The 72,089-nt window shown below is 31.5% G+C and overlaps 8 protein-coding genes and 1 pseudogene across 14 annotated transcripts; 4 read left to right on the plus strand and 5 right to left on the minus strand.

Moving 5' to 3' along the window:
* Positions 1–4,296: 4,296 nt before the first annotated feature.
* On the minus strand, positions 4,297–5,106 carry LOC100306584 (RALF domain-containing protein). Its single transcript, NM_001250168.2, has one exon. The coding sequence runs from the start codon at positions 4,999–5,001 to the stop codon at positions 4,666–4,668; it is 336 nt and encodes a 111-aa protein (NP_001237097.2). The 5' UTR covers positions 5,002–5,106; the 3' UTR covers positions 4,297–4,665.
* A 14,329-nt stretch (positions 5,107–19,435) lies between these two features.
* On the plus strand, positions 19,436–24,967 carry LOC100786043 (protein SMG7L). 7 transcript variants are annotated; one of them, XM_006583765.3, is made up of 6 exons: positions 19,436–19,719; positions 21,056–21,183; positions 21,276–21,878; positions 21,985–22,107; positions 22,208–22,416; positions 22,796–24,967. In XM_006583765.3, the coding sequence occupies exons 2-6, from the start codon at positions 21,124–21,126 to the stop codon at positions 24,810–24,812; spliced, it is 3,012 nt and encodes a 1,003-aa protein (XP_006583828.2). In that variant the 5' UTR covers positions 19,436–19,719; positions 21,056–21,123; the 3' UTR covers positions 24,813–24,967. The 7 variants fall into 7 exon arrangements, with proteins under 7 accessions (XP_006583828.2, XP_006583823.2, XP_025985097.2 ...); XM_006583760.4 differs by having other exon boundaries at positions 19,454–19,719; positions 21,002–21,183; positions 22,793–24,967; XM_026129312.2 differs by having other exon boundaries at positions 19,454–19,719; positions 21,034–21,183; positions 22,793–24,967.
* Positions 24,968–25,702: 735 nt separating this feature from the next.
* LOC100814028 (pre-mRNA-splicing factor CWC22 homolog) lies at positions 25,703–31,043 on the minus strand (annotated as a pseudogene).
* Positions 31,044–32,370: 1,327 nt separating this feature from the next.
* On the plus strand, positions 32,371–33,693 carry LOC100527078 (uncharacterized). Its single transcript, NM_001251424.2, has 3 exons — positions 32,371–32,478; positions 32,570–32,727; positions 33,377–33,693. The coding sequence occupies exons 1-3, from the start codon at positions 32,392–32,394 to the stop codon at positions 33,453–33,455; spliced, it is 324 nt and encodes a 107-aa protein (NP_001238353.1). The 5' UTR covers positions 32,371–32,391; the 3' UTR covers positions 33,456–33,693.
* Positions 33,694–34,116: 423 nt separating this feature from the next.
* Positions 34,117–36,473, minus strand: LOC100787105 (30S ribosomal protein S5). Its single transcript, NM_001361105.1, has 2 exons — positions 35,747–36,473; positions 34,117–34,540 (listed from the first exon to the last, which is right to left on the minus strand). The coding sequence occupies exons 1-2, from the start codon at positions 36,397–36,399 to the stop codon at positions 34,291–34,293; spliced, it is 903 nt and encodes a 300-aa protein (NP_001348034.1). The 5' UTR covers positions 36,400–36,473; the 3' UTR covers positions 34,117–34,290.
* Positions 36,474–40,538: 4,065 nt separating this feature from the next.
* On the plus strand, positions 40,539–43,185 carry LOC100786559 (40S ribosomal protein S6). The gene is made up of 6 exons (NM_001354773.1): positions 40,539–40,627; positions 40,708–40,772; positions 41,359–41,416; positions 41,519–41,627; positions 41,920–42,192; positions 42,707–43,185. The coding sequence occupies exons 1-6, from the start codon at positions 40,622–40,624 to the stop codon at positions 42,943–42,945; spliced, it is 750 nt and encodes a 249-aa protein (NP_001341702.1). The 5' UTR covers positions 40,539–40,621; the 3' UTR covers positions 42,946–43,185.
* A 1,973-nt stretch (positions 43,186–45,158) lies between these two features.
* Positions 45,159–46,679, minus strand: LOC100787641 (uncharacterized protein C6G9.01c). Its single transcript, XM_003529288.5, has 2 exons — positions 46,260–46,679; positions 45,159–45,883 (listed from the first exon to the last, which is right to left on the minus strand). Exon 2 carries the CDS (start codon positions 45,865–45,867, stop codon positions 45,481–45,483), a length of 387 nt encoding a protein of 128 aa, XP_003529336.1. The 5' UTR covers positions 45,868–45,883; positions 46,260–46,679; the 3' UTR covers positions 45,159–45,480.
* A 7,074-nt stretch (positions 46,680–53,753) lies between these two features.
* Positions 53,754–55,247, plus strand: LOC100814555 (dof zinc finger protein DOF2.2). Its single transcript, XM_014777562.3, has one exon. The coding sequence runs from the start codon at positions 53,890–53,892 to the stop codon at positions 54,754–54,756; it is 867 nt and encodes a 288-aa protein (XP_014633048.1). The 5' UTR covers positions 53,754–53,889; the 3' UTR covers positions 54,757–55,247.
* A 6,514-nt stretch (positions 55,248–61,761) lies between these two features.
* LOC778101 (dof zinc finger protein DOF1.4) lies at positions 61,762–63,706 on the minus strand. Its single transcript, XM_006583766.4, has 2 exons — positions 63,519–63,706; positions 61,762–63,319 (listed from the first exon to the last, which is right to left on the minus strand). Exons 1-2 carry the CDS (start codon positions 63,594–63,596, stop codon positions 62,351–62,353), a joined length of 1,047 nt encoding a protein of 348 aa, XP_006583829.1. The 5' UTR covers positions 63,597–63,706; the 3' UTR covers positions 61,762–62,350.
* Between the last annotated feature and the right edge of the window lie 8,383 nt (positions 63,707–72,089).

A 72,089-nucleotide genomic window follows, 5' to 3' on the forward strand; every position in this document is an offset into this window, starting at 1 on the left:
AAGCCACAAGTAATAATATTAAACGGAAGAAAGGATAATGCAAATCTAATATTTTTAAATAGATAAAAAGAGAAATTACATCAAAAATAGTTGACTCCCAAGTTTCCAACAAAGAGGATTTAGCCTCTTATTGTCGTGAATGTTTTACACTTGCAAGAAGATAATATTTAGTAAAGGAAAAAAGATAAGAAAGGGAATTGAGAGAAAGAATAACTCTTGTTTGCTTCTCCTTTTTCTAGCCTTTATCTTCTAGAAGGAATTGTATTCTCTTGAAATTTATGTGTTTTTTTTTCTTCTCTCTTCTTCTTTTATAGGTGTAGATTAGCTTAGTACTAAGCGAACTTCTCGTGCTAAGCCTACCTTTATTTTCTTGAATTAGCATGTTTTCTTTAGGTAGTCTTGTTTTCCTTAATTATCCTGGTTTCCTTAATTAGTCATACTTTTTTTAATTATCCTATTTTTGGGAGCTTTATTTTACTCACTAAATATCATAAATTCATCACTTTTAACATTTTCTCCACAAAAACTTAAATGATGTTAATTTAATAATTATTTGCTCAAAAAGAAAGAATTAGGAGAGAAAAATTATAAATTCTTATATAATTTAATTCCAAAATATACTTATAATTAACAGTTATTAATAGCTTCTTTGGCCAGATCGGCAACTTCTTTGACTTGTGGTGAAGTTGGGTCAGAGTGTGAGAGAGAGAATGCTGTCTGAGAGACTAAGAGAGCACAAACAAAAGGAAATGAAAGCCAAATGGAAAGGAATTTCAAAGACGATTTTTCGAAAACCTTCTTTGAACTCTTATTTTTAAAGACGAGTTTTATAAAACCGTTGTTGAATAGTTTCAATTATTTATAAAAATATCATTGTGTTTATGATGAAAATAGTTTTCAAAAAATCGTTTTTGAATTAATGTCGTTGAAGGTGATTTTTGTAGTAGTGTTAGTTTATTAAATTTTTATAACAATTACTTAAAAATACTTTAAAGATGAATTCTAATTAGTTGATAAAAGTAAAAATATTTACATGGATAGTCATGTCAATTAAACTCTTAAAAAACAATTGAAATTCAATTTAAAAAGAGAGCAAATTAAAAGGGATGGACAATTAAGAAGATTTAGTATAAAAAAATAAAAAAATAGTTAAAATGATTGATGTTTGAGAGGAATTATTTTGGATAATTGTAGAGTGTGTGAAATGCTCGTGCAAAAAAAAAAAGAGAAATAATATTAAGAATGGCTAATTAAGAGTGAATTTATTCCTATGTTATAGTATTAGTTATTTAATTTATTTTGGTGCATGTGCTCAAATCACGTGAGATTTAAGAATTTTATTTAAGTTTTCTTTCTAGGAATATCTCCAATACATTTTTTTATTCTTAACAACTAAAGACAAATATTCTGAAGAGTTTGTAACAACTCATACGCCTTATTTAACAACTAAACTTGATACCTATACAAGAAATTAACATAGATTTTTAACTTTGATTTTGGTTGTTTTTTAATTGTTGACATAATATTTTTTTATCATGAGATATTCATTGACTTTTTCAATAAATAATCTTCATCAAAAAATCTTACTGATATATTTAGTGGATTTTTCTTCTCAATTATCTTTTTATCTATAAGATTCAAATTTGAAATCTTAATTAAAGATACAATATCATGTTATCTATAATGGTTAATCCTATTTTATCTCTAATTAAATTACACTCTAATTCTTAACTTATTTTTGGTGAATCCTATTTTATCTCTTCACTCGCAGAAGAATTTCCATATAATTGAGAAAATTGTTTTCTTTAATGGTTAATTAATTAACCTACTTGTCGTAGCTAAATTTTATTAGAATTCTATATGAACTCATTTGTTTCAATAGTATCCTCAAATTACTTAACTTTAAAAATCAATATAAACATCTATATTGGAGTTGCTTTTAATTTTAAAATTTTCATAAGGAACTCACGTTAGAAATGATCTACAGGATTTAATTATACTCCCATCCACTATCAAACTGCTTTATTAGTAGATGGATAATGAAATAAATATAGATAATTTGATAGATAAACATAATTAATATTACTTACAGTTATAGAAAGGTTAAGCGATAAATAGGGACATAAAGATAATTTATGTACTTTTAAACTATTAAGAAAGGCAAATAATCACTTTATAGGGAGGATTTCTAACTGTAATCATTTTACAAATCTAAATTAACCTAAACTCACAGTCTAAACAGAACGAGTTTCCTCACTCCTCTGTTCCTTGATTTTTTCTTCTTATTCCCAACTCAGATCCATACTCTATTCTAATTATATTCTCAACTCAGATACATACTCGATCTATTCTAATTCTCATTTTTCGTAAAGGGGCCTCGCCGCTGCTATTGTTCTTAGCGATTGTGTCGATTTTTGTTCTACCTCTGATGGGGGTTTTGTTTTCTCAACTGAAATTTTCATACCTTTGTGTTGTCTTTTGGGAATATTCTTTTGATTTGGAATTGTGTTGCTCGTATACTTGATAATGAGTGGAAAGAATATCAAAGAACACAAGCTCGTATTCTTTTGATTTGGAATTGTTCTATTTGCATGGATGAATTTGAGAATGGAGATTTAATCCAACCATTTGGAGTGTGCATGTGTCCATGAATTTCATTCGTCTTGAATTAATTCTTGGTTACTTTGTGGAAAAACTACGTGTCCAAATTGCCATAAGGAATTGTCAATTACTATAATGTTGTATATCAGGTTTGTGTAAGATTGATTCAGAAGCAAAAGCTAGAAAGTTACGGTGTGATGATGACATTAATTCGTCAAGGAAGGATTTCGGAGAGGAACATGAACCCTATAATGTTGTTCTGCGGCACGTGAAATCTCAATGAATAGAAAGATGCTTGGAACTTAGGTAGGACAACGCAGGCTTTTGATAGAGTGCTTAATTATGCTAACCAGGCGGATTATTTCAAGAATATTGAAGACTGCATGTGCTGACTCTTTTTATATACCAATTATGGCAGGTGTTGATAAATTTTGAAATTCAAATACAAGCTTCTACTAACTAGTTATTTCTGGCTACATTTTCGTGATTTAGTCTTGTTTGAATTTTTTCTCTTGCTGGCTACTTTTTGTTTTGTTTTTCTTTTGTAGTTCAGGTCACTACTATATGTAAATTATAGGGATCACGGGGCTGCAGCTACCAATGGTATAGACTAGGAATTTTTATTCTGGCCCGTGCTTGTATTGGAGAGGATGATCTGTTTCTAAACCAGATGCATAAGTCATGCCATGTTGATATATCTTTTGGATTAATGACAGGTTTCTTTCATGAGAGATTTTGAAAATGAAAGGTTGTGACTTTTCATTCGGTTATGAAATGTGACTCTCAATAAGGAGTGTGATATGTGACTTCAAACCAAAGACCATACTATGTAACTTTTTATTAAGAATGTGTCTCTTTGAAAGGTCAAATTTTTTCACTAAAAATATGTGATTCTCTATTTATATTATATATTAGTTAATTAATATACCTATTCAATATTCTTTAAAAAAAAAATTTCCTTCTCTATCATGATTGATTATTAAAAGTATTATGTGAAAAAAATTCCAATCAATTATATGGTTGATGAATATGAACTAATTAAATGTAGTTTACACACCTTGTAGCACTAGTTAAATTGTATTAATTAGGACTACTATAAGATGTTTTAATGAAGGGGAATAATCAACTAGTTATTAGTCTGAGTGATACTCTGAGTGATACTGATTTGATTTTTTTAAGCAAGATCTTCTTAGTCCGAATTTTATGGATAAAAAAAATATAATTAAAAAAAAAGATCTCATTAAAGATCAATTAGATTTTTTGATAAAAAATAATTATCAGCAAAACTAATAAATGCTCAGTACTAATATCATGTTGATAAAAAAATTAAAAAAGATTATAGGTTATTATATAATGAGGGATGAATGTGCATGCGAATAATTATTTTCAAGTGCTTTTAGAAGGAAGTCTTCAAAAAATATAATGTACTTTTTTTTGGATAATATTGGAGGCGAGAAAGGGATATCAAATTGAAAACAAGAAAAGAAGAATATGATTATATGCATAACTCAAATTATTGAAACGAAATGGTTAATTATATATGTGAGAACATGATTATGTGGTATTGTCTACAGAAACAATGAAAACTTAACATCAGCTAGCAGACATTAATTATTAATTTGTCTTCCGTATTGACAAATACAAATTACTAGTATGCGTTTATAAAAGTAAGAATATAATGCGACAAGCTTTAGCTACGTATCTCTCTAATTTATTAGATGTTTATCTATAAGCTCCATCTATATTTGGAACAAGAGGAAAAGAATTATACATAGACTACATAACAAGAATATATAGAGAGAGGGACCAATTCGGTCCGCATATCACATTAGCATCGACACACACTCAAAAATTAAACAAACAAACAATTAATTAAATAACCTCCCCAACAAATTAAAATAAAATTTGTTCAATGGGAAGCCTATATAGGTAAGTGTGACAAGAACTCACATAAGTTATTCTAGAATCTTAATCCATAGAACAAAAGCCAGCCACAATTAATACTTATTATATAACATAATTATATATCATATATCTCCCTTTCCAGCTTCATCACTTGTTCATCTAGCTGGTGTCTCTAGCACAATGTGTGATTTGCGTGCAACCACGATTGTAAGGGTTGGCACGACCCCTCTGCTGGCAATTGTAGTAGGATCTTCCACGGTTACCACATGGCACATTGTTGGCATTTAGGGCACCATAGCTAATGTACTGTTGCCGGCCAGCGAGCGTTCGACGATTGGTCTCTGAATCAAGCAACATCTCATTGTCATCTCCAATGAGATCATGGACCACAGCAGCACCATGAAAGCCATATTCATGATGAACACTAGAAGCCTCAGCCACCATGGCCAAGGCCAGGGCCAAGAGGAGGAAAGAGAGCCAGGGTTTGAAGTTCATTTCAAAAGGGTAGGGTAGGGTAGTGAGTTTTTTTTTTTTTTTTTTTGGCTTTGGAATGTAAAAGAGAATGAGAAGAGCCTTTAGGGCTGATTTTATCGCTGTCCTTCCTTGTGTAGGAGGGGAAAGAAGAGGATATAGGAGAAAAAAGTTGAGTAGGTAGTTAGTTTCTAGGGATAAAAAAGGATAGATTTTCGTGGCTGTTACTTGTGATTTAACGTAATTTTGGGCAGTGCCCGATTCTTGCTCCTGCTTTTTCTCTTATGCTCTTTGTGACTTAGAATTAATTCTATATATGCTAGATAGAGATCATGTGTTGTGGTTTATACTTTATATTTCAAATGCATGACTGCCATGCATGGTGAAGTTGCTATAAATTGAAAGGAATTACGTGTTTCTCTAAATAATAATGACTTTATTTGCAATGAAAGATACTAAAATGAGAAATGCATGATAATTAAACATTTATAAGACTATTTATTTTTTTGAAGGAGCTTGTATAGGATTATTATATACCTAGTATTGCTTCTATCTCATATTTTATTTCATTTCTGTTTTTTATTCTTTGTTACATCAATTGTCAGTTTATCAAAAAAAAAAAATTCCTTGTTCCACTCGTACGCCTTAAATTTGGGATGCACGATTAGCTTTTTTCCATTTATATAACATTATCTATAAAGGTGAGAGATACAAATATAAGAAAAAGGACAGTAAGCACTCAACGTGTGCATTAATTGATACAAGTTTTTTTTAAAAATTTATTTATAAGAATCAAAAATAGATAAAGGATTATTATAATAACTCATCCACATTTCTCAACTTTTTTTTAAAATTTATTCATAAGAATCAAAAATTGATAAAGGAGGATTATAATAACTTATGCATATTTCTCAATCAACTAAACTAAATCAATCCCTTTAAGAGTTTTTCATATGTAATTATATTAAATATATGAAGGGAAGATTTTATTGCCTATAATAATCATATTTAGCTTAAGCAAAATTATTTTCCATTGAGGTTATCTATGTTTCTAAAAAAACTAATGTTAATATTAAAATATAAATGAAAACAATCTTACAAAAAGGTTATCTTATAAATCATTTAAGGCTTAATATCCAATTTGGTCACTTAATTTATTTTATGTGTTCAATTGGGTATTTTAGTTTTTATAGTATGCAATTGGGTCTCTTAATCTCTTTGTTTGTAAAATTTACTCAATTGGGTCCTTAGTGTTTGCTCTGTTAAGTATGTCGATAAACCTACCATATGTGGCCACTGTTGGATATTTTTTAATTGGTTTAATTGATGACTTGTAATATTATGATAATATTTTATTTTATTTTAATATGCAATTGTAAAATGTTGTCGTTTGCACTAGTTTGGGAAATTGTGAGTCAAAACTATGGGAAAACTCATTCTCAGAACCAAGGGAGTCTTTATTTGAGAAAAATCTTCATTCAAGTAATGGATCATTTTGGAGATTAGGGTTCGTTAAAAGGCACAGAAAAAATGCGATATTGATATATCAAGGGCTATGGCACAAAAAGCTTGAATTTCTGCAAAAATGGAGGTGGAAGGTTCATTCAAAAATAGTTCACCGGGATTTATGACTATACTAATGCATTACCTTATGCTAACAAAGGGTCAACAATAAAGGTTCAAGTTGAGGGAGTATAAGGAACTGACAGTCAATTGGAAAATCCAAATAGTAATTTGTCCTCAACCTTCTAGAGATTATATGTTTTGTTTGCAAGCATGTAAGGAAAGTTTCCTTATGTCAAGACCTGTCATTGGGTTGGATGGTTGCTTCCTGAAAAGAATGTTGGAAGGTTCATTCTAGCAATTGTTGGTGTAGACCCAAATAATCAGATGGTGTCAATTGCGTATGTTATGGCAGAGGAGGAATCATATGACAATTGGAAATGGTTTTTGCAAATGCTAATCAATGATTAGGGTGGTCCACAAAAATATAATACATATACATTCATGATTGATAGACAAAAGGTAACAAACACTATCCTCAACATTTTTTTTATGTTTTTATGATATACATTCGTGAATGGTGTAATTTTTGTTTAGAGTTTGGTGCCTACACTTGTAGAGTTGTTGCCTAGAGCTGAGCATATATTTTGTGTCTGACACATGTATAATAATTTTAAAAAATAGCTTCTAGGCAAGAAATTAAAGGATCTAATTTGGAAAGCAACAAGGGAAACATATCCTAATGCATGGGAGAGAATAATGAAGGAAATTAAATCTATTAATAATTATGTATATTTGTGTTTGATAGGGATTTCACCTAGGTAAGTTAGTGAAAAAATGCATGTTGGTTACACTATATGGATTTGTCATATTTCTTACACTTTTTTAATATGATAACAGTGTTATAGTTTAGGCCAAATCTAAGCATGTAGTTTTTATGTTAGAGCACATCAAGTTGTACTTAATGGAGAGATGGAAGAAAAATAGATAAAGTATTGCAAACTTTGAAGGAAGCATTCTACCTAAGATTAGAAAGAGATTCCAACTAAAGTCATCATACAATAGTCCATGGTTACCATTGTAATTGCTTCAATCATTATTTATGTGTCATTTTGTTTGCCTATGCCACTACTGCAGTACTTACTTATGTGTGCATTTTGTAGGTAAGATGGACAAGGACTATTTGAAGAAAGGCACATCACCTATGTAGGTGATAAATATGTTGTCAACTTGAAGGAGTAATAAATCATTTTTGAATAGTATTTTGTATGATCTTTTGTGCCATTTTTCATATATTTTCTTGGTAGAAATCACATTTGGACATTAATTTTGTATTGTAGAAGTACAACCGCTCAATTAAGTGAAAGAGTTAAAAATTACACAAATTTATGATGATTTGAAGATTCTGCACTTGATCACAGTTATGGTACATTGATCACGACCATAGTAATCGGCATGACCACAATAAAGTGATGGCAGCCCCTTCCAAAACAGCGTCAAGATCCAACAATAACCGTGGTTAAATCATAAGGGTCATGGTCAGCCAAGAGGGTCATTGTCAATCCATAATGGCCCAAGGCTTCAGCATTATTTTTTACTACGATCATGGTGCACCTTTTCGTGTAGATATATTTAGAAAGCCATATATAAGTAAGTCTTTAGGCTTTGTAAAATTCTAAGTTTAATCTTAAGTTTTATTCTTATCTTTTAATGAATTTGAATTTTGAGAGCTAAAAAGCGTAGACAACACCACTAGGAGGAATCATGATCATCGTTTCTGCCTATTGGTATGTCTATGATTAATTTTTATAGGATTATTAATTTTGCTCTAATCATGAATGGCTAGTCTCCCTAGTCCAAGGGTTAAAATGTAATTATTCAAATGCACTCCTCTCCTTATTCTTAATGAAATTTCTCATTGTTTTATGTTAATTAATTTTCTTTTTATTTTAATGTTTATTTGGAACCTATCATTTTAATACTCAATCGATTGCATAATAGTGATCATATGCATGTAATTGATAGATCTAAGTAGAGAATGTTTTGTACCAAATTGCATGGTCAAACTGTTTAAGTAATTTCTAATAGATTAGTTAATCTTTAATTAATCGTCCCTAAAATTGACTTTATATTTTGACTTAAATTGATAGATCCATGATTATTGGGCTATTGATTTAACGCAAAACGCATCTTTTAAACTTGATCGTAGGCTTTAGTTGATTTTGGGAATCGGTAATTAACTTGGGAAAGAATTTCATTAGGACTAAGATTGGGAAAAAATTGATACTATTGAGTCATAACCCATGGTCACTCTTATTATAACTCAAAACCTCTCTTTATATCCATCTATTTGTTCTTATAAAAACCAAAATCATAAAAATATTTAAATCCTCTTTTTAATCATCTTTACTGTTAGTTTAATAAATTTGATTAATTGAGAATACAACTAATCCTTTGGGTTTGAAATCCAGACTTTCAAATCTATTGTTACTATTGCGTAGGGTACATCTACCCTTCTGTGAGCCTAATATATTTTATTCATCAAGGGGAATGATTGCAGCTGTAGGAAATGGATGTTAAGTGGAATCCCTTGTTGTCATGCAATTTCATCCATGAAATTTAATAATCAGGAACCAAGAGACTGCATCCTTACATGTTTTAGGAAAGAGGCATATGAGAGTGTTTATGCACCAATTATTCATGCTGTAAATGGGACAAAATTGTGGAAAAGAACATGGTGCAATGATGTCCTACCACCAAAGAAAAAGATGTTGGGTCAACCCTAGAAGAAAAGAATTCAAGAACCAGGGGAAAAAAACTATTGATGGCATAAAGATCAGAAAGATTGGTGTGCAAAAAAAAATTAGCATTTACCTTCAATTTGGGCATGACAAATCAACTTGCAAGGATGCACCAATGAATACACCACAACCTAGCCAAACAGCAACACAAACCAATGTGCCTAGCCAAACCAATCACCACCCAAACCATTGTGCCTAGTCAAGCAAAAACCCAAACAACAACACAAATCAATGGGCCTAGGCAAGCCCAAACCCAAACAACAGCATAAACCAATGTGCCTAGGCAAACCCAAACCTCTGACACAAACCAAACCACATATCCTAGCCAAAGACAATCCATTACCTCAATTCAAGTTGTTGCATCTCAGTCAACCCAACCATATACATTTGTACCATTGAACATCAACTTAATAGGGAAGAAGCTGCCAACTAAAAGACCTTGGTGGAAGCCATGATGCTTCAATATGACTTTCAAAAGTGTTTTAGGTTGTAATGTCTTGATATAGAACATTACTTTAGTTTTAGTTAAGTTCTATTGCACTGTTTGAATGTTGTTATGTTCAGTTCTATCTATTTTAAGGATACATTTGAAATTTATTTTGGTAATGCTCCTTGGTATGTATTTTGGAGTACAATTGAAATTTATTTTTCAACCATCAAAATATTGGGTTGTTTATAAATTATATTTACTATTGGTTATTTGTTGTGCTTAATAGTGTTAGAAATTTATTGTCATTTACAAAAATTTGTCACAACATCAAAAGGTTTGTTATAATATCAAAAGGCCTTATTTAATTTAACCCATCAAAATATCTATTACAAAATGACTTCAAATACATGACCAAACAAAACCTACATGTGCACCTCATCTAAACATAGCATATTCTACAATTGTGAACCAATACAAGCTTGTCAAAAGGTCCATATTGTCAACAATGACTTCAAATACATTACTAAACAAAACATATGGGTGCACCTAATCTAAACATAGAATTTTACAACTATGAACCAATATCAACTTCAAAATGATATCAATTAATTCAAGTACAGATTCCTTCCATCTCTACCTCCTATCATCTTCAAAATACATTACTTTCTACTTCAAGTAAAGATTCCTTCCATCTCTACCTCTTATAATCTTCAAAATACATTACTTTCTACTTCAAGTACAAATTTCTTCCATCTCTACCTCCTATGTTCCACATTAATGTCATCAAAATGGCATTCACCAGTACAAGAAAACACCACATTGCAATGAATAACTTCAACCACTTTTTGGTTTCCTTCAATGAACTTTTAACTTTCATGATCTTTCTCCTTTGTTGGAAAATCACCAAGTCTTTTTCATCATTTAGTTCAACTGAACACCAATAAAAAAAAATTGCATCCAAGTTTATTACTCCCACTATGTTTTCAATGGAAAAAACCTACAAATTAAACATGAATCAAAGCCATAATATTATATAGAAATGACCAAATTGTTCAAGAAAAACTCACCTAGTTAGGACATCCCCAAAATTGCCTCCCATTATATCTGGTAGTGTGTGTTGTTCGAATAACACAAAGCTCCTTGCAGTTCTTGGTGGCACAATTCTTCCTCTTTCAGCACTAGAGACACTCCTCAACATGTCATTGCCACTAGAAGAACCTTGGAAGTTCGAAATTCAATTCGATAAGGATGAGCAAAGGGAGGAATCGAGTAGAATGAGGTAGAGGAGGAACCCTAGTTTTTCGATGCATCAATTTGGGGATGACCAAGAAGAAAAAGACCAAAACATTATTAAAATAAAATCAATAAGCCACCTATACACCCACTTAGTGATGTTTGTCTTATTCTGACGGTAAGGACCCATTGGGTAAGTTTTACAAACAAAGTGACCCAATTGCATACTACAAAAACCAAAGGACTCAATTGAGCACATAAAATAAATTTAGGGGCCAAATTGGATATTAAGTCATAATTTAACTTTGTTAAAATTAGGAGTAATCATAATTTGTCATGTTCCATTAATTTGACCATGTCTAAAAGAGACTTTTGATAGGTTCAAATTTAAGAACTTAAATCAAAATACATTTTTAAGACAAATTCAAGCTATATTGGGTCATCCTAACCTATTCCCAAGTTTTTATTTTTTTTTTCCTATTTTGATCTTGTTTTTGTCAAGGCATTTGAATCATGCACCTCCCAACTTGTATCATACACCTCCCATTTTATTTATGTGGACAGAAAATCGTCCTTTCACCATAAACCAATGTTCTAAAATAGTTATTTCTGAAAGTTATTTTTACCTTCCGAAATAGTTATTCCAAAAGGTAAAAATTACCTTCCAAAATAACTATTCCGAAATAAGATGTGCTTTGAAAACCTATTCTAGATAGGGTGATATCCCTTGTTCTCCTTTTCCCTTTACCTTCATCACAACCCTACTCACCAAAATCAATAACAATCCCCATCTTTTATGTCATGAATCCATGTTCCCCTTGTCCCCGTCTCTCATTCCCCTTACACTTAAGTTATTAAATCAAATATATAAATGTGTTGGTGGAGGTGCATAGTAGTGCAGTGGTGTTGGGTGAAGGGCAATGATCGATGCAAGTTGTCCATGGCAGGGAAGGAAGGTGTTGAGACATAAGTCATTTTGGGATATTTTTATCCATACAAATAAAATGGGACATGTAGGATACAATTCGGTTTGTGCAAGATTCAAATGCATTTTGTCAATGATTTTTTTTCTTTTTTTCGCAATCCAAGTTAATTAGATTGTGCAAACTTTGGTCCATTGTAAATTGGGCTTTTTTTATGGGTGATGTGAAGCGGATGCCGTAAGTAGCTTAACTTTTTTGAGTTTTGTAAAATCTCTACCAATTAAATAGGTTGTTTCCTTTTCGGTTGCACAAGAGTTCTCTAGTTCATATTTATGAGCAAAGTTTGACCAAGAAAACAAGTATTTATGAACAAAGCATACCATCCCAACGTTTCTTTAAAAAAAATAAATGAGTTCTGAGTGGAAACAAATTAAGGAGTTATTATAGAAATGATATATATTAAATGAAAATTACATAACTTTCAAATGAACTATCTTCTTCTAATTTTTATTTGTATGCTTGATTTTCATAATTATTTATTTATTTTCATTTATTTTAATCTCTAAATTGAGTTTCAATATTTTTTATAAATGAATTCTCAATAATTAAAAATAAATTTATGGTATAATTTAATTTTAAAAAACTGAAATATAATTTATATATATTTAAAATTTTGATTTACTATGAATTTTAATAATAATATAATTATATATTTAAAAATATTAATTTATTATAAATTATAATTGTATAAAACTAAATATTTATCTATGCGACTAAAATACTACTTTATATATATATATGCAAAGAGAGAGGAAAAGAGAGAGATATTTATCACTAATATTTTTCTGGGCCTCAGTAAAAGTTTGGCCTTAAGCATAGGCGATTAATAATTGGTGTTTTGTTACTGAAACAAAAATTGAATTCCATTTCCAACTAAAGCATGTTTGGGACAACTTATGATTTAAAATTTCATCTTTTTTTAGAAAATAAATTGTTTTGAAAAAGACTAGATGCTTGAGATCCTAGCTTAAATTTAGAAAGAAAAAAAAACTTTTTTTAAAAAATAAGCAATTTAAAAAGCTGAAAATTTGTACCTTGTGGTGATTTTTCAACCGCTTATTTTCCTTTTAGCGGTTTTATAGCATTTTATTATGTAAAAAATAAATTCTTTTGTTGCATCAAAACGAAATTATTATTTTCAAATTACTGTTCAGCAAACTTACCCACACAAAACATAATTATGATTATAATCGATTATTGAAATAATCTATTTTTTTTACCGTTGTTCCGAACACACTTAAAATGTCAAAAACTTTACTTGAAGCTTTTGGTTTTCTGGATCATGCTTGTGAAATTGGTTAACCTTGCAAGATTATTGTAGTGCTATCGATTATTTCCTCATTGAAATTAATAAATGGGTAGACTCCAAATGAGAGAATTCTCTCCACAAAGCAAATGGAAATATATTAGACTTGTTCACATTTAGAAGTTGTATTGGCACTCTAAAAAATATTCAAAATCTCATATTGTTGTCTATAATAATCTAACCCATCAAATCATGAATTCCGGAATTTCAATAGAGAATAAAATTTCCATGCCCGTGACACAGAATTCCAACTAAAAACCCATGTTTGCATTTGCACAAAGTCCCAAGAAGTTTCTTCCAAAAATTCTTGCCCTCTTGTAAAATTGGTCAAACCAGCTTAAGGTTACTTATATAAAGTGTTTGTCAATCATTTTCAATTGGAATTTGTTAAAGAGATATTTTTCAAATTGTTTTATTGGGGATATGGCCAAGGCCAATGCATCTGATATAGTTACAATTAGACATTACTAAAAAAATTTGTCTCTAAAGTTTGGGCTTAGTCCTTCTTCTTTATATTGTTATGTCATGATAAATATTAGACTCTAAAATTATCACATTCACAATCAAAATAGTTATCAATAGAAATTCTTTAAATATGTTGGGAAAAACTCGGATTTTTCTTATTCGTGAAGTTAAGATAGACACTTAGTAATTAAAGGTAGTAATGAAAACATATGATTATAATTCTTCAATATGGAGATTCTTCCACTATACAAAAGCATGGTAGGGTTACAAAGATGTGTTTACAAAATTGACTCACTTTACAGTGACTCACTCAAGCTTGAGGATAGAGACTTCCTAAGCTATTTATGTTCTCTCTCAAAGAGATTCTCTAACTTTCTAGTTTTTTTCACTCCAAGGAGTGGATTCACTCTTATCTTGGGATCGACTCACTTTATAGTGGCTCACTCAAACTTGAGGATAGAGACTTTCCAAGTTATTTATCTTCTCTCTCAAAGAGGTTCTCTAACCTTTTAGCTTTCTCACTCCAAGGAGTGGATTCATTCTTGTCTTTGATGGTTAGGAATGAAGGCTCCTACCTTTATTTATACTACTCCACCTTCATAATGAATGGTGAAGATTACTTATATCTTAGGGTGGAGATTAATTCTCTAGAATGCTCCGCACATTCTAGAAGTCTCTACACTTTTCTACTCCATTCCATATCCTCCCATACTCTTCCATAAGATTTCACACATTTTCAGGATATTTCAGAGGTTTCCACATTCTTCCACAAGCTTCTAGAGAGTTTTACACTACTCTAGAGTTCTCCAGGACGTTCTAGAAAATTCTACACTTTTCTAGAAAGCTATAGAATTTTCTAGAACCTCTCCACTTAAGGAGGGATCCCAACAAAGTAGAATTAAATATTCACTTAACATAAGCACATGTTAATGGATGAAAAATTGGGGATGACACATGCAAGACTGTGTAACAGGTTTCTTGAATAATTAAGTTTAAATTTTGACATGAAATCAACATCAATCACTAACCTAACAAACAATTACTAAATCCACATCCATCTTTCTTGTCTTTGATCAATCTATCATAATAGTTAGTTAGGACTCAACAATCTTCTATCATCTAAAAGTTGGGATTCAATATGAAGTGTTTGTTGGTTAACTTTCCAACATAATTAATTGGTGTCAAAAGTTTTAGCAATACATTGTCTCGTCCCCAATGGAAGAGTATATTAGTTAAAAAATATATTCAAAAAAATGTTACAAAGTGTATTGTTAAGTTTATTAAGTGAGAAAATTTTGTAACTCAAATATCACATGAAGTAGATTATTTTAAGATTTCTAATATTGTGATTCTCTTTAAGAATCGACTTTCACTCATAATAATTTTTCCTCTATCAACATTAACAAGATGATAATTCTTTTTTTATGGTGACTTCACTCACTTATTACTATTCAGTTTGCACCTTGATTTAACTTATAGGTAATTCTTTTTGGTAGGCTGACTCTCAATAAAAGCATCAGTTGAAAAGTATCAACACTTTTTTCCTTCTAATATTTAATACAATATAATTATATATTTAGGACTCAAATTTAAAATATCTTATAAAACTAAAATAACCTCACCTCAGTTGATCTACACGCTCAACAGTTATAGAATGCTAATACTATTAATACTATGAAGCTAATATGATCCTACAAGTATCATCACCCTAGCTTAACAAATTTAAAATAAAACTGAAAAATAGTAAAATGATAATATCTGAATTATATAGTTCTTAAGCCACTTATTTTAGCCTCTATATGTCATCCTTTCACTTATCTCCTTTATTTTAAATTGAGTATAACTAATTTTCATTAAATATAATTCAAATGTGTACTCAAATTAATCTCAATTGTGAATTTTACATTATAACATGTACACTGCGACTAATTCATTCTTATTATGAAAAAAAAAGTACATATGATATAGATAATGATGTATTTTTATTTATTTGTGTTTAGCTTTTGGTTGAGAAAGAGGAAAGAAAAAAAAGGGGGAATATTGACTTTCAAAAACAAAAACTTAAAAATTTTCTTTCCTTCTTTATTTTCTCACCTTCATTTCAAAAAAGACCATAAACTTTTGTCTGGATTAAAAATGAATCAGAATAGAAATAAATAGGAAAGAAAGAAATAGAAAAAAAAATAGAAATAAAAAAATAACTAGAGCAAAAAAAGTGTATTAATTGAAATAATATAAATGAAAACAAAAACATGAAAAAAAAATCACTTTCAACATCTACAATGTATAATTACATAAATGGATTGTTTATCTTAATTTTTTAACCTTATATTTTACATAAATTTAAATACTCTACACAAAAACTTACTTCAATGTTAAGATGATTAAAATGAGTACTTATCTTAATTTTACGGGTCCTACAATATTTAAAAAATATATTATTTATCTTATAAATATTTTAAACGATAATTGTTTATATAAGAAATTTCATGTCATCTACTACAATATGGATAAAAAAAAGTTAAACAACTCAAATATTCTCACCAGAGATATTCTTACTTTTTTTTTCTTCTTAAAATCAACATTTACTTATGAGAGTATTGGTTTCTAAGTTGAATTCATATCAATTAAAAAATTTAGATGAGTAAAAACAATATTTCATATTTCAAATGTTTTATTAACTAAAAATTTTTAAGTTTTTATTCCATTAACTTTTAACAGAAAATATTTTATTATTATTATTATTATAAAATATTTAATTTTTAAGCAACACTTTTTTTTCAATCAACATTATTGCTAAAGTAAGAGGAAATATGAGACACAAATTTTTACAACTTCTCCTGTTCAATTTCCATACCTAATAACCCTGGTAAAACCGTCCTTCTTAAATTTTTTCACAAATTACCCAGCACACAGGGTAAACGATCTATGCGGCGAATGAAAATTACGTTACGTGCCTTAAAAGTCTTAAGTAGACATCGCATAAGCAATTTTTATTCTGTCACCCCCTTCCGGCTATTTCAACTTTACCCGAATTTGCGGTAAATAAAATAAGGTTATTTAATCCATAGAGAAAATAAAAGTGTACGCCTAAGCATAAGCTTTTCCTGTTATTTTCATTATGACGAATGCAAAGTCAGGCGTGGGAAATGAATATCCATCTTGGATTTTTATATGATGAATCCTTTTTTTAATAAATTTATATGATGAATCATAGGAAGAATAGGTTTTTTATTAGCAAAAGAGAAGAAAAAAATTATTATCTTATAATAAATATTAGTGATTAATTTTATTAGATTGTTAGTGAGAAAAATTCGAACAAACAAACTCTTTTTTTCATGTTTAGTTTTTTTTTTTTCAACCATTAAATCAATTTTATAAGTCCTAATAAAAGGATATATAAAAGAGTTCAATTATTATATAACTCCTAATAATAATAATAGGATATATAAAAGAGTTCAATTATTATATTTTTTGTGTGGAGATACATTTGTAAAAAAAAACACCTCTTTGGCATGATAGACCATACAACTCTTGTTAGAGACCAGTTAGGAATAGCATTCACAGAGAATAAGAAACAAAAGATAATAAAATTTATTTGCAATAAAAACACATAAAAATAATAGGGATTCAAATAAGATGACTTCATTCTTATGTGACTCAGCACTGGTCAGAAAAAGACATCTTGAAATATTGGCAAGCATTTGGAATTGACCCCCTCTGGAGTCTTAACTACCCACCAGCATCTACCTACTCTTCTGTATACATGCATGTGTGGGCAGTTTGGTCAAGCCCTCTTTGTCCTATCTCATGTAGGGGAAAGTGAAATGGCACTTAACTAGATGTCCACACACTGTTAAGTTAGCTCTTCTCTCTCTCTCTCTCTCTTTTTCCTTTTAATCATCTTGCAATCAGATTTTATCATGTTACTTCAATATAATTTGTTTCTTTAATTTAGTTAAAGGTATAAGTCATGTTAGGATTATATAAGATTTATAATTTTTTTTCACTTAACATCAAGTAATTAATATGATTAAGATCTAAACATACATTAATATATGTTTATTAACCTACTACAAATTTATTTGTTACTAAATCAACTTCTCAAGAATAATCAACCTTACTTTTTTTTATATGTATATATCATATTCGAGTAGAATAAAATTATTTTAAATGATAAAAAAATTTCTTCAAGTATTTAATATACCTACCTACTTATTACTTGAACTAAAGAGTAAAGATCACTGCTCCTCTTGAACTACATTAGTCGAGTGTGACAGTATCAAGTTATGTTGGTATTCATGGAATTCATTCTCATGCAAAACAGCTACGCACCTTGTCATTAGACTTTACTTTTATTTTATTTTTTCAAAACTGTGTTAATATTTTAATTAAAGCAAATACCTTTTTAATCTAGGATTTCTTTTCGTCAAAAATCAAAGATGAATTTTTCACAGTACTAAATTTATATAAGAAACTAACCTTTTCTTCTTCTTCTTCTTCTTTTGGTACAGGAGAGTTAACTTCTTCCAATAAACACATTTTCATCCACAAACTTTTTAAAATAAAAAATCATTACAAACTTAAAGCAAGGTTAAAGCAAATTACTTTAACATCTTTATTTCTTACAAAAAAAATCATTATTTTTTAAAACCTACGCAATTTGTTTTTTTTATAAATATGTTACACTTAAATTCGATATCTTTATTTATTTTGTTTTTTTTTTTTTTGTAAAAACGACAAATATTTGTACATAAAACACAAGGAGAGTTTGTATATAATGTTTAAGAAACAGACAGAATTGTATGTAATTAGTCAAAATCTGTAACAAAGGGTAGTTTAATTAATTTTATTTACGAATCAAGATGTTGAGTTTAAGTGTATCGTACTTATAAAAGAAAATAAAAAGGTTTTGTGAAGGTTTTACAAACAGAACAATTTTTTATAAGGAATATAAAATAAAGGTTGGGACAAAGCTTAACTATATTTTATGTCTCCACAAATATAGCCATTTTTATAATTTTTTTATTCTTACAACATTCGTTGTCAGTTGTTTTGATCTCTTATATCATGATAGGGACTTAAAAAAATAGTTATATTTTATAAGAATGCAAAACCAAAATTATTGTATTTTCAAGGATGTAAAACATGTTAATATTAGTGACAATTTCACAATAGAGATCAAAACTAGTGACAAACATTGCATGAATCCAAAAACAAAATAAAAAAATTACAAAAGACTAAAAATAAAATTGTCTTTAAGTATCTTAATCATACTTTTTAACCCTTGGAATAATTTTCTTTTTATTTACATAAAAATAAGTTTTATGTGTGGCTTGAGATGACATTTTGTAATCGAGAGAGATTCTTGAAAACTTTTTTTTATTTTTATTTTAATCATTTTTCATTGATATGTACAGAATAAAAATAAAAGAAAAGTAGTAAAATTTACCGTGATCCGTAAATAATGTTTGCATTGGGAAACTCTTAACAAACTCCCCGTATAGCAAATGACGAGAATGACCCGTGCACAATATGATCACGGTGTTCCGTGAAGCACCGGATAATTCCCAACGTACAGTGATAATAATCTTGGCTTGATTTACAAGTGATCCTGCATATTTAGTCAGTGAAATGGATGATGATGAGCCACACTTTAAATTATTCGTTTGGTCCAATTTTCTTAAGAATTTTTTTAATGGCATAAATATCTGCAAACAATATTAAAAGACAAAGAATTGGTTTAAGATAGTTTGAAGAGACATTGATTAAATAATGACTATAAGATAGTATGATGATCAACATCAACCCAAGTTTTACTTTGTCCATTTTGACAACTGAAACAACACCATACCTGTGCCTCAATTCAATTTCTCCTTGCTCCTTCCCTTCCTCACAAAGTGAATGTTATTGTTTGTTTGGATTGGATGATTTGGACTCATTTTTCTACGTCTAACACTGTACTTTGCCAGCTAACTGCACTTGGACTTTATGCTTATTCAAGTTTTAACTCTCCATTAGGTAATCTTTTTTTTTTGTTTTCACAAAACTCTTGTCTTTCACTTTCTGAGTGCAATTCTTTTTGCTTTTTGACCTTTAACATATCAAAATCTTTGATGGGGTGCCTTGTCATCCCTTGATTGTGTGTGGTCTTGGTAGTGGTTCATGGTTGTACTGTGAAATAACAATTTCCGCCTTTGGTGTGAGTTTTGGTGTTATAATGAATTTTGTTGTAACTCCCTCCCTCACTTGTTCTTTGTTCCATGTTTTCTCCAAATTGTATCTTAATGTATGTTGCAGAGGTAGAAGACTTGTTTTTCTAGTCTGACTCTGACTGATACCTTAATTCTCAGAAAGATCATATTCAGCTATGTCCTATTTTTTTTTTTCTTTTTGGATCGGCAAAAGTTAGTTTTTTTGTTAGTGGGGAATCCAACCCACGACCTTTCTCTCCATCCCTTCTCCTTTTACCACTAAGCCAATCTTATAACTCCTTCAGCTATTTCCTATTGTGTTTGGCTCTCCATATAGATGATGGTAGTCATTTGAGTGCTCAATGAGATAACTTTTTCCCCTTCAACTTACAATCAGGGAGATCTCAGCTTAGGCTTAGTTGAATTGATTATTAGTTGTATTTTGTGTTGAATGTTTTTGGTACTCGTGCTCTTGCTACTGTGTGCTTAATTGTGTTTTACTCTTTTCCTCCAAGCTCTAGTTAATCTGCTAGTTTTCTCTCTGATTAGAACTCTCAAGCAGTTAGTCTCAAATTTTAAGCTCCAAAAGAGAGAAATTTGGGAGAAACAAGGTGATAATTGGGAAATATCATTCTTTCTCTCTCTCTTTCTTGTGTTATCTCTTTCTTCTGCTATCTCTTTCTTCTGTTAGCAAGTATACTTCAGCATTGCATTGCATTGCAAGTACATTGTGTAAAATGGCATTCGATCTGAGTCCTTTTCATGTACACTGCATTTTTTAGAACTTAAACTGCAATAATTTCGGATTTTAATACATATCACCAAACAGTGCTACACTACTACCTATTTAACTGCTTTTACTGAAAGTGAAATATCTTAGTTACTATAATATAATAATGTTACTTTCCATTTGCTGGTTGTGTATAAACTTTTACAGTGTAGCCAATTTAGACTCATTTGAGATTGTTTTTCCCAACTCTTAAAATGCATTTGTTTATTTGCAATGGAATTAAAAATTCACATTTTGTGATTCTAAAGTCCTTATATCTACACTTTTTATCTTGTTGAAATTGAGCTTTAAGATTATATTCGTATCTTTTGAGGTGTAGCTTTCCAATTATTTATCTTTCCTTGCACCAAGAATGACACCAGCATACTAATAGGTCAGGCACTGCATTTTGTGCCAAGCTGATGCATCATTACTTTTGAAGAAAGCCCCTCAGTTTTGACTATGACAACTAATTCATCTCTTCCTTCTGGAGTTCATAAAGAAAAACATATTCTCTTTGAGGTGACTTTCTGAAACTATTCATTCCTAGCTATGAAGGCTTAGGAAAAGTATTTTCTTCTATATCCTTAATTTTGAACTTGTGACATGTTCAGATTGGAAACTCTGAAAGGCAGCTGTGGGCATTGATCCATTCTAAAGGCCCTGTACACTCAGATGTTCAAGTCTTGTATCATAACATCAGGTCAAGTTATGAGAGAGAAATCCTCAATAACCACACTCATTCAGAACTTCAAGAAGTTGAATATTCCTTGTGGAAGCTTCACTATAAGCATATTGATGAATTTCGCAAAATAATAAAGAAGAGCTCTGGTAATGCAGAGAACAAAAAATCAGGAACGTCAAAAGATGGCGTTGTGCAGATAGACAATGACAATCATATACAAGCATTTAAGTCATTTCTTTTAGAAGCTGCTGAGTTTTACCAAACTCTGATTGTAAAACTCAGAAAACATTATGGAGTCCCAGAAGAGGCTTTGTTTCATAAAAAGGGTTGTGTTTCAACTTCTTTTGAACCGGAACCCCTGCAGAAATGTCAATATTTATGTCATCGCTGCTTAGTCTGCATGGGGGATCTGGCCAGGTATAAACAACATTTTGAAAACCTTGATACTCAAAAGCAAAATTGGTCAGTTTCTGCCACACACTACTTGGAAGCAACAAGGATTTGGCCAGATAGTGGAAACCCTCAAAACCAGGTAAACTTTTTGTCTTGGTTTGAAATTAGCTCTAGACCTGTTGCATAAGAAAAGTTTTTTTCCTCTACTCTCTTCCTTGCAAGTAAGTAACCTTTTTCATTTGCAGTTGGCTGTATTGGCAACATATATTGGAGATGATTTTCTAGCTTTGTACCACTGTGTAAGAAGTTTAGCAGTTAAAGAACCTTTTCCTGATGCCTGGGATAATTTTATTTTACTGTTGGAAAAAGTAAGACAATATTTAGGTTCTTTGATAAACTATAATTTATTTTATCCATATGTTTAATGTTTCTAAGCTTCGCAAGCTGCCATCTCTAATGATCTTGCAGAACAGGTCATCTCATCTGGAATGTGTTTCCAGTGATGTCTGCTTTGATTTCTTCAAACCTTCTCAAAGGATCAGCAAAGAGAATGGAGCACGACCAAATGATGATAGCTCGAACTGCAACATGTTTGAAGGTGAAAGTAATCATTTTACTGACACAAAGTTATGGTCTCTTATAGTCAGAACAGTTAGTTACCTCTTCATAACATCAAGGTATATCTTGGATTCAATTTATTTTGTTCTAGAATTTACTTGTTTTTTCCTTTCCTATTTTTGAATAGCATTTCATTTTGTGCATATCTTTTTGGTTAGCCATTGATAGCATATCATTCTTCCATGCGTTTCTTTAGGACATAACGCATCACTGAAATTAAAATATTATTCTTTCAAGTTTCACAGTTTCATCTGTCATTTCTTTAGGAAAAGGCAATATACACAAGTGTCTACCACTGATGCAATTGATTGCATATTATGATAAATTGGGAATATTACATAAGTCAAGATAACAAAATATCCTGATATAATGCACATTAATGCATAATTTCAATTTCTACTACATATGATGTTATTATCTCCTTATCTCCTGAAGCAGTTTGGAGGAATTCCCCATTGCATTGGCATCTACTATTGAAGTGTTTGATGAAATGATGGAGCTAGAAGATATAAAACTAAAGACCGTCTTGGAGTCCTATGGACAAATGGATTTGGCCAGAAAGGGTCCTTTCCGAGCCTTACAAATAGTTTCCATACTCATATTTACCCTAAAGAATCTGATTGATAAACATGAGAAAGATGAATCAAAAGACAAAAATGATTGTCAGCAACTTGTGCTGATTCAACTGGCATTAGCTGCTGCATTCATTTTCATGGGCCGTTTTGTTGAAAGATGCCAGAAGTCTAGTCCTTTGAATTATTGCCCCTTATTGCCTTCTGTACTTGTTTTCGTGGAGTGGTGTGCAAGCATGCTTGATGAAATTGAAGTATATGCAACTGATCAAAAGAGTGAAACAGCTATTTCTTATTTTTTTTATGTGCTTCTTGAACTTCTAAATGAACTAAATGAGAATACAAAGGAAACCAAGAAGCTTGTAGCTAATAGTACCCCTCTTTGGGAAGACTATGAATTGAGGGGCTTTGTATCTATAGCTTTTTCACATGTCTCATTAGATTTCTCAGATGGATGGGAACACATTGACAACTTTGAGAGTGACACTGAATTGCGCACTCAGCGCATGAGTGAAGCAGCAATGAGGATTGCTAACAGATCTAATAATTTGCAAAAGTGGATTATATCTGATGAATTAGGAAGAAAATTTCATTCTGCTAGATCTGATGATAATCATGAGAAGAAAGAAACAGGTAACATAGAGTCCACTGACAAAAGGACAAGTGGGGATGACCCTAATCAGAAAACTCACAAAGACAATGGAGAAGATGGGAAATGTGATACAAGGGATAATCCAAGTAGTTCCAGCACTAATGAAGAACCTTTTGTTGTGGAAGAAGAAGAAGTTATTCTCTTCAGGCCTCTAGCGAGGTATCATTCAGCACCATCGTACGCACTTTTTTCCCCTCATGAGCAGATATCATCACCAAAAGACAAGGATGATAAAGTCTTACCTTCTGATGATTGTCTGCACCGTACTACATCTCTGCCTATGGCACAAAATCCATTTCAAATTGATCCTTGGGGATTCCAAGGTGAGATTATGAATTCAAGGATCAACAAATCGTTCCAAGTGCAAGAACCTTCAATGAAGGAATCAAATGCAAACACATTTTCTGAAGGTCCAATCTCTGCTGGGCATCCTTCACTCAATGCATGGGTCCTTGATAGAGGAGGGTTGAGCACCAACAGGTTGCACCCCATTGAGGAACTAGCTTCTTCATACTTGGCTGATCTTTCCATCAATAGAACTCAGAATCCAGTCATCGGTTTGGTGGATGAGTTTTCAAACTTCCCTTCCTCTTCTGCTACATATACTGCTCCAGTTCCTTCTGCTCCACTGTTGCCAGATAATGCTCCTTGGTATACCGATGTCATTGTACAATCTACTATGTCTGCTCCATTATTGCAAGAAAACCCATCACCAATAAATGGTTATTCAGCTTGGCCTTCTACTTATGGACCCCTTGGATATGATACTAGTTTTCTATTTTATTCCAATGGATACGCGCCGCCACCTGGTAGAATAACTTCTTCAGAATGGCTGCGTTGGTACAGAGAGAATCCCCCACCTGAGAGGGTCAACAACAATATGCAGCCTACTCATTTGAATGTTCCTGGAAATCATGAAAATTTCCTCCATCATGACACCTACAGGTTCAACCAATTTGACCAATGGGGTAACCCTTTGTCTCCTAACCAGTACACTTATATGAAACCACCAGGTCCCCAACCATTGCAGCCAGGTTATCCCTGTGCTTTTGGTGCTGGTGAACACATAACCAATCACTTCCACAATTTTCAAAGACCAAGCCCTTATGGGTGTGGTTCTGTGACAGAACAGAGAAATGAGCCACTGCCACTGCTAGAATACCTTAAGGAAAGGGAATGGAGACTCCAGCAGGATCCTACCCTCAGAGGACCTACATACATGGGAAATTGAAATTCCTCATCTGAAATTTAGTTTCTTCATTACAAAATTGTACGCCTTCCTTTCACTTAGATTCCATACAATACAAGGTATCAAACAGTGTATGCAACTATGTATATATTTATGTGTATAGTGTTTTAACCATTCCATGAAAGACTAATTTCAAAGAAAGTGGATGCAATATCTTCCATTCTGCCCTTGTCTAGCTAGTTTAAGCATAATCTTCACGGTGCACATTTTGTGCTGTAGAAGTTACGAGGAAGCGCGAATATTTGCCCCTAGGGTACTCGATTAGTGAAAACAGGCCTTCTAATCATGATACCTGATATAATAAATAGTAATAAAATACATTTGTGAGGTTAACCAACACATGTTGGATTAAAGGGGTAGGGATATTGATTCCTTAAGGTTTCAGATTTATTAATGGAATGAAAAAATAGACATTGACGGAACTTTACTTTGAAATTGAGGTACAAAAGGTCGCAGGTCTGAAAACAAATTGTAAATCAACAACTTCAAAAGATAATGGTAGAACTTTGTAGTAGCAAACATTACAATTTTTCAGGTTGTCGGTAATAACAGGCATGTTACATTCAAAACAAATTTCATATAAAAACATTAAGGATTTTCTTCCAACACCACATTTTTTCCAATACATCCAACAATAAAAAGAAAAAATCAAAAATATCTTTACATATAATACATACAGATCCATAAGAGACTTACGGATTGTGAAACTTATAATTCTCAATCCATAAGCTTCTTACATATTAGATCAAAATTAATTATATAAACTTATATGTGTATTAAATATACATTAAAAAAATTAATATTATATATATATATCAACATTAATTACTTTTTACATAATTAATTTGTTAACTTAGTTGATTAGAATGTTATGCTAATAACATGAATGTCTCATTTTCGAGATCCAAAACATTATCTTTGCAATCATAATGGTACCGGTAAAAAAAATTTTATGTCGTTAAGGAAACATAAACTCTTGACAATGGCTCATTTCCATTGCAAGCATAAAAACTCAAACTTTGAACAAAACTCCCACACCCAAAAAAGAAAAACAAAAAAAAATAGACTTCATTAGAAGTCCTATGAAGTAAAAGTGTTGAAACAAAGCCAGAAACACCGACCCCACTATCAGAACCGTGTCTAACTCTAGCAAGTTTTTCCTTTCTCGCAACCCAGTTATCATTCCACCACTTCGTTCCATCTTCTCAAAAACCTTCACCAACTTCACACTTCTCTCTCTCTTCAGTTGTTGTTCCCGCTGCCATGTTAGCCATTGGATCTTTCAAGATCTGACGATGACGAAGGGGTGATCATGGACCAATGTGAACCATGTCAAATTTGCTCAAACAGCACAGCACATGCCACAGTTTTCACTTGCCGAGCAAGCCCAAATATTCCTTTCACAGTTAATTCAGTGATTTAAAGATTGAGAAACCATGGATACATCAATCAGTTTTGTGGATGCAAGGGCCTTCGCCAATAGCATAAATTTGCTTCACTTTCTCCTCTGGTTTCTTTGTCTTCTGTCACTCTCACCATCACTTTCATCAGAACTTGCTGAGTCTGACTCTGAACTAGCTGATCCAGAATCTGATGAATCAGAACTCCCTGACTCATCATCTGATGCAGATTCTGAACCTTGTTTCTGTTATAGCAGGTTAAGACGTGGCATATCCTTCAAGACCACCAAGACCAATGGATGTAAAGAAGTTAATGCAGAACCGTGTGTTATGCAGAACCGTGTGTTTTTTGGATTATCTTTTGGAAATATGGATTCAAAAGATTCTAGGATTGTTGGATCATTTAACCGCTCATTTAGCAGCTGGATTCCAAGATGTTCTGATAATTCCTGCAACATCATAAACTGAAACCAACATCTTCCACATACAGAGATGCAGGCATAATTTATGCAATCTAGAAGACAAGCCCCGTAATTTCTGCAGGTCTCATTGTAAGAAAAGTATATTTCTAAACCTCATAATTCAAACATAGTGAAATAATGAAGCAAGTGCATAAAGAAACTCAGTACCTGGAAGAGAATCTTAATAAATATACGTGAAGAAGTTGTGTCCTCTTCAGTCAAGCGTATATAAGATAAAACATGCCAAGGTAGAGCATCTGTGCCAAGTAAATGAGAAAAAAACTTTGCCACATTTCGCAGTTTATTTGTTTCAAGACAGTGAATCATTGAGTACTGCTACACAAAACACATTTTAAAATTTTCTTGGTGTACTTTGTTGATCATGCAGAAACGCTGCCCCAGAAGACCATAATATCGAAGATAAGTTCTCTCTTTGGCTGCAACATTCCAAAAGCATAATGCACAATTCCATCTGCCACCAATTATACAAAATTGTAACTAAAACTTCAAAGGTATAACAAGTGGAGAATGATAAATCAGAAGCTGGAAATGAATGTTCAATCTGAGTAACTATGTATAGATGCAGTCAATGCTTACAATGGTTATACTCCCTCCATCCCTAATTACAAGACCCTTTTCAGAAATTTGTTTGTCTATAAGACCCTTTACAAATTTCTAGATGTATTAATTATTTTTTTCCTATATACCCTTACTTAATTATTCTCTCTCCAAACATTAATGAGACACAATTAAGTTGATAGAGAGATAAGAAAAGGATAATTTTGGAATGATATTACAAATAATTGATAGATTAAATGTGATGGACTAAACTAACTACTTTTCTTAAAGGACGTGAATTAGTTGAAAGAATCTTATAATTAAGGACGGAGGGAGTAACTTATAATAGTTAGACATGATGTAAGCACTAGTTTTTTAAAAGAGCATCAAATCAGACAACAATAAAAACAAAAGAGCCAAATAACCTTGCACCCCAAGTCATACCCGGTTAAATCCAAATATAAAAGATCAGTACGTGCCGAGAAACAAATTGGCAAATTAGTTATTAGTGATTAAATACAAGGGAGAAATAAAGAAAAAGAGCATTCATCATTTTCAATATAATCACACCAATCATTGTACTAGATTCTAAAGTTCTTCCATATTATTAAAATATAAATTGAATGTACCCAAAAAAATTAGAATAAGTAAAAGGCAGCAGTAGATAGTTCTAGCAACAGAGAAGTAACTGCTAGCAGAGATGGGCTCACCTCTTGACCCGGCTCTAGCTTAATTTTCAGAAGCTTATGACCGGCTTCCTCAAAATCAACACTAAACATAATTGTTAAGTATATTGTCCTTCGAAGATTGACAAGATTTGTCTCTGTTTCATCTTTTATTTGCATCTGTTCTTCTTCCTCTTCATCAGACTCTTCATCTTCATCGTCATCATCTGACTCAGCATCCAAGCCTTCCTCATCATCCTCAAACTCCTCGCCCAGCATTGATTTCTTCAACTCTTCATAACACTTTTCGTTCTCCAAGAAATTGGGGTCTGGCTTGAATATATCTGTCAAAAAACAAAACGGAAAATGAAGAAATCAAAATGACATGAGTATTTCCACAACCAATCAAATTCGAAACAGATACAAACTTAAAAAACTTCGTACCCCATTGTCTGGAGACTCTTCGCTATGTGAAGGTATGGGGGAGGGATGTTGTACGCAGCCTTACCCTTGCATATGCAAAGAGACTGTTTCCGGATTCGAACCCATGACCAACAAGTCACCAAGGCACAACTTTACCGCTGCACCAGGGTTCGCCCTCACGAAACAGATACAAACTTATCAATATAAAATATACCAAGGGAAATCTCTGGATCTATCTCCTCATCCAAGGAGACTTCATGAGTTATCTGATCTTCCTGCTCCGCAAGATCTAGTTCAGGACGAACAGCTGGATAGCCCCGTAAATGCAATACAACAATCGTAACACATTTCAATTTCAAACTATTCCTTTTACCTGATTAACAAAGTTGAATTCTGTGTTATTTTGTTAATGTGCTATTTCCCATCACAAGCAATAAAAAAGAAGTACCTGAAACTTCGCTTTGTCAATTTCTCCTTCATGAAGAATTCTACGAAAACACTCAAAAGATACCTGAAAAATTACAAATCTTATTTAACAAAAAATTCCAAGACTGAAATTGATCTCAAGCATCATTTGCACATATATACATAAGTTTCTTGCATTAGCATATTTCTGCAAGCATGCAGGAATATAAACAAATATAAACCAGCAGAAGACCTGAAGCAAGTGGAGCACTTGGGTAGAGCAATAATTAGATACATAGTCTATTTGTGTTGATAAAAATTACAGCTGTATAGCCGTATAGAAGGATATATCTAGACACATACATACTTGTTTCTGTCTGGGCATTATAATTAGTTATAAAACTTTTAGTTCTCGGAATCAAATAATTAAAAACTAGATACAAAAGTTCACATGGAGGTTTTAATAATAAATGATAACATTACGGCTTTGATATTTTAAATAAGAATTGCATACCCCACACTCAGTAAATAAGGGACTCAGGCTCCTATTTTAACCACTCACAGCACCCCAATAAATTAATTTTTATTTCTTGCAAACCTCATATCATCTAACACACCTTCAAGCACCTTTGATCTTAACTTGTTTCCTTAATCTTCCCTTAAACTCTAACACAATTTCATGCAACTGGAATATTAAAACCCTTGATTCCAGTCTCCCCATCTCTTGCAGAGTAGGAGGTATAATCTTAACTCAAATATCATTTATTTAGCTTTACCATGCTTTCCTACAGTAGTTAATACCATGAAGCAGAAAAAGAAAAAGGATTCCAGATGTAAAATGAAGTGCAATAGGAAACAAGAAAAAAGACAAATGGCAAAGTCATCACATTGTTGCCATATAGTTCAAAGGAATAGCCACCATGAAGGCCTTTAGGTGAGAGATCCTGCAGTATTGAACCACATTCAGTGACAAAACCAACAGCTACTTCAACACTGTCATCAGTAGGTTTCTAGAGTAAAACTGTGAGTAACTCTAGAGCAATTATCTCATTAGCCACTTGTTGATTCACCAAATGTGCTGCAAATTTGACAGCTGCTAGTAATTGAGGCTATAAATGATGAAAGACAAATGAAGAACACAATCAGAAACAAAACAAAAGGCAAATAAAATTAAATTTGAAGCATCAAATTGATCCAAGAAAACGAGGTAGACACCTTGTCATTCACTTATAAGCTCTCTTAAGCTGCAAAACAATCCTTCTCAGTAAAAGATCCCCTTCCTCAGAAACTTGGTATTAACAACAGCAACCAAGGCAGCAAAAACATCCATAAATCCTGGAGATGCCATCTGCGACTTCATACATGACCAACAAAAGAGTCCCCTTCCCCTGATCAGGTTTTCCGAAAACAATTCTGGAATTATATTTTTATATTAGTAGCATTAACCTTATTTACAAGCCCATTAATGCTCTTTCTCAGAGCATCCCACGTCAACCTTTGATATTCTACACTACTTTTATCCTGAACTTCTTTCATCATCATTGCCAGCTTAAAGGGGGAATGTAAACAACTCCATTCTTGCCCAAATTAGATGCATCACCATTCAGGTTACCTCCCGGTATTGTTGCCTGTCATTGAGGATTTGCATCTTCAACCATTCTTCCATTTCTGTCCTCTTTCTTCCTACTTTCTTCTTGCCGCCTGCTCACATCCTTCTCCCTGCCTCCTATTCCTATCCCTATCCCTCTCTGATTTCCTACCCAACTCCCTATCATCTTCTTCTTCCGAATCATGACGAGCGCGGCCATCCCTCTCATTGAGGCCACCCCTTTCAAATTTATGCCTCCTATCCCTATCCCTATCTCTATCCCTTTCTGATTTCTTGGCCAGCTCCCTGTGATTCTCCTTCTCCCCTCGCCTTTCACCCGGAGCATTCCCTCGACGACATTCCCTACCACCCCGGACATCTCCTTCATCTTCTGTCCCTCCACGCCACTATCTCCCATCCCCTTCCTTCTCCTCCCTAACCCTCTCTTTGTTCACAATCTGACCCTCCTCCTCAGAGCTCTCAAACTCCTCCGTTCTCTCCCTACTCTTACTCTTCCTATCACTTAGCATCCCACCACCCTTCATAGCTCCGTTCCGTTCTTCCCCCAAATCACTGTCACCACAGTGACCGGAATTCTTCTTACTACTCCCACCACCGCACCGATACCTATCCCTCTCCTCATCCTCATATTCACTACCACTGCGTTTCCTCACGTCATCCTCACTCGACTCGCTGCTACGTCTTCTCGCCATACCAAAATCAAATGAATGAGTAATAAGAGCAAGAAAGAAAAAAGAAGCGTCGAGCATGGAGGTTTTGGAAAAGCAATGTAAGCGAGAAAAACGAAGTGTGGAAGAGAGGAACAGTGACAGAGAAGAGAGTAATTGATGGAGAATTCATACCTCAGTCGTGAATCGCAGAACTACGACAGAGAATGAGTGAGAAAGCTCTGATGTGATGTGATGTGATGTGAGTTGAGTTTGAGAAACGGTAACGCGCACACTTCTTCTCTTCTGGGTTGAGAATGAGAAAAAGATTTTGCTAATTATAAAGCTGTTTTCAAAGATACATTTTCCTTTTATCTTTTTTTTTAGTCTATTTCTTTTTTTTTAAGTTAATTTTAATCTTTTATTTTTTAAATAGTACTTTATCTTTTAAAAAATTTACTTTGGTTGTTTGTTTTATTTAAAATAACCCTTTAATTTCAATTGTTTAAATATAAAACGAAAAACAAAATTAAATATATTGAAATATTTAAATGATCCTTTTAAATCTTTTAAATAAAATATTAAAGTGGACTTTTTAAAACATACAAAATTATTTTAAATCTTTTAAATAAGATAAATGAATAAAATAAACTTTTTAAAAAAGAAAGAATCCAGATGATTATTTAACCTTTTAAATATTTTTGTAAGAAAATTTTTTAAAATATTTTTACCATTTTTTGAAAAGAATTAAGTGTTTTTTTTTCATTTTTTTGGTATGGTTCATCAAGAAAAAAAAAACATGACTAATCCGAAGAGTTCAATAGAAAAATAAATAAAATTTAACTAAAAATTATTTCTAAAATATGTTTTTACCTAATTTTTTAGAGAGAAAAAATATAAAAATAAGTGAGCTTACATTTTCTTATCACACAAATCTAAGGATGTTCACATGTTGGATTAGTTTGTGTTAAGAATAAAATTAAGGTCAAATTTATTCTTATAAAATTAAAAACATTTAGATTTTGTTCCTAAAAAAGATTAAAATTTTCATTTTCACAAAATTAAAATGCCACAAATTTTGACCCAATAACCCAACATTGATATTTCAACCTACATGAAATTTTGGTCCGGAGCAACATCTTTTTTTCTTGTCCAACATTTCCGCCTTTCTTTTTCTTTTTCTTTTTCTTTTTTTTAACTGAAACCTTTCTGCTTTTGGGACGCTTCAACCCCAATTGTTCAAAGCCCGATCTAGTATATACCTAAAATATTTTATCCTTTTCTTTTTTAATTCTGAAAGGCTAAAACTGGTAGAATAAGAGTTTAACGGAAAATTGGGATTTGGGTCAACAGCTATAAACCCTAATCAACTAACTACAATTTGCGTTGCTAAATGGAACATCGGAACACAGAATCAGAAGCTGGAGATGTTTCTTCAGCCACAGCAGTTCTCCTTGGAGCTTTAGCTCCTGGTGTTAATGTCCGTATTTTCACTCAGCGATCTCTCCCATTTTTAATTTTTATACTCTTTTTTCATTAGATTTTTGTGATTTTATTGTTTTTTGATTCAGGGTCCTACATGGATTACTTTAAAGTCCACTTTTTTAATGCTGGGTCTCTGTCTTACTGTTATGCTGGCCTTAGCATTCTCTTCCAGTGATTCATGGTTGATTTTCCATGTTGCATTCCTTGTTCTAATTTGCCTCACCCTCTTCTTGCTTCTCAGCTGGTACTTTCATTCTTCCCTATTGTAAATTGTATTGCTTTCAAATTTAATTTGAGATTTCGTTCATCGTTTATGCTTTCTATGCAGTTTGCATCCTTGTGGAGTCTTAAATTGATCATGTACCAACTAGGGCCTTATGATTTGTGAATGTGATGTGACATTCTATTTAACTATGTTGGTTTCTAAATGACAACTTGGATTGGAAGTGTTGTCATTGTAATAAGGAAGTTAAGCTTTTCATGTATGTTTGTGTGTGTGTTTTGTTTTATAAAAGTGTGTCACTAAATGTGTGTATCTGGCACTTCACATGGTAATGCAAAATGCTTTGTGATGGATTGATGATGTTCTAATCCATGGATTTTTCATGGATTAGATTTAGTTTTTCAAGGTACAATAGCATGGGAAGGAACACGGGTGCAGATATGATTAGTCAGCATATTGTGATTCCGCAGGCCGTTTTGTGTTCCCTTCACGAGGAAGATTGCAAAGAGAATAATACAAAAGGAAATGCATGTTGTATCATTGTAGCATATGTATAAGTAAATTTGTGAAAAGCATTGGTTTTCTTTTGGCATCTAATTATGAGTCAGTTGTTGGCTAGAATTTTCTCTAGTGGATTTCCTTTGCAGTACTGAATATATTTTTTCTGCAGGTTTCTTGCACAAACTGGTTTAGTCTCTGTTGAACATCAAATGCGTGAGATGGGCTTAGAGAACCTAAAGAGCAAATGACTTTTTCTTGTAAGATGCGTGAGATGGGCTTAGAGAACCTAAAGAGCAAATGACTTTTTCTTATAAGATGCGTGAGATTGGGAGCTTTTCTGAGGATACTCTTGAAATGTTTGAGAAATACTCTATAGAAGTAGTTTTGGTTTAGCGTGTAATAAAGAGGATCTCAATATTCTTAGTCTCAATACGTGTAAATCTGAAACTTCTCAAATCTCAATAGAAGTAACTGGGCAGATTAGATGAACTGTGTTTATCCTCAATTATATGTAGTCATTTTTATCCTCTGTAATGGTTTTTCTTTCCTTGAATTTTCTCGTCAACTCAAAATCTCATCAGTTGATATCAAAATCAAAAACTTAAAAAGAAGCATGTAAGCATTTCATGGTTTGAGACTTGATGACAACAGGAAATAGCCCTTAAGAAAAATAATAATGGTGGAGCAAACAGGGTTGGCAAAAAGCGCCCCCTTCAGAGACACCTTAACCAATCACCATGATTCCTTAAATGAAGGCGACGAGGGCACACTCCCTAATGGTAAAAGATTAACACAATCCTTCTGCAACTGAAAATGGTCTCTTTAATATAACGACGAGACAAGAATAATTGAATCATCGACATTGATTTAACCAAGCATAAATTGGACGACCATAAATACAAATCAAACTGGCAGGTAAAGAATATATTTAGTTTGAACAAGTAGCTTTTTGAAGAAACTGTTCACTTTCATAAAACTTTCAACAAAAATTGAAACAATGTTTTCACTTCCTTAACAGGACTATGACCGGCTCTATATCACAAAGATTGACATCTAAAAATTACATTGCCTTCACAAATTTCATTACTTCCACAATTCTTCCATTGGAATCCCACGCTCCTCAGCAACCTCACGAAACTGCTTCATTTTCTGCACAGCAACAACGGTTGCTCTGGCATTGTTGAGTGCATTATTACTCCCTAGTTGTTTTCCCAAAGCATTCTCAACTCCAGCCATTTCAAGAACAATTCTCACTGACCCACCAGCAATAACTCCAGTACCCGGAGATGCAGGTCTAAGCATCACCTTTGCCGCTCCATAATCTCCGTCAGCTCTGGAGAAAAAAAATTACAACACAAAAATTAGTATCAGTTATCTAGAACAAGAGTGATTCATAATTTTTGACTCATCATCATTCATACATAAATAACTCATCAAACATGAGGGCAATGAATCCAGATTTGCAGATATCAGAGTCATTGACATACTTCTACTCCTAGTAAAGGTTCCAACTCTCATCAGGAAGAAACTAAGCACTTTAAGTCCTATTCAATTTAAGGAACACAAAGTTTCTTTGGTTGCAATGGGAGATAGGATTCAAGTTACCATTCCTTAAAGTGATCATAATACTATATGTGTTCCAACTTCCAACCTCAAGTCTGCTGCATTATTAGGCTTACCTTTAGCTCTCACTGCTGGCTTGCTTAAAGCTACTATTGATCATGGCTTAAAGTCCTTCATGGTTTTGTCCTTAAAAGACGTTTCAGAGGGTTAAGAAAGAAGAGTGCTTATAAACTATTGTTGACCTCAGATTTCTAAAGTAGTGTGAGACTTTTTTGGTGGGATGGATCACTATGCTTCTTTATCAGACACCTTTTGAGTTTTTGGCATTCCAGAACTGGACTCGATCAAATACTCTTCCAATCACAAGTGTCAAAACCCTACTGGTGTGTTTGGATAGCTACCAGAATCAATTTTGGCCCCCAAAGTCAGGGCGAAAATTTGAAAAAGTGAAATCAACTATTTGTTGCTTTGGCTTTCAACATGGAATTGGAATTGATTCTCGGAAAATTGAATCTAATCCAAACACACTCTAAAACTATCACCTCAGAGTAAAAAATCCATGCTCCTTTCAGCACTTCCATGGTCATACTCAAAAGCTCAAGTAGAGGCCAATAAATCCTAGAAACTTCGTAACAATTACATCCATATGCAACTGTAACTTTGGGCTCTATGCGACTGCAATTTTGACCACATCAGCTGCATTTGTCCACAATATTAAGGATTGCGAGGAAACCGCATCCACAATTTAAAACCTTGGACATTTCAATTCATCCAATGCTAAAGTAGAGGCCAATAAATCCTAGAAATTTAGTATCAATCAATTACATATCCACACTACTTTCCACCTATTCAGTATCAGTTTTCCTATATTATTCCATACAATAGTTAACAGCTAGTGACATGTCCAACACAGAACTACAAAATCTAGAAATGGAGTCTAAGGTTGAGACTTGAGAATGAAAAATGTAAAACGTACCTATGGGGAAAAGTGGAGTACTTAGTCATAGGAACCTTGATGATGTTCCTCCTGGCATTGACGGCGGACTTCTGAACCGCGGCAATGACTTCCTTGGCCTTGCCAACTCCGACGCCCACTGAGCCCTTCTTGTCGCCGACGACAACGACGGCCCGAAACCTGAGCTGCTTCCCTCCCTTGACGACCTTGGTGACCCTCCTGACCTGCACCACCCTCTCCTCGAACCCATCCCTCACCTTCTCCTTCTTAGCGCCGGACCCGAACCCGGTCTCCTTCTTCACCTTCGCGTCCATCACGTACACGTCGTTGCCGAGGACCGAGACGCCGCTGTAGCCGGGGCCGTAGAGCTCCTCGTAGGCTGCGGCGATTTCGTCCTCAGTCTCCAGGGGGCCGTCGTCGAAGGACGGAGGCGCCACGAAGCCCTCCGGGGGCTCCGGAGGGTTGAATGTGATGTCGTCTTGCGGGTTGATGTTGTCGAAGAACGATGTGTCAATGTCGTCGGAGGGTTTGGATTTGAGGGTGGTGGTTGCGAAGAGGAGGGGGAGAGGTTTGGAGAGGAGGGAGGGTGGAGGGAGGAGAGAGAAGCGGGAGGAGGTGGAGAGGGATAGAGAGGAGAGGGAGTTGAGAGCGGAGGAGAGGGAAGGTGCGGCCATGGAAGGGGATGAAGCAGAAGGAAAAAGCTTATCCTGATCTTGAAGAACGATTAATACTCACTCTGTTGTGGACTAGTGAGGCAGAGGTGACCACCATGGTGTTGAAGTCAAATGAAGATAAAATAAAATTTGTAAAAAAAAAAAAACCAATATATATAAATAAATTATCATTAAAATAAGGGGAAAATTAAAAGGGTAAATTTAAATATCATTAAAATATCTTTAATAATAGAGTAATTAAATATATTTTAGAGTTAGTTTCCTAAAGTTATTTACACATATACACTTAATTAATATAAATTGATATCTTCCGTACTTTGTCATGTTGAATGTTTTTGTGTGTATTGGACTTAATCTAATCCCTTATGACTACTGTGATATGACAATTACCATAGACATCTTTTGTACTTTGTAATAAAGTGAAAACTTAAAATTGATATCTTTCATAGTCTTAACTTAAAAAAATGATGGGTCATATTGTTTCTAAAGTCAATAAAATACAATACAATATTTCTTCTCATAGTTTACGTATTTTTTAAATAAGAAGTTAAAAAATAAAATAAATTTTATTATAAAATAAACTATTCATCATTTCCAATATATATAAATAAATTAATATCTGATATTTTAAGTATTAGTTTAAAACATTAGACCTTACTATTGGATAAGAAATCGACTATAGAATTTTTTGATAAATTACTTTAGAGATGTATTGCATATCACATCAGGGTGCACTAATAATATACTTTCAATAAATAAAAAAATCATTTGAAAAATGATAAAAAAAAAAGTCGTCACATGTGAACCATATATGTCTTTTGACAATTGTTTGAGAATCAACCTATTGATCTCACAATCTATCTCCCCTCAAACAAAGGTTTTGTACTATAATTTGGGTTAGCTTCTTAAGCCTAAATATGATCTATTATGAAGTAAAATTTTTGTTTGCCTTGGGCTCAATCATTGATAAGTTAAGTAAAGTGGACATCAAAACTCTTAAAACATCGAAGGAAGATTTGTGATAGTATGTGTGGAAATTGTTCTCAACATCATTTTCTTGAAGTGTGGGTGTTCTGGTCACATTTTTTAAGATTGTCTAACTTATCCTTCTCTTTCTTTAAAGCTAAGCACAACAATGAAATTACTCTTGATTGAGCAGCCACAATGCCACTAGCATTAATGGCAAAGTTATTGCACCAAGTAGCTAATGATAAAGAATCAGCCCTTAATGTCATCATTAAAGGAAAAATCAATGATAATTGAATAGTTTTAATATCATTTTCTTAAAGTATGAGCTTTATAGTCACATTTCTCAACTTTGTTCAACTTCACCTTCTCCTCTTTTGAAACCAGGCACTAGCGATGAAATAGTTGGTGGAGTGACCAAAATGCCACTAGCATTAATTGCATAGTTATTGCACCAACTAGCTACTAATAAATAACCAACCATTAATGTCATCATTAAAGGAAAAATTCATGATGATTGGATATTTATAATATCATTTTCTTAAAGTGTGAGTGTTATGGTCACATTTCTCAAAGATTGTCCAACTTCATCTTCTCCTCCTTTGAAGCCAGGCACTAGCGACGAAATCACTAGTAGTTGGTGGAGTGACCAAAATTCCACTAGAACTAATGGCAAAGTAATTGTAACAACTTGTTAGTAATAAAGAATCAAACATTAATGTCATCATTCAAGGAAAAAAATTAATGCCATCAACTTGTTAGCATTGGTGGAGTGACCAAAATGCCATTAGCATTAATGGTGAAGTTTAGGCATGACAATGAAACCCGTACCTGTGGGTACTCGCCTTGACTTTGACGGAAAATATCTGAGTTGATCGAGTACGTGTTCGGGTTCGGGGATTACCCGACTATTTTTAATTGGGGTTAGGGTCGGGGATAAGGATGTCACTACTCGCCCCGTACTCGTACTCATATCCGCCCCGATGATGAAGTTATTTAAATTTTATTTATTACTTGTTAATTTTATTTTAAAATTTTTATGTAATTTAATATTATTTTCTTGACGCTTTTTGTAGACAAATGTACTACAATAAATTTATTTATATATAAGTAATTAAAAATAAATGTGTAGCAATTTTTTTTTTCTAAAATAAGATTTTTAATATAATTTTTTTACAAAAAAAAAAACTTATTTTAGAAATTTGAATCGGGAACAGGACAGGGACGATGATACCCAATACCCAACAAGTACGAAAATGAGATAACAAAATTCAACTCGTCGGATATCAGGGACAAGTACGAAGATATGTTGGAGAGTCAGGGTTTGGGACAGAGGAAGCAATACCCGTCCCCACCCCGTTGTCATGTCTAGCGGAGTTATTGCACCAACTAGCTAGTAATAAAGAATCAACTATTAATGTCATCATTTAGGGGGGGGGGGGATCATAGCAATTATTTCACCTTCATGCTTATTTTTCTCTTTACAAATCATGGACTCTCCCCCTCTCTTCATCCCTTTTCTTCATTTTTCTTGGTCTCCAAAGCTCTAAAGGTCTAAGATCAAAAAGTGGTTCTCTAACCGAAGTTTCTATTTCTTACTTTGGTGATTGGAGATTTAAGCTTCTCTACTCACTTAAAGGCTCAAGATCCTTCATTTTCTCAATTCCCAAAGGCTTAAGTTTGTGATTCTTAGAGTAAGGGAAACTTTTTCTTTTTCTTTGTTTTTTATTAATAAAATAATATATATTCAAAATGAGTATTTATTATTTTGATTAAAATGACATGATCTCTTGTTGTTTTGATGATGATTTAGGTCTTGAAAGACCATGGTAAAGGTCGAATGTTATGTTTCTTTAATCTTTGTTTTTTATTTTTTTTCTTTAGGCGATTCTTGACATAATGTTTGCATTGCCAGATTAGTGACTTGTCATGTCATTAAGGAGTCTAATGAGACAATCACACTATTTTTTTTTGGATAAACTATATTTTTAATTTCTCACTTGTTAAAAATAATTATCAATGTCAAACTAGTTAATGAGGGATTGAAAACACTTTACTAAAAATTATACATGATTGTTTCATCCAATTTTTTGAAGACATGATAAGTTACTAGGTTGCCAACATATCTGTTACCTTATCAATTAATATTGTTAATAGATAAGAGAGACTAAAAATATTAGCAAGAGAAAAAAGTATTAGGGGTATTACTATTGACACCCCTAAATATAATATATTTGGTTTTTGGGGTGAATACTATTGACACCACCAAATTGCTTTTAAATCCCTCTACTTTTAAAATTTGTTTTTCTATGAAAGTACTCTTTATGTTTGACATCCTTATAATACAATAGATGGTTGTTTTCATTGAATATTTTGACAAATTCATGTTTTTGTTGTGTATTTCCATAAGATTTATCGAGATACAAAACAAAAATGTATTTTTGTTATATATGTCAGTAAGATTTTTTGTTGAGCATATCTTAGGGAGACTTTGTTAAGCATGATTTGACAAAAACAAGATAATTACTTCCTACACCCCATTGTTTGCTATTTGTACCACTTATTTTCAAATATTTCAAGATTAACCTCCATGGAACCTTTGTACTACCACCACCATTGCTTCCTTTTCCTCCGTTGTCACCACAATTGCTCCCTTTTCCTCTGTTTGAAAGCCTCCGACAGTATAGTTTCCCTCCATGGGTCATCGTCCATTTATTTGCATCGAAGAGGCAAGTTGCATGGTTTTTTATTTTCATATTTCGTTATCATTATGAATTAGAGAATCTAGAATAGACAAAAAATTTAGCACTTTCAGATTATGTATGCATTATTTTGGAATTGGGAATTCATATTTACGTGTATGACAATCCGAAATCATGTATGCATAATTCTAGAAATATCCATACATAAGCATAAAATTTGGATGCCTTCACGCGTCATTGCTCCATCAGGCTTTCGCCCCATTCCAAATTTATGTATGAATAAATCCAAAATTGACAATTCAGAAGTGCTAATTTTTTGTCTATTCCAGATCTCCGATGCGGAATGATAACTAGACCCGGAAAAAGAACGAAAGAAGAAAAGGGTATTTTTGTCTATTCAAGTTTTCAATGGGGGTGCACAGGAAGCAAAAGTGGACATATAAGCCCAAAGTGTAAACCCTATCCTTTTTTGTCGTTACCGAGTTTACGGTATATTATAGTTTCCAAACGCACGCAGCGAGTTAGGCGCGGCGGGATCAGCACAAGATTGCAAAATGAAGGTGTTGTCTCTAAACCCTAATTGCTTCCCTGTTTGGATTTTTGTGTGTTTATCGCTGAAACATATTCGATTTTTCTACAGTTCAACATTGCAAATCCCACCACTGGGTGCCAGAAGAAGCTGGAAATCGATGACGACCTGAAGCTGTAATCATTTCACTCTCTCTTCAATTTTCATTTGTATCACTCTTCTGATCGCGTGTCTTGTGTTGTGCTTAGAAGAAAAATCGTTACTTTAAAGCGGGGATGCTCAGAAACGAAGATTTACTTCAATGTTGTTTTGTGCTCTGTGTTTGGGACTCCTATTGATTACGATTTCGAATTTGCAAAAGGGATTTTGAGTTTAATTGTTGCTTTCTTATGGTTGGCTTTTTTTCCTATTAAAATTTGTTAGCTTTATGTAGTGCAAGCATGTTATCTGCTTCTCCATAGATTTGAGGAAATGCATGCATAATGAACATTTTGTCTTTGTTGACTTGATATTCGTGGGAATTTGAATTTCACTATTACTCTGTGTAGTTACTATGGGAAGTTTGTTTCTTTGTTAGTTTCTTATGGGGGATTTTTAAGTGACTTGTTAGTCTGTTATGGTTTTTTTATCGGTAAATGCTAGTTGTTAGTATTGTTAGTTTTTTTAGCGGGGAAATTTGAACCCGCGATCTCTCCCCCCTTCCCTTCTCCCTTCACCACTGGACCAACCTCTGTTATTGTATTCTTATGCTATATATTGCAGTCGAGCATTTTGGGACAAGAGGATCTCCCAGGAGGTTCTTGGTGATGCTCTGGGTGAGGTATGCTCGTTAGCTGGAAATCTTATTATATCTGTGTCTGTTCCTATTTTTTGTGGAGCATTAAGAAATGATCTATTAACCTCTATAACTTTGCCACTGAAGGAGTTTAAAGGATATGTTTTCAAAATCACCGGTGGGTGTGACAAACAAGGATTCCCTATGAAGCAGGGAGTGCTGACCCCTGGTCGTGTTCGACTTTTGCTCCATAGAGGTAGGAATGTTCTACTGCTTCAATCTATTGTTGTTTTGGTTTATAATTGATTGATGTTGGCAGCATTGATCCAACTGCCATGTTCTGCATTTGGCTGCGGCCTTGATAATTTTAGAATGGATTCCTCTCTCTGTACCTGCTTCTTTCTTTACTTCCTATTTTGTGTCGTTGTTGTTGGAGAATGCCTATGTCTTTATGCAATGATTTTTAGCTTTAACTAGAAACCTTTTCATTGCAGGATTCTCAGCCATGTTTATTTGCAGACTTGTTAATGTTTTTTGCATTTGAGCAGGAACTCCTTGTTTCCGTGGATATGGAAGGCGCAATGGAGAGCGTAGAAGGAAGTCTGTTCGTGGTTGCATTGTCAGTCCAGATCTCTCTGTTTTGAACCTGGTAATTGTGAAGAAGGGTGAGAGTGATTTGCCAGGTCTCACTGATGTTGAGAAGCCAAGGATGAGGGGTCCTAAGAGAGCATCCAAAATCCGTAAGCTGTTCAACCTGTCCAAGGAGGACGACGTGAGAAAGTATGTTAACACATACCGTCGAACCTTTACAACAAAAGCTGGTAAGTTTCCTGAGGTCCACAAATTCTCTATCTGTGTATGTATGCTGGGCAGATAGGGAAAATATATTTGCTTATGAAAAACAATGTTGGAAGTAACTCACTCCTATAATCCTATTGTGTATCGAGTATCAACTACCTAGTTCCAAGTTTGAATTTATTCATCTGTTTGATGGATATTCTTATCACATAGTTGTATTTTCTATTGTGGAATTGTAATTTTATTTTTAATTTTTCAGTGAAAGCAAAACTTGACTTTTACTCATAGTGTTGCTTTATCTCAGTCCTTGGAAAGTTGTCAATGTAACATTTTCTATTTAGAAACAATCTCCTTGTTCAGTTCCAAATATGAAACCAAGTAATGCATGCTTATGTTATGGTCTGATAGGGGATCTATTTAAATATAAAAAATGTTTTACACTTTTACTCAACATTTATGGACTCTTCATGGACATCCAATTAAATTGGCCATGATTTGAGATGAATTATAGTCTGAGTAATGAATACTTGTTTGCAGGGAAAAAAGTGAGCAAAGCTCCAAAGATTCAACGACTAGTCACTCCTTTGACACTCCAAAGGAAACGAGCAAGGATTGCCGACAAGAAGAAGAGAATTGCTAAGGCAAAATCAGAAGCAGCAGAGTATCAAAAACTCCTCGCTTCCAGATTGAAGGAGCAGAGAGATCGCCGGAGTGAGAGCTTGGCGAAGCGGAGATCCAAACTCTCCAGTGCTGCCAAACCAACTGTTACAGCATAGGTTGCTTCCTGGTAGAGATATGGTGAAGTTTAAACTTCACCGTAGTTTTTGGTAGTCTTGTTTGAGGGCGATTATGATAAACATTTATGGTTTTTTACTTTAAATACATTTGAGTTCATTTAAGTATTTTGCAATGATTTTTAGAGTTCAATCGAATTGATGTGTTGTTGGTTTCTATAAAGATGCATCATCCTTTTCATTTTACCCCGCCGTGATTAACATGAACAAAATCTCTTTTGTAAGCTTGTAGGGCGCAATGTACAGGTTTTTTCACTTGGCAAAATTGCCCAAATCGAAAGGTAGTCGCAGATTCTAAATATGACCTCAATTTTTATTTTTTTTACTGAAATCAAATTAAATCTTGTATACAGTAAAAAAAATTGTAGTTTTATGTTTAGGACTGGTTCTAACATGCTGCAGCTTGAAATTGGTGTGCTACTAGGTTTTAATTACTGGCTCGTCAAATGATTTAGACTGAATTAAGTAATTTTAATCATTGCTGAAAATTATAGTTGATGTTTAATTTCATGATTTGGTATGTATGTATATATAAACGAATATGTAATATCAATTTTTTATTTTCTCAATAACCGAGTTGTGTTTCACTTTTGGAGTCGTAGTTATTATTTTTAAAAAAATTAGTGCTAAAAAAATATCTATGGCTATTATTTTTAGTTACCGATTGGTAAGTAAGTTGGTACGTTTCTAAAATCTATAATTTTAGCCCTTATTAAAGATTTTAAAAAAATGTTTTAGAATTTCTTTTATATTTAGAATGTTTTTAATGTTGTAATAAGCTAAAAGTCCTTCCTCTCAAACCTTTGATTTCATCGAATCATATTCCAACTTATTAAAATCTATAACATTAAAAAGTATAAATTTTTTCTCTAATTTCTCTTCTCGCACCTTAAACCAAACAGTCTAACAGAACAAGCTAGAAAATGGTTTGAGGAATTTAAGGAGCATAACCATGCTGAAGAACTAAAGAGTATTCCTAACAACATTGTGTTGTGATAAATGTTATAAGAGGCAAATGCTTTTTTTGTTGGTCACAATATTGATACCAAATTATTTGATACTCAATGGGAACCGTGAACACAAACAAGACAAGTATCTCCTCGCAATATAATTTATTCCATATTCAATAGTCGATCAAAAGGCAAAGGTCCTAATGTTACACAAGTTATATCATATTTGTCTGTTTTTAGGCATGTAAGACTGACTTTTTAAGTACATATATAAGTCATTAACAAGATTGGATGAATTTTTAGAACGGTGTTTATAGTGGACGATTACTAGTAGCTCTCGTAAAGGATGATAATAATTAGATAGTCCACATAACTTTTGCAATAGTGGAAGCTGAGACAAATTATTCTTGTTTGTAGTTTGTAGAGCTACTTATTTAAGACTTAGGTGGGTTTAAGCAAAAGAGATGATAATCTATTTTCGATCGACTGGAGGTAATGCTATTATTTATGCCTTCATAACGACTTAATATTTATGATGATAATAAGTAGTATTTGTTTTTTAAATTTGTAAGGTTTAGTTACACTTTTGACTTCTTCAGGTGCTTATAAGAATGGTAAGCACAAATTGTATATGAAGCATCGATACGGGAAATGGAACAAATAGGATCTTGGTATAGAGATGGAGACTTTATGGTCAGGTTGCCAGACCAAATACACTGAGAAGTAGTATGCGCAAAGGATTTTTTTTTTTGTTTGTTCTTTGGCTTTGTTAAAAGGATGAACTAGCCTGAGAGGATATGATTGAGTTACCACATTTAATATGGACTAGATTCATATTTAGTAATTATATTAAAAGTGACCAGCAAATCAACAGTACGTGAGACCTTCAATAGTGCATTCTCAAGTGTAGTTTGTAACACACTCTATGCTTGGCCAGGGGTAATATACTTGACCAACGACACAAATATTACCCAGTTACACAAAATACCAAATTGAAAGAGGAGTGATGAAGGATGGACCCATCATACCAATGCACCATGATGACAGGAGTAATTGATTTCCCTCTCGGGGGGGTAAAAACCAGACTTATGAAGTTACAAAACATACTAATAATACCAACTCAACTATCAATGTTTCAAGCAAGTAAAGATGCTAGGCAATTTTTGGTTGGTATATATTCATAAAGTTGGGTTTGGTTAAACATGAGAAAATGCCAAGATTTAAAATATATATAACAGACAATTCTAGCACCCAGAAGCACACTTCCTCCTTTTACAGTAAATTTCTCAAAAATGCTGGCATGAGTGTAATGCTTAAACAATTGTGTTACATGGGAGGCAGATCAATTGCTGCAAAATTCTACCTGAAATCACCTGATGAATCATATCTAGATCTAAAGAATTCAAGCTTAGCACATGATAACTCAAGCCATTTTAGGCCCAACTATAAATGTAATAAAGGAAAAGCTATGTCCCTAGCTTACAAATCCAAGACTGTAAGTGACAATCACAACACTGTCAATCACCACAGCAAGGAATTAAGTGCATATAACATTATACAGCTACCATCAAAAGCAACAAGAGCAATCAAATGGGCAGAGAGGGGTATTTCCAGCATCTGCATTACTAATACCTAACTCCTCTTCGGTGTAGATGGTAAGTCCATCCTCTGTTTTCTTTCTTGGTCGAGAAGGCCGGTCTACAAACTTGCCATCATCTGACCCATAGGTTTTCCTCTTCATATTCTTCTTTTTCTTCTTCGTTTTGTCAGTCTTCTTAGTTACTTCATCAGGTTTTCCGGTGTTTACCATTTCAGATTTCTTCCTCTTTTTTCCAGCGAATATTTCATCAATTTCATTAACTGCTTTTTTGGGTGTAGAAGAAGGTCTCTCCTCTTCTGCAACAGTATTCTCTTGTAACTGGCTTGTTGTCTTTTTAGAATTCTTCTTCGTCATTGGAGTGAAAAGAAAGCTGCATATCATGTTACAACCTTTCTGAGTACTGAAATATTCAACAAACACAAAGAAGGAAAGCACTCGCAAAAGAAGATTAGGACCAGCAGGTTCAAGATTTGAAACCAAAATTGCTAGGTCCAGCAATTTCTTATTTCAGATTTAGATTCTCATTTTGGATATTCATAAAGGAGCAAATAATGAATGGATACATTACAATACAAAGAGAAAAATATAGAACCAAAGTTACCTAACCAAAACCAGCAATATCAGATTTTAAAGGTAAGGATGAAAAAAATGAAGAAAGTAAAGAATGAAAATCAACAAGAACTTATCGTTCAAGTTGTGACAAAAATCTAACTCAAGCCAAGCCTATGTTCCAACAAACCCATTACCCCTTAATTTAATTGACCAATCTGAATTTCTGCAGAATTGAAGAGCAAAGCACCCGGTAGCACGGTAGTTAGTATCGTACGATTCACGATACGTATCGCACGATTCGATACGATTCCAGCTGCTACCGATACGAATCGGAGGTTGTTTCGTTTTTGTTCCAGAATCGTGGTTGAATCTCTATATCTGGGATGAATCGTGCTAGAATCTCGATTTCCAGACGAATCGCGCGATTCTTTACCCTGCGCCGACTCGTCGGAGAGCGGAATCGCAGGACACGCCGCGCCGGATCGTGAAGACGAGCGTGCTTCCGCGTCGCTATTTTCTCAGCCGTGGCAGAGCGGAGTGAAGGTAGTTTCAGATTTAGGGTTATCTATAATATATAATATATAAAGGTGTATGGTGTACACATTTATATAATATATTCAGATTTTGGGTTATCTATAATATATAATATATAAAGGGATATGGTGTACACATTTAAATAATATATAAAGGAGATATTTTTGTTTAGTGTATACATTTGGTTTGATATTTTTATCCCTAAATTAATTAGAAAATTATTATTATTATCTTTCCCCTCAGCTGTTTATGTGTAATTGCACACTCTCTTTTATTCATGTTACAAACTGGTCATGTGTAACTGCACTTCTCTGACTTATGGCTCCCTCACTCCCAAACCAATTGCAATTTCTATTCAACCTCTCCTATCTCTCCCTCTTCTTCTGCCAAACCGCAACCATTATTCTTCTCATTGATTTGCTACTTCTCCTTCAAAATCAATGACAACAATCATAGAAAAGGCGAGTGAGTTCTCAATGTCTATGAAACATCAACATCGACACGGACACGACACGGATACGGACACGTGGACACCTGTATTGTCCAAAATATAGAACGTAGTACGGGTGTTGTGTCGGTGTCGGACACTGACACGGACGCGTGTCGGACACCGGACACGGCAAGGGACTGGAGTGTCCGTACTTCGTAGCTCAATGTCGATCCCAAGATCTGTATTCTACATGGCTTTGCCTGCAACTATAGTATGACTCAAGTATGTTCTTTTCTTCACTGCATTTTCATTCTTATTTTTAATCCCTACTTGTGTTTGAATTTTATAAGCAATGTTGGTAAACATCATATATAGTTAAACTCATTTTAGGTTCATGTGTCTATGTTGGAGCACAAGTATGAGGTGAAGTCCCACATCGAGTAGAAGTGAAAAAGTTAAACATTATATAAGTAAGGAGAAGACTCATAAACCTGAGTTTAAGGTTTTGAGTTAAATTGTAATATCAAATTTCTATATGTTGATGAGGAAAGTAGAGGGTGATAGAAATCTCCATGAAATGTGGTTTGGATTTTGCTTATGCATATACTTTAATTTGTTCTTGCTCATGTATGTTAGAAGTGTAAGCCTGCGTATGTATAAATATAAAAAATTTATACATAAAAATTTGCTATCTATATGTGATATTCTCCTTTGTTCCCTGATATATAATATGATCTGTGTGTTTAACTATTCCTAAGAAAACCAACACAACGAATCAATCCTGGGCAGGCAACAAGTTTTTATGAATTAATCATTGGAATAGTGTGCATGACCAATCAACCCATTTGGGAAGTTTAACGAAGGTTATGTTGGCAAAAATGGTATCTAAAAGTAAAGGTAACATTTTTCACAAATGTGAAGTTTCGTAGATTTTTATTTTAGATGGTGATGGATAAGTTATAAGAATTTCACGTACGTAGAAGAAAAAGTTTCATGGAAACGGCCAATGATTAAAATTATTCTTTTATGTATGGTTGTTGTGATTGTGATTTCCCTTAAATATAATTTGTTTATTTATTTATGTGAGTTTTCATTTAGTTTTAAAATCTTTTTCCATTACAATTTCTTTCATTTTATAGCAAAATCTGAAAACTCACATTTGTTAGAACCTAGGGGTTTAGCTTTGAAATTCTTTTGTTTCTCTAATTTAGCATTTTATAATTAGAAATATGAAAATATGTTTTATAAAAAAGAAGCACTTCAACTTCAAAAATCTTAAAATCTGTTTTATTCTTTTCGTATATTTCACTATATAAAATAATATATTAAATTATCATATTACAAAAAATAAAATAGACACAAAGAAAAAAGAAAAATATATCGATATTCATGTATTAAAAAATTAATTATTTGAGTAAAACTAATATAGTTGTCAATGCATAATGAGAGAAATATATAAATATCAAATTTAACATAATAAAAATATAGATATACAGGCATTGTCGTGCTTGTATGTCTACTCTTAATATAATATTTATGTTTTTCATGAAATCTTTTTAATTTAATTACTTTAATAGCACAATTTTAATTCTACGGTTGTTTTTCTACTCTCTGCCGTCTCACTTTTTTTCCCTTTAACATTAATTTAATCCTATAAATAAAACTAATTGTTTTATTTTTCCTGCAACCAATATTTGTTGATTGGTTTTAATAATTATAATCACAATTATGATGAATATATTTACTTATTAATGTTGCAACGGTGCAACAATAATAAAAAAAAAACTCCAAAAAAAAGTGATGATCACAATTGACTTGATAAATATCATATGTTAACTTCGTATTCATAAAATTTTCCTTCTTACGACTTTTCAATTTATTCTTACTATTTATTGTACATGTGTTAGCAAATAATTGCTACTTAATCCAAAAATGATGAGGAAACAAAGACTACTTCCAAAAATACTATGAAGAAGTGAGTAAAAATGTTCTATTTTTAAAAATACTTTTTTTTATATATAAAATGAACATTTCTCATACTGCTTTTTGACATGTTTATTTTGCTCAATAATCTTTGGACCAAAACATTATAAAAGTCAGAATTTCGTGAATATGAGACACTCTTTAACATTAATTATAGCAAAGAATAAATTAGCACAAAAATAGTCTTAATTGATAAAGGGGTCTCAAATTCATTTTTACTCTTTAGTTATATTACAATTATGCAATATTCTATACTATTTTTTTTTATATTTTTTGTTTGAGAGCAATTATATTCATGCTACTATATCAAAACATGGATTTTAATTAATAAAATTGTCGGTGTTTTCTTAGTGTTACTGATTTCATTGTTAGGTAATCTTTTCATCTTAATAGACATTATTGCTTTATCAAGTCATCCATTATAAATTTTAAAATTAAAACTTTTTAAATTTCAATTGCAAGGTTTAAATTTTAATATTCATATTTTAAATTTGAAGTTTTAAAATTCTATTTTTTTAAAAAATTGAAGTTTAAATTTAAAGTATTAAATTTGAAAAAATAAATTTTCAATTTAAATTTCTAAAATTTATATTTTAATTTTTATGGACTACATTTGAAATATAACTGCCAGATACTTATTTTTATAATAACATATCAACAAAATCAAACATGTTAATATCCGTTAATAATCCCCAAAGTTTTAATTTACTTATTCTAATCAATTTGATTAGTATTCAAATTCTGTGCAAAATTTATTTTCGTTTTATTCATTCAAAATGTTACGATCAAGTTTACATTTTTATTTATATATTATCGCATTACTTCCTTTAGTTTTATTTTTATTCTGAAAAAAAATTGAAATGTGTTTTTTAAAAGAAATATAAAAATTATTTTTTCAACAATAAAACAAATGTACAATAATACCTGTTATCTCTCTTTAATTTATATACCATATAACACAATAAAAATGCAAACACATAAATGATCACGTGTATATGTTTCTAATAGTAAAATATATTAAAGATTCATGTGTGTTTTTTTTCCTTCAAATGATTAATTTGATTTTTCATCTTATTTTATTGGTTCATTTTTGTTCTTTATTGTTTAAAAAGTTCAATTTGATTAGTTATTTTTTTAGTTTAGTTTAATCATTTATCTTTTAAAAAGTTTATTTTGATCATTTATCTTTATTTTTTTTATTTAGTTAATCTTTTAATCTATTTAAGATTGATATCGTTAATCATTTAAGAATAAACTTTTTTTTTTGTTAAGAATCAAGTGGAGGAGGAGGGGAGAAAACTGAAAAAAGAAGAAGTTATTTTTTAAATGATTAATGAAGTCAATCTTAAATAAATTAAAATTTTATTTAAAGGATTAAATTGAATAAAAAATAAGATAAAAGATTAAATAAACTTTTTAAAAAAGATAAAACACTAAATTGAACAAAAATTCATTATTAACCATAACATGAATAGTTAATAATTCATACAAAATTATTTAAAACAAAACAAAATTAATTAATTTTTCCTATGACACATTGTGTGTGTTTACCCTATGACATTGTGTGTGTATTAATGAAGATTTGTCTGATTGACTACAACTAAAAATGGGGTTAAACAACCTCATATTCAACAATCAATAGAATTAAGACATTTGTCTTATTTTAAATTCAATCATTAATGTTATAATTATTGTATTTAATGTTTTATTTTTAATTTATCTTTCATATAATTTGTGTAAAATTAAAACTTTATAACTGTTGATTAAAAGTTAATATTTAAAATCATACTAAAGTAAATAAATTATTAATTATTAACTTTTAATCGACAATTATAAATTTTTAATTTTACACATAAATTATATGAAAGATAAATTAAAAATAAAACATTAAATGTGATAGTCATGATAAAATTCAAAATAAGATAATTGTTTAAATTCTACTTATTATTAAAAATAAGATTGTTTTATCCCATTTTTACTTGGTGTCAATTAGACAAACCCTTTTAATGACCATGAACATAACCCTAAAAGTTAACATATTCATAAGGAATAAGATCTTCGTTGAAGTAGATGTACAATTCAAACAGATAACCAATGTTTTAAAGAATCACATGTTCATTTAGTGTACATTATATATAATTAAGATGAGCTCTCTTGTGCAACACATAATCGTATAAAGTTGCATTACTATCACTACTAGAGATAGTATAATTAGACTTAAATTGAATCACAACACACTGGACCAGAATGTACTTCCATTCTCAAAGCTAGAACAGGTGTTTTGCTTGTCATATCATAGACAAAATAGATGAGATTTTAAAAAAACCGTCCGCGACCCTGATTTAGGTTGTAACATAAGGTTTTTTAATTGTTCACGACAACAACACAGCTACAATTGGGACCAAATTGGTTTCTTTTGGTAGGCATTTCACTTCTTTATAGGTTATTAGTAAGATTAAGTTTTTTATGTATAAACAAGCGCACCGATTACATTTGTTTTAACATCTTGATATAGGTCTTTTTGTATTAGGGAGACTTTTGATTTTCTTTAACTGCGAGGTATGTCCCATTTATTATTGGATCATTTTGGATTTAATATAATTTACATTTTTTCCAAAAAAAACAAATGCTCCCAAATCCCAATCCACAACCGATATTTAAAACCTATAAGTTATAAATAATTTTCATTTTAACCGTACAATATCTACTTAAAGATAAATTTACACTTACACTTACACAAGCCTGGTTATACAAACAAATGCAATCTATATTTATTTGAAATCAATTTGAAATTGCAAAACCCAACTTCACTTAACAGGACAAAATCAACAAAACAGAGAAACACTAAATCGATTTCAAATTAGCGAAAAATAAAGCACTTACTGTATGAAGTATGAACTGAGCACGAGCATGAGTTAGAGCGAGAAATCGAAGAGTGTTATGTCTAGGTTTTTCTTTCAGCGATTCAACACACTGTAAAACATGCCTCGAGTGAATAAGAGTGTTTATGCCGGGCCAGCCCAAAACAACTGGGTCTTCTCAGCCCAAAACAATTGTTGGGCTAATGCCCCGGATCAAAAGACCTTGTTGAAGGCATAATAAAATTTTAAATTTTAAAAAAATTAAACCATCAAAATTTAATTTGTTGTTGTAAATGGTAAAATTATTAATTTAATTTTTTAAATAATTAGGATTAAGACTAAATTAAGTATTTGGACTTTCAAAATTTAAATAATATTAACTAAATATAAGGGATGATATTTAATAAAAATAAAATTAAATATTGTTTATCAACAAATGTTATTTATTAATTTTGTTAGAAATGTTAGAAATGAGATACTTCATATCATTTTTTTGAAGATACTCAAACTTTTTTTTTTCCGTTCAGTATCTTGGTTCAAAACCATAAGACTCGAAAAATTCAAGGACCAAAAACATGATTTACCCAAAAAATTATAATGACTCTTAAGTAGGGGTATAATTGAGAAAAAGAAATTAATTACACTTTAAAATTTTAAAACATGCATTGATTTGGAATAAAAAAAGAAGGATAAAATATCTAAAGATATGAAAAAAGAGGTACTATTATTTTATAAAAAAATATTAAATAAAAATAGATGTATTTAATACTTTAAAAATATAAATGCATTAAATATTTACCAAAAAAAAGGAAATTAATTTGAGAATGCTATAAAACGATTTAGAATTAATTATTTCTATCATCTTGATTAAGTAATTTATTTCTCTTTTTTATTTTTTATGAACATGAGATATCTTTAGACACTCTGATCCATTTAAGAAACTACTTTTTTTTAATAGATTTTTTTCTATACACAGATACTTGAAATGGAACTCCTAACCAGACTACATGATTAAGAGATGATTAAGGTGATCTGCCATTGCCAACGTACCATGTCACACAAAGCTGGTATTTACTTCTCTTGTTAATTTGCTCCTTGTACCGGCAGAGCTGATAGAGAAAGATCAACCGTGTGAAATAAGTTTCAGGTGGCCTTTGTTCCCTTTTTCTTTCTATCATTTCCCCTCACAAACCTCACCACTTTTTCAGTGCATTATTTCTATTCCATTTTCATGTTCTCTGAGTTGGTCAGAGAAGGGACTCCACAGTCCACCCCCATTTATTTTGTTTACACTTTTATCATAATAATCTGACATCCAAGTCCCCATTTAAAACTCTCTCTTTCTCTATCTCAACCCCAGATTGAGACCCTTCATTTTTGGATTTTGTACACGTTTCACATCAATCCCCCAACCACCCAAATCTGCATAAACACCAAGTTTTCCTTTTCTCATCTTTTCTCATTTGGTATATTCTTAAACACTTCAATCCTCTCAAATTTATTGAGCCTAGATTGCGAGAATCCACTTAGATTTAATAAGATCCTAGTGAATTAATAAAATTTATTGAGCCTAGATTGCGAGAATCCACTTAGATTTAATAAGACCCTAGTGAATTAATAATTAATCCAAAACACAATTTCAGATATGGTCAAAAATAATGTTTTAATAAAATCAACAAGATCCTAGTGAATTAATTCCAACACATAGTTTCAGATATGCTCATAGTGTTTTAATAAAATCTCAGATATGGTTTCGTTGCCTTTTGAGTTTATTGTAGGTATAGGCAGTAAAAAAAGCATGCACAAAGTATAGAGGAATCTCAAGGACAATGGACACGTGGAGCCATTACACAGCCCCCCGAAATCTTAAACACAAAGCTTTTAAAATTCGAATCCAAGCCACCAACCATGTTTCATAGTACACATATATAAATACAAACCAAATTAACCCCATCCACAAGATATAAAAAAAAAAACACAAACTACACTAAGTTCAGATCACAGTGAGACAAAGATATGGAACAAGAAGGAGAAAAAGGGAGAGAGGAGAGAAGACAAGTTCAACGTGCAGCAACACAACAACCTCCTCAGCAGCATCAGAAATGTCCACGCTGCGGTTCCATGAACACCAAGTTCTGCTATTTCAACAACTATAGCCTCTCGCAGCCTCGTCACTTCTGCAAAACGTGTAAAAGGTACTGGACACACGGTGGAACCTTCAGGAACATACCCGTTGGTGGCGGTTCCCGCAAAGTGAAGCGTGGCAAAACAAATTCTTCATCTTTTTCTTCTTCTTCTTCTTCATCTTCCAATTTGCTCACACAGCCACAGCAGAATCTGTTGATGAGGCCTTCACCACCCCTTATCACTACTATGGTTCAGTCTACTAGCCCTTACTATCATCTTGCTGGTGGAAGTGGGTATTTGTCTTCTCTTGCAACACTTCATTCTCTGAACAACAACACATCACAGCCTTTCAATCAGTACCTGAAAGTTGGTGGTGATTTTGCTGGTTCTTCTAATTCTCCTCTTGTGTCTGGCTTCAACGCTGCTTATTCGCTTCCACCGCGATTCCCCCAGCAACAATCTATGTATCCTGCACAACAACAACAACAACAGCAACAACGTTTGATTCCATCAAATATGGCTAGCAGCGGTGCTGTTTCTCATTCGGCTCTTCGCACGCAAAGCTTGATCAACAATGTTTCAACAAGTACAAACCATAGGGCTAGTATTTCTGATGCTTCTTTGTGGAGTGCTGCTACTGTCAACACCACTTCCATCGGTGGAAACTCTGATCAGAACAATGTCGTCAAAGGAGGTTCTTCTTCTTTGGTCCCAAGTCATTGGCTTCATCGCCCTGGGTTTGGTCCTCCTCAATAATCTTGTAGCATTAGTTAGCACCCTTAAAACGAAGAGACAAAAAGTTTTATCATTCACGGTGGTATTACTGATTTGAATAAAATGGTTGTGAGCTAGAACAAAAAAAATAATTAAGAATAGAGGAGAGAATAATTATTTTGTCTTGTCACAACCTTCATGTGTTTGATTTCCTTCTAGTATCATAATAAGTAGCGGGATATATATATGTATTGAATTAATTTTCTAGTTTATTGATGGAAGAGGATTTTGAGGGCGAGCCCTGGTGCAGCGGTAAAGTTGTGCCTTGGTGACTTGTTGGTCATGGGTTCGAATCTGGAAACAGCCTATTTGCATATGCAAGGGTAAGACTGCGTACGATGTAAACATAGCATTAGCAATAACCATAGCCATTTTGTTTCTTGGGTAACAATTAGAGACTTTCTAGGTTGTGTTAGGTTTGGAAACTTTACATGTAATTTTGATTTAATATTAGTCTAAGGTAAAGTTTGTGAGCCTTTTATTTTTTCCGATCCTTTACATATAGTGTTCAATATAACTCTTGATGGGGAAAGTAGATTGCTTATTAACGAGGATTAAGGGCGAATTATGCACTGAACCATGTCTTACGGGTTTGGGCCCGCAGGTGGTCCAATAATAATCCAATAACAAGGAATACTATAGGTCCAACAACACAATTCAACTCAAATCTTACATAATCATCTTGTAAGATAAAAATTATCCCTCACACATACACATTATTTTAACCTGATCAATATGAGATCCCCAATCACATCCTTAATTATGCATTATTTTAACTCCATCATCCATGTGTGATCTTCAACCCCATGCATAAAAGAGGTGAAATCTCCGTTTAAAAAGTTGATGAGAAAGCTGGTTCCCCATTAATTGTGCATGTGGGGTGACTAAATCACTTCTGCTTTTCTTTTTAGGCTGGGAATCTAACTGCTTAACTTTATTCCCTTTTTTTTGTTTTTTAGAAACGTAATTGTGTTCTGCTTAATATTGTGATTTGGCGTCCAAGCGTACTTTTACAGCTGAATGTCAATTATATTTTTAAGTTATAATATTATTTATATTATATTTTTAAGTTATAATATTATTTATATAATATTTTTATAATACTTTTGTAACATTATATATTACCAAATTGATTCTTAAATATTACAACTCAATAACAAAATGATTCACAAAACTTAATAACAGAATATAATTAACTTATTTTTTATCCATTTAAGGGTTAAATAAGAATTTTGGTTCTAGTGACTAAATTATCATCAACTTACACGGCCAATATGATCATTTATCCTTGTCTTTTTAATCTAAAATAATTTTAAAATAAATAAAAACTTATTTAAAGAATACACTTATGAATAAATTATTTTGTTAATCATTATTCAATTTGGTCACTCTACTTAGTTTAATTGCTCATTTAATTTTTTTTTAAAAATTCAATATATATTGCTTTTTGCCTAATTTCATTAATGTTGTTAGTGTCAATTAGTAAAACACCAAAAAAAATTATGGATATTGGTATCCACAAATTGGTAATAAGAATCCTCACCTTTTAAAAAAAAAAATTTGACATTTAACACCCGCACAACAATGAAAATAAGTTTTCATTGTGTATCTCAACAAAAATTTGTTGAAATATATCATGGAAACACATATCTAAACAATATATTATCTATATATCCAATAGAAACATATTTTCATTTTATATGTAGACAAAATTTTGTCAAGATATACAAGTAATATAACGAAAACACATTTTTATTGTATCGAAATATCTTGTCAACGTACACATCACGTAGCGGAAAAGTATTTTCCTTAATAGCAAAAAAAAAATATTTTCCTTATATGTCTAAACAAAATTTTGTCAAGATATATTATAGAAACATATTCTCATTATACATCTGGACAATTCTTGCACCAATGCATGTCTTGACAAAATTTTGTCCAGCTACACAACAAAAACACATTTTTTGTTCTAAACAAATTTTTTTGAAGAATACAACAAAATATATAGTGTGGAAATAATTTTATGTTGGGTATCTTGATAAGATACTGTGATATGCATATGTATCCAGACAAGATTGGGTGATATATGCAATATTTTTGTTAGGAATATTTTTGTCAAGAAACAAACTTCTGAAATGTGGGGGGTTTAAATAGCAAATTGAGGGTGCAAATACCAATGCCTATCAATCATATCATACCCAAATGTAAACGAGATGGCTTTTAAGATGATATTGAGACAAAAAACACTTCCTACACGAATAACACGATCATTACAGCAAATATAATGTATAACAACTGTTTTCAATTTTTTTCTTATAAAAGTTTCATTTAAATATTTTATTGTCAAACTCAGGCAAAAATATGAAAATTTGTAAATGATTGTAGTAGATTAAGAGGATAATCGTTTATTTGTTTAACTATTTTTAAGAAAACCATTCTCAATTTAAGATATATTTAAAAATATAATAGTCATGTAATGTTTTTTAAAAAGAAATTAATTTTTTTTATAAATTTTTCCACAAAAGTTAAATATAATTTTGAGAAAAGCTATATCATATAATTTTTTATTTTTAAATTTAAATAAAGGTACCCTAACTATATAAGTAGCATTATTCTTGTCGCGGACCCATTATAGGCAAGATGACTACTTGGCTTGTGGTTCACAGTAACTACAAATGATAATTAAGTCAATTTCAAGAAAGTTTTATATTTATTTTTAAAATTAAAAAAAATATTTTATGAATTTGACTTATAATTTTAAAAAAACACATCTTCACCATCATCACCATTTTACCACCACCAACATTGTCACCATTGTCGGTGTTACCATTACCATTACTACCACTATTACATTATTGTTGTTATCATTATCACCTTTTCATTACAATTATCATCATTGTTACCACTATTACTATCACCATTTCACCATTGTTGTTGCTACCATCATTCCACAACCATCCCTACCGCCACCGATACTGTTCCACCTCCCACATCATCATTGTTATTGTCACTGTCACCACTACAACTATCATTATTTCATAATGAAGTGATATAAGATAAACAATTGACTCATTTTATTCATTTTCAATTTGCAACAACTTTTGAAAATTTAAAAATAAAAAATAAGTTTTTTAAAATCAAAGTAATAAATTGAAACTAAAACTCAAAACTAATTGATTTTGGTTTTTAAAAATTTTAAAACTAAAAACAAAAAATCAACCTGAACGGGACCTACTTAATTAATCACCTTTCTCACTAATTTAGTGTTATTTTTTTATAGGCTCCAATTTAGTGTTATGTAAGGTATTTCATGACTTAAGATACATTTTATGCCTCATTAGTTACATCCTATACTTTTTTAGGTACAGGTTTTATTCCTTCCGAATTTTATTATAAATTACATAATATATTTTTTCTTTCTTATCCCTCGGTTTCTTCCCCGAATTCTATTAGGGCTCCACCACTCCATTAGTGGGTCCTTCCACCATGTATACAAGGTTTAAGTGTGGAACCTTAGAAAAAAACTAAAAAAAAATCTGAATATTTTCACTCAGTAAGAATAGAGACTAGAGACGTCACAGATGTTAGAATTTGAAGTCGAGTTCATGTTCTCTGCTCGACAACCTCTCTTCTTGTCTGCTGGGGAAAATTTCGTTGACAAATTGAATTCCAAGTTGAAGACAGGCAAATGAGTTCTTACTCAAGGAATTGAGCTTAATATAATTTCGTAAGTTCAAACTAAAATTGTAGGAATGAATTGTACATAAGAGTGGATTTAATAATTTAATTGTATATGATGAAAAAGGATATTCTTATCCTAGTCTTTTGATCAATGCATTTTCCAACTCATTATTTCTATTGCTTTATTTTCAAATAAACATTCTCAACTATTTGCTTGCTCAAGTAATTTGAATTGGTATTAGTTGGTATTACATAATTCTTTTTAAAATGACAACTATACTTATCAAAGGTTTCTATTTTCCTAAATCTTTATACTCCAACCAAACTTTCTTCATTTAGAAATAAGGTTGCTTAACACTTATGTTTCTTTTTTTTTTTATACTTTCTGTTAGTTAATTATAACTTGAATTAATTAAAGTGTCCTTTACTAACTTATCTTGATATTAAGTCTAACTTTATATATATATATATATATATATATATATATATATATATATATATATTTATTTGACAATTAAAAAAATTTGAAATTTTTTCGTTGGTCATATTAAAATTTCCATCACCCACTGAATTATCAAATATAGATATTTTCATACCTTCCATAACAAGTCATTGGTCTTAGTAAAATTAGACTTGATTCTTTTAATTCAGGTTTTAAATTCAAATCACATTGATAAAATAAAAACATAATTAGAAGAGAAAATTTCATTAAATATAATAAGTCATATTTTTCAGCAAAGATTAATTATCAGTTAAAATTAGTGAATATTTCACATTAATATCGTCATAACAAAAAAAATGTGAACACTTCTTTTTAACAAAAATTCAAACATCCTCCTAAAAGATTAATCCCTTGTGCTAAATACATTATCTCTTTTTCCTGTTATAATAAATATTAAGTGTGTGCTTGGTTGTGACTGTGAGGAAAGAATTGGAGATAATAGAATGGAATGAAATAAAATAGGGTGAAATAGCTAGATAGGAAATATTTAAATGAAATTTATTTGGTAGATAATAAATATAAGTAGGGGATTATATTAAAATTTTAAAAAATAAATAAATAAATAAATAATCATTTTAGTTTTTGAATGTATAAATTTGTGATAATTTAATTTTTGAAAAATTAAATTTTTTAATTTAATTCCTAATTGTATAAAATATATTACAATTACATTCTTATTAATTTTATTAAATTATTTTATTATTATCTTATAATATTTAAGTATCAATTAGATTATATCTTACAAAAATTAATTAACATTAATTTATAAAGTTCAAATACTAATTTATCATTAAGTTATATAAAAATATAATTATTATGTTTTTCTATATATTTTAGAACTAAATTAAAAAAATTAAATTATCATTCATTTACCTGAGAAAAAAAAAAGTCCATTTATTCTTAAAAAAATTCATATAATTCTGCACAATAAAAAATACAGACATTTCTACGTCTCGTCCTTTCTACTCTTTTTCCTGGTAACCAAACAAGAAGCAGTAAAAGATACAAGTAATTTAAATATGTCATTCTACTTATGACACACATCCGCAACTACATACGAGATTCACACTGATTTTGATACTGACTACTGAGAACGTGTAAGCTATGTCCCAACTTTAAAGGCTTTTCAGTCACGTTCTGACATTCAGCCTTAAATTAAATGGAGAAATAAGTCCTAAATTGAGAAACGTGAATTTTCTTGGAGACTGACTTTTGAAGTGGGTTAGGGTGCTGGATTTGAAGAGAGGCAAAGATTCTAAGCGAAATATACTGATTACTTAATTTGGTAGAATTTTTTAAATTATACATTAGTGTTTTGAGAGTTTGTTTCGCATTATCTTTTTTTTATTCTACAAAATATGAGGGTAAAATGTCAATATTTTTTTATGTTTATTAAGATGTTATAATAATAATAATACATTTTTGAATATATTTTAATCTTAAAAAAATTGTGCTCTCACTATATAATCATTTTCTATTTTCATGAGAAGAGAATTAATGTTTATGTGATATTCTTATGAGAATAAAAGTTATTGTCTACAATAATTATCTATTCCTATTACACTCTTTTACCATTCACTTTTCTTTTTAATTTTTTAATTTAATAAATTTGAAGTTTTTTCTCTCTAAAATTACTAAAAATTAAACAACATGAAAATAGCATACCCAAGTACAATATTTTTGGGATATAATGAGATACTTAAAATAAAACTATATAAATATGTGAGTTGAATTGTTGAAGATTAGTGTATTAATATGTATAGAAAACATCATTGAAAATTAGCACAATCAAATGATTACATAAAAAAGAATATAAATTAAAATAATCGAGTTTCTTCTTCAAGAGTAAAATTAACATGATAACTAATATTTTTAGTAGTGTAGCTTACTTGTAATGTAACAAAGTGATATCTTCTTATAAAAGCACAATTTATCAAGAGTAAACAAAGTAATATTAAAAACAAATCTCTTCTTAATGTTACATAGATTCCGCTAACTAAGATCCTTAAGAAAATTAATCATATTCTATTAGCTTTTTTAATTATTTTAAAAAACAAATATCAGATCAATTTTATATTTCTAATACAGTAAATGTTTTTCTCTCAAAAAATTATTTCATTATGCCATATTTCGAAGAAAAATTATATATATATATATATATATATATATATATATATATATATATATATATATATATATATATATATATTTAATATCTTTTAAATGTTAAAATTATTCAATACCTTCTTATTCACTAAGCAAGAAAATTTATAAAAAAAAATTATAAGATTTTGAATTACTATTCCAACTTTGCGGAACAAATTCTTGGTAGGAAGAGGAAGTGGAGAAATTCTTGTGTGAAATGCATGCAATGCAGTGTCTAGTTTGAAACTTCACAGTAGCTATTTATTAGTTGGTTCTAGACACCTGAAATGATAAATAGACGAAATGCCCCATGTCACTAAAGGACAACAACGTATGAGTCCGAGAGTCCTGCTTACATTCCTATTTTGCGCCACAGATTTTAGCCAGACTTCATAGCCCACTTACAGTTATACACCATTTCAGCATGGTTTGGTAGTATTTAACATAATTGTCCTTTATAATCGACACAACTTTTTTTTAATTAAAAAAATAGTAAAATTCTTTTCAGGGACCAAAGCATCTTGAATTACCAATAGAGAAGAACCACAACTTAAGCCAATTACACACGACCCAAAAACCCCACATACATTAATCACCCCCAATAATAATTCTCCTACTTTGCCATATTCCCAAACAAATGTTTGAGAAAAAAGTTAAGGTAAATGAAAACCAATATCTCAGCATATACCAAGTAATTAAATCCCTACCTCATCTAACTAATCACAATACATCAGAAAGTAGAAAAAAAAAAAGAGGACATGTCATTGCATCTTATATACAATAATGAAAAAGACCAACTTTCTCGATCAACTATGGAGAACTTGCACCAAAGGATCCCCTTTTGATCTATCTCCACAGGAAACAAACACACTATGGTGGCACGATGAGAGAAGAGGATCCGAGGTTCCTCTCAGCGCAAATATAACCAATATTTCTCAACCTTGACACATAAAACTAACAGGCTGAAGAGTAGTAACTAATATTCTTGCAGCTGACATGATCACTCCGATCCCAAACTCCTCTCATCTCATCTCATCAAGTATCTTTTTTTTTTCGTTTTTTAATTTTCTTCTTTTTAATGTAAGTAGTAAATCTAACCAACCCACCCCAAGAAAAAGAAAAAGTAGCAGAAAAAAAGAAAACAAAACCTAAGCCTGAAGGACCAAAAGATGCACCTTAATTAAACGAGGGAGAGAGTACTTTCTTCTTCATATATAGCTTTTTGAAAAAGATGCTTCATCTTTTTTTCTAGATCAGAGAAGTGACTGAAGGACCAATGTTAGGTTGATCACTCCAAGCACCCAAACCCGTTGCAGTGTTCCAATAAAGCGAATTAGGATCAGACAAACCCACATGCTCCATCTGGTTTTGACCACCACCACCATTGTTGTTGTTGTTGTTATTATTATTGCTCCACTCAAACCTGTTTTGTCCTTCACCTTTCACTTCTTTTGAGCCAATATTATTATTACTATCCCCTTCCACTCGCAACCCTTGTAGCGGTGCCAAGCCATGGAAAGTATTGTCACCTTGATCATGATCACGACCCTTCACCCCACCACCACCACCACCCATAAAATTTTGTTGCAGAAGAGTGGAACTCAGCAAGGAAGCCATAACAGGAGTTGAGGGTGCACAAGTTGAGGAAGAAGAAGAACCAAAGATAGAGTTATAAGCAGAAAAAAAGTTGTTATTTGAAGTAGTGCTAAACCCATTCTCTCTAACCCCAGATGAAAAACCTAACCCAAGAGCATTCAGCTGAGACTGAAGAAGATTAAACTTTGGGAAAGGAACATTATTCATCACATCACCACCATAAAACAAAGGGTTGATATTATTTATATGGTTTGTGGCGGAGCCAGAAACAATAATATTATCGATGTGGGGCTGCGAAGGAGGGTTTGAACTGGCGCTAGGAGTGGACGAAGAAGGAGAGTTAGCAGAAGAAGAATCACCGTTTGTTGGACGCTTCATACGCTTGTTTTTTCTGCAGCCACCACCAACAGGAACGTTTCTGAGAGTGCCACCTCTTGTCCAGTAACGCTTGCAAGCTTTGCAAAAATGCCTAGGCTGTGACAAACTATAGTTGTTATAGTAGCAGAACTTGGTGTTTGAAGAGTCGCAGCGAGGGCACTTTAGGGCTTGTTGCTGCTGCTGAAGAAGATCTTGGCTTGGTTTTTCCATGATTCTTCCCATAGGGGCCTTGTGATCATCTATCTGAGATAAACAAGAGAAGAAGAAGATAACTGACGAGAGAAAAGGAAAAGAAGAAGATGTGAAGAAAGAGAAAGTGTTTTAAGTTGGAGTTCTAGGGTAAAAATAACAACACAGTGGGAGATATTCTCTTCCAAAAGGAAAGCAACAAAATTGGGGTGGACATGTATTTGTCTAATAATTAAGAGAGAAAGACGTGAACCTGTTGTGTCTGTGTCCATTTGTTAGACGCTGTTTGAGGGGTGACTGCTACCATTTTCTCACATTTACCACCAAACATTTTTTTTGCTCTCTCTAAATTGAACTCGTTGAAATGAGAGGATAAAGGGACAAAGAAAGAGAGTGTGCCGCCTTGAGTTACGCTTCAAATGGTTATGTGCGTAAACAGAGGGAGAGTGAAGAAAAAAAGGGTGGATTATCTACATGATATTTTTTGACATTATCATATTGATACAGAGACTATTCATTCATTTTTATTAGTTTTTATTGACAGACATTAATTATTTTTAATAGCTTCTCTTCTTCTTTTTTTTTCGTTCACATTACTCAAATTGAAGAATTTATTTAAGAGACTCACCACTTGTTGGCTATCTAGCATGATATGGTGAACGTGGTTAATTATTAATTAATTAGTCCCCTGATAATATAATATGTCAAAACTCAGTTGTGTATAGTTTCACGTGACGGGGTTTGGTTTAAAATCCAATTTGGGTGATTAATATAATGGAATTGGAATAATGATAAGGAATATAAAAAGAACATTCGAAATCCAAGAAGAGGACATAGAGGTAAAGCGGAATTAGGGGGTGGATCTTGAGTGGTTCAAGAAATAATTAAAAGAAAAGAATGACAAATATATTCCAATGTTATAACATTCCCTTGTGCAGAGAGAGTGAGAGGATCATATAGATAACCACATCAAGGGAATCCCTAAGAGCTCAATGTCCAAAGCATGTATAAGAGCAAATCTCACTTCTACTTGCTACAATTATTAATTACTATAGTAATTCTAAATGATAACAATTTATTTTCTTGTCAAAAAGATTTCTGTCCCCTCTTGTTGGTGAAGAAATTTAATATCAAGTCTTAACTTGAACAAAAATAGGAGAGAATATGACATTAATTTGCATGAACTATTTAAAGATTAATAAGTAGTAAGTACATAAACGTAAGTACATTTAAGTAGGCAATATATGTAAATGCTTTACTCTTCTTTGCTTGGATTTATATATAAAGGGAGAAACAAATTAAAAAAAGTATATCATGGTAGAAAAGGGAAGTGAGAACAATAAATTTGTGTTACGGGCTAAAAAGCTCCAAATGAAAAGGACAAAAAGACACCATGTGGCTATTTACATTTCAAGACTCGAAATGAAGACCACGCTTTGCAATGAAGAGTGTTATTTCTTCACTCGTTCATATTGACCAAGAGCTAGAGAATTTTGTTCTAGCTTTTTTACTAATTTTTAATCAGATTCAAAGACAATAAACCGTTAATAGGGTGTGAGTGTGTCAGAGAGTGAAGACGGTGAGTGTCATGAGATGGAGGCATGGAACCTTAAATGTCCACAACCATGTGGTAGGCAGCTCAGCTTCGAAGGACAAAGAATAAAAAGAAAGAGATAAAGCAAAGCACAGATATGGGTATGAATAAACAGATTTTGGAGTTCTCCAAGGGATCTTCTCATCCTCCCTACTCATCATTATTTTTTAGCAGTTAAATTCTCCGTTAAACCTTGGTATCTGGTCACTAAAATATTTTATTTTATTTAGTTAATATATGTAAGGTTGTGTACATTAATTAATCATTCTTCAGAAAAAAAAAAACAACATTCATTAATCATTATTTGGATTCATCATAAAATAAAAAATAAACATGTATGATTATTATGTAGATTTATATATAGTTTTACATAAAAATTAATTATAATATGATTATTTTTTCCTTCTTCTAAAGTCGTTATAATATGATTCTTATAAGTACAAACCACACAAAAATTACTCATCTAGTATTAATTTTCTGTAAACATGTGAAGTGGAAATGTAAATTGTAATATTGATTATCTTCAATAACTAATTGAGATAATAAGTCCATGAATTGTCAATTAAATAAAAGGTATATAATAAGTTCATCAATTGTTAATTATCATTTTTGTCATAAACTGTATGATTCTATAGAAACAAGACAAGATGCAAAATAGATACATATAAAAATCATTAGTAAATTTTAATATTTATTAACTACCACCATCTTCACTAATTGAGATCAGTCACTATGTCTATGGCCTATGGGTCATGATTTAAGCAATACTATTTTCATTGCGAGTGAAGAATAATTTAACCCACTTAATCAATATAATGGTTACCATACACTGAGAATGAGAGACATCTCCATTAACTTGGGTTTGAAAAACATTAATTTAGAACAATCGTTATCAATGTAGAAAGTGAGTGGGGCCATGTTGATTTTAAGAGCAATCTTGTAACTTTTTATAATATTTTTCTTATGTTATTTCGTAAAAATACTATATTCATATATTTAATATCTTAAAAAATTATAAAATAAACTATTTTATATTTAATAATTAAATGTATTAATAAAATAATTTGTAAGCAATTTGAAAATATTATTCTTGAAAATTTTTATTTATACAATTTTTTTAGAATAAATAATATATCCACAGACAATATTAATTTTTTTAAAATTATTATTTAATCATAAATACATATGATATATTTATTAACTTTTATTATATTATAATTACATTAAAATATATGACGATTCCTAATTGATTGATAGAGTAAGTTTTTACACACTATAACATGCTTGCCTATTAAAATGATTTTTATACAATATTTTGTAAATTCAAAATAAATATAAAATTAGATTAAAAAAATATAATAAAATAATAAAAATATTATAGAAATTATTATTTTAATTTTATTACATAAATAATTTCTCTCTTATTTTTATAAAATAATGATATATATATATATTCTTATATATGAAACACCTCATTATTAATATTTAGTATTTCTTTTTATCTCTCTATCTTCTTTTGATGTACAATGATGATAATAAGATTTGAGTCTAAATTATTTTTTTTGGGTATGGGTAAACAATAGGGACAAAAGAAAAAAAAAAAAGCAAAGAAACTACCGTCTCAGAGAGCTGTATCAGCGTCCAACCCCAACGCTAAAGATGTCTGGGCAACCTCAAGAATCTGCAAAGCACAAGCATTCCCTCCCTTAAGCAATGGAAATTATTCAAATCTAAGCTCCCACTGCTAAGTCAATCTTAGTGAATCAATTTCTTTTTTTTCCTTCTATCAAGTCATGTTATATGTCATATATATATATATATATATATATATATATATATATATTACTTTAAATATTATCTAGCTCACCAAGTGTCCATAAATTATTTTGCATATTTTTATAATGTGAAGCAAGAACAAAAAAAAAAAAAAGAAGCACGCGAGACTATAGAGTATAGAGGGACATTGGTGAATTTAGGGGTAGAGGTACAATGTGGAGGTAGATGTGGTGGTGGGTCCTCCCCTACCCATCACCACCGGACAAGAGATTCCAATTTGGCAAAGCATGAAAGAAACCCAACGCGCACGTTAAAGCACAGAGTAGACGTCTTGGGGGACCAATGCATCAAATCCCAACCCATCAAAACTCCACCACTCTCTGTGTTTTGCTTTCTAATTCTCCAATTCATTCAGAAAATAAGTAAATTTTCAACAAAAATTCATTTCATCAATAATTATATTTAAATGTTATCTAAATAATTTTCCCTAATCACATCACTATATATTTGTGCACCCACAACGATCTCGAGACATAGATCTTATTCTCCACTTGTTGACTACTAGATTTTATTGAAATAAAAAATATTTGATAAACATTTAATATGTTATCTAATATCTAGAGAAAAAATAAAAAAATTATAAATATAATAGAATTTATGATATCATAAAAAAATAGAAAAAAATAAGAAATATTAATAAAATATTTAAAATAAAAAGTGATTTATGTATATTAATGAATTGAATTTACATTCATTTCATTATGGCCTAGTATATTCAACATCCTTTCCATTTTTCATGTCTTGCGCATCAAAAAGACCATGCTGCCCTTCACTTTTCTTTTCTTTGCCTTGCTAGACCATGTACAGTATGGACTATTCCCTTGTGATAATTATAGTCAGGTATGTGCTTCTCTAATATGAGGTCCAAATCACTATCTTTTGTCAACATCTCGTTTGCTTTAAGGAAAAGATCTTGATTAAATCTTATGAACCAAAAAAATATATAATGTAAGAAGATTCTTTTCTTTTAAATAAAAGAATCAAGTACACCACATATTATCTTAGTTCCAATGAAATTGAATTTGAATTTGAATTTTTAAAGGTCTCAAATTTAAAATTTTGTAAATGATAAAAATATAATTAGAAATTCAAAAACAAATAATCAATCAGATGGTTTGACAATCAATTAAATTTTTTTGATAAAAACTAATCATTAACATTATTTAGTATTTTGCATCTATGACATAGTAACTGAAAGTGATTTAAATTAATTAAAACTTAATATGAATTTGAAATATCAAAAGCTATAAAAAATCACAATTTTTTTTTCTCTCAATTATCTTTGTACACATATTTTATGATAATAGAATTTAAAAATTTGTGATGGTCTAAAAAAGAATGTGAATGGAATTTCATATTTCATATGGTGGACTCATACATCATGTACCTCCTGTACTTATGTGCAGACGGTGTTTGCTGTCCTGTAATAATCGAAAAAGAATTAGACCACAAGAGGAAAACACATGCCATGATTCATCATAACTTAAGTACATGTTTGAATTAACCGTTGATAAAATTAATTTTATAGAATTAATTATAAATTAATGTGATTTTTGTTTGGACAATAAATATTAGAAATTGATTTTTCAAGAGAATGATGTTTGAATATTTTTAATCAAAATTAATTTTGAACATGTAATTACTAAAATGGGTTTTAATTATTTATTGTTATATTGATATGTTGATTATTAATTTGAAATAAAAGGTAGTTTTATAATAAGTTTTTATAAGAAAATTAATAATTAAAATATTAGTTTGTGAAATAAAATACATCTCTTTAATAAAAGTTTGCAATCAAAATTAACATAACTATGTATTCATAAATTAGTGATAGAAAAATAGAAAAAAGATAAATAATTCATAATATAACACAACTTTGTCCTACCACAATAATAATAATTTTGATTTAATACTTATATAATTTTATCTCATATTAAATCTTGAACACGATTCATGTGAGATAAATAAATGATGTTTATAACTTAAGTTTGGTTCAAGTTAAATGTATTATAATAATTGTCATCCAAATCAAACATTATGTTTTCACACTTTCATAACGTGGAAAATCAATGTTATTCTCCAAACTCCTTCTACTAAAATTGTGTATATATAACCATCATTGCACAAACTATTTGCACTTGTATTTTAAATTTATACTTAGGCATGGATGGAAAGATTACAAATATGTTTTTCCATATTCTAAAAGTTCTTTCAATGGTGCACTTGTAGAGAATTCCACAACTTCATAACTTTGACATGTTTTGGCATTATATTTGTCAAATATTTTACAAATCTTTAAATATTATGGGACCAAAAACATTTGAAAGTTAAACCATAAATCTAGAGGACCACTAAAGGGTTTAATCTAATTCGATCCAAGTCACTACCAATTTTAATTTGAATACAGTACAAATTTTTTAGATAGGATCCAACATACTCTCTTGGTATAGTTTAGGACTCCTAATTTTTCCTTAGTTTAGAAGGTGTTAGGAGAGGTTAGAGGCTTGAGGAAAGTTGATTTTTATGTACCTCTAAAGGGAAATACTCCCAAGTCACGGTTCAAACATTACGTAACTCAAATTAATAGTCTATACACAATTTTGACATGCTTAACGAAAATATTCATGCATATTCTACCAGATTTTAAAAATTATGAGACCAATTAGGTTGAAAAGATATCATCTAAAACTAGACCACTATAAAATATCTAAGTCTCATTCTACCATATATGTTTACATGAATTGAGTAAAGACAAATAAAAAATAAAAAAAAATCCAACAAATACTCAGAATTGATTTTGTGTGGAGTTTAAGAACCTTGAAGTAGTACTAGAATAAGACACATAAGATCAAAATCCAAACCTTATATTTGTTTAGCTTCCTAGAAGTTATTCAGTCTCTCATTAAACGTGTCATATACTTTATTGCTATTGCTATCTCCCTAAAGTGAAATGGTGTCTATAATTCTTATTGCTTGTGCTATGCTGTGTTCAGTTTGTCCTATTTAAATTATAAAACAAGTTATTTAGACTCTTTCATCCATGTGTCGAATCATGTAATAGACGGATAAATGGGTCTACATATTAGTAGCACTTAATAATCTCAGATTTAGTTAATGATAATACAAAACTTGTCTGAAGATTTTGTGAAAGAAAAAAAAATATTGAGATGCAAGGCCAAACTAGAACAATATCAGATTTTGTATAAAGCTAAAATCGATTTAAGTAATAATTATAATTTTTCTACAAATTAGTGTATACTATCAGATAAAAGGTTGAACACTTGTCAAAACACAAAACATAAACAATATATATCTATAAAAAAAACTCACATTGTAATAGTTTTTATATGACTTTTTTTTTCTTAACTTCAACACTCTCCTCCAATAAACTCATTCAATAGCCTTTGCACCAAGTTTCAACAAGTTGAAAGCAATGCATTAAAAGGAGACTCACAAATTGTAAAAATGCAAAAAAAAAAAAAAACTTGAAAGTAGCAAAGACCTACCAGAGAGACAAAAAAGGATAACATTCTTTTGTGAGATAAAAGAACATTGGAAAATTTAAGTAGAGTCTAAGCAAATGGTAGTTGATAACCCATTAATTGTAACAAATCTAGTTTGATTTAAATCATCTCGAACAAAATAACCAGCTCCTTTTTCTCTCCCAAATGTAACAAAAAAAGGTTGCATTACTTAAGATGTGGTTGCAATCCATACTACAAAGAAATTATCAACATTAATTACAACAAATTTGCCTAATTATCCAAAACAAAAAGAACTAAATTAAAAAATTGAATGTCCATCAAATGAGCAAGTTTGCAATGGCAAAAAAATACATACACACAACATCAAATGCCTATCAATAATCGGTGGGTGAAGAGAGTTTAATTATAGGAAATCAAAGACCTAGATGTAAAGCTCATTAAGTGTTAGAGATCGGGTTTAGGTGAAGGGTAAATAAGAGAAATCAAAGATTCATAAGTAAAAATTGATTTTATCTGTATGAGGAAGCTACTTCGACCCTGTTTCGCTTCAAAATCGATTCCGATGGAGTGAATCACGTCCAATGAAGAAGCCAAACATCATAGTCAATTGAATTTTTCATGTTTGATCACGAAATATGTACGTTCAATGAATTTGGATGCAGTTCCAAATACACACTTAACAAACGAATTTTATGAAGGTAAAAAAAGATGGAGACTAACCTCACCCAACCATAATTTCACCTCATTGACAATCTGGGTAGGTTATAAATCAAGGGAATAATTAATAAGTCATATGATTGCATTGCAAACGTTTAAAGGTTTGGAGCCTCACATAAAATATATTTGCCATGAATGCAGCATGAATTTGAGGTAATTCACCAAGATTGTGCATTGCACGTCATCACTCTTAGATTGTCTAAGGCAGGAAATATTCATGAACTAAAAAAGTAGGGTACTTAAACTTACCTCATCCTAGACAGACAAGTGAAAGTTTAAATTTGTGACTTATCATGTGCAAAACTCTGTCTTGTTCCACGGCCAATCCCTTGGAATTTTATCCACTTTCTATTGTCACCTATAACAACAAAACGTACACAAAGACTGGAAATTTATCAATCCTGCATGTATTTTTCTTTTTCTTTTAAGTATCTCGTTACTGTTTGTTAATAGTACTTACACATGCATGTATTTTTGTATATTGCTTTCAAATTTCACATATCATGCTAAAAGACCTTAGTCCAAGGTTTTGATTGTCAAATTATTATAGAATTAATTTTCTTTTACATGTTGGAATTGTTTAATTATGCACCTGATCTAGGTGCCGTGGTAATTAATATAATAATTGACCACTTGATCATAACGAAAAGTAATTAGTCAGCAATGTTGAACAGTCACACCTGGGAACTGGACCATTAAGTGTCATTAACAGCAAGCATAGAAAATTCCAGTAAGGTACTGGTCATACACGGTTTTTTAGCAGCAGAATCTACTGCCATTTAAATCAAATTAATACTTATGGCTTGGACGGTTGCTTATGGAAGTTTCAAGTATCTTCAATCCTGTGGGACCTTGAGAATGTTGGGGAAGCACTCTTCTACAGTATTATATGTATTGAGATGCCTTATAATCACTATTCTAATATTTTCCTCTTTCCCTTGGAATGGGTGCGGGAGCCCAATTATGTTAGCCTAACTAAGCGTTAGAAATCAATTTGGTTTGGGATTCTTAATCTTTGAAAACATCTACTATTGATCTAAATTAAATAATTTGGTTTTAGTATGAGTAAGAAATTTTATATTAGATAGAAATATATGAATAGGTTGAGTAACACACAAAAAGTGAGAATGACTAGCATTGAACTTTAAGATTTTTTATTATTAAATGTCATGTTCAATTATATATATATAGG

This window comes from Glycine max, chromosome 7, assembly GCF_000004515.6.
Source record: "Glycine max cultivar Williams 82 chromosome 7, Glycine_max_v4.0, whole genome shotgun sequence".
Classification (NCBI taxonomy): domain Eukaryota; kingdom Viridiplantae; phylum Streptophyta; class Magnoliopsida; order Fabales; family Fabaceae; genus Glycine; species Glycine max.

Bases quoted from the DNA above. Each gene is read 5' to 3' on its own strand.
- LOC100814555 (XM_014777562.3), top strand. From the start codon at position 53,890: ATGGAACAAGAAGGAGAAAAAGGGAGAGAGGAGAGAAGACAAGTTCAA.
- LOC100786559 (NM_001354773.1), top strand. The intron at 41,417-41,518 runs GTATGCTCGTTA...TTGCCACTGAAG, and splicing joins TTGGTGATGCTCTGGGTGAG to GAGTTTAAAGGATATGTTTT. The intron at 41,628-41,919 runs GTAGGAATGTTC...GCATTTGAGCAG, and splicing joins TCGACTTTTGCTCCATAGAG to GAACTCCTTGTTTCCGTGGA.
- LOC100787641 (XM_003529288.5), bottom strand. From the start codon at position 45,867: ATGACGAAGAAGAATTCTAAAAAGACAACAAGCCAGTTACAAGAGAAT.
- LOC100787105 (NM_001361105.1), bottom strand. From the start codon at position 36,399: ATGGCCGCACCTTCCCTCTCCTCCGCTCTCAACTCCCTCTCCTCTCTA. The intron at 34,541-35,746 runs GTACGTTTTACA...TTTTTTCTCCAG, and splicing joins TACTCCACTTTTCCCCATAG to AGCTGACGGAGATTATGGAG.
- LOC100306584 (NM_001250168.2), bottom strand. From the start codon at position 5,001: ATGAACTTCAAACCCTGGCTCTCTTTCCTCCTCTTGGCCCTGGCCTTG.
- LOC100786043 (XM_006583760.4), top strand. From the start codon at position 21,124: ATGACAACTAATTCATCTCTTCCTTCTGGAGTTCATAAAGAAAAACAT. The intron at 22,108-22,207 runs GTAAGACAATAT...ATGATCTTGCAG, and splicing joins TTATTTTACTGTTGGAAAAA to AACAGGTCATCTCATCTGGA. The intron at 22,417-22,792 runs GTATATCTTGGA...TATCTCCTGAAG, and splicing joins TACCTCTTCATAACATCAAG to CAGTTTGGAGGAATTCCCCA.
- LOC778101 (XM_006583766.4), bottom strand. From the start codon at position 63,596: ATGTTTGGTGGTAAATGTGAGAAAATGGTAGCAGTCACCCCTCAAACA. The intron at 63,320-63,518 runs GTTCACGTCTTT...TGTTTATCTCAG, and splicing joins AATGGACACAGACACAACAG to ATAGATGATCACAAGGCCCC.
- LOC100527078 (NM_001251424.2), top strand. From the start codon at position 32,392: ATGGAACATCGGAACACAGAATCAGAAGCTGGAGATGTTTCTTCAGCC. The intron at 32,479-32,569 runs GTCCGTATTTTC...TTTTTGATTCAG, and splicing joins CTTTAGCTCCTGGTGTTAAT to GGTCCTACATGGATTACTTT. The intron at 32,728-33,376 runs GTACTTTCATTC...TTTTTTCTGCAG, and splicing joins CTCTTCTTGCTTCTCAGCTG to GTTTCTTGCACAAACTGGTT.